Below are 70,438 nucleotides of genomic sequence, written 5' to 3' on the forward strand. Positions count from 1 at the left end.
TCTATCTCCAAGTCTGCTCCTCTTCTAGGTCTCTCCATCCTGGCACGTGGTGTTTGGAACAAGCCAGTTGCTCAGGTGCAAGTGTCTCGATGCCTCCTGGTCTCTTCTTTCCCTACATCCAGAATATGAATCGGGATGCTCTTCGAAACAGGTTCGGAGTCAGGCTCTCTCTGCATCTCCACAACCACTCTAGGCTCTTTCCACCTTTGCCGGTACCACTGCCGTTGATTCTGGTCTGGTCTTCCCATTTCTGCTCTTGTTCCTGGAACTCTGTACCCCGCCTGTTCTCCACGAGGCAACCAAAGTGATTTTTAATTTTTTTTAATTATTCTTTTAAGTTTTTAATTCCGGTCAGTTAGCATACAGTGTTCTGTTAGTTTCGGGTGTAGGATATAGTGACTGAACACTTTCTATATTGCCTGGTGTTCATCACAACAATTATACTCCTTCAGTCCCTCCTAGCTTCCCCATTACCCCGCCCTAAAGTGATCATTTATTTATTTATTTAAAAAAAAAGATTTCTTTCTTTATTTATTTAAGAGAAAGAGAGAGTGCAAGCGCAAACACCGGGAGAAGGAGAAGCAAGCTCCCCTCTGAGCAGGGAGCCTGATGCAGGGCTTGATCCCAGGACCCTGAAATCATGACCTGAGCTGAAGGCAGATACTTAACCAGGTGAGCCACCCAGGCGCTTCCTCCCCCATCGAAGTGATCTTTTAAAGCCAAAACTCAGATCATTTCACATTCTGTTTAAAACCATGCAGTGACATCTCACCATGCTAGAATAATATCTGACCTCCTTGCAAATCCCTACATGATTGGTCTCTGCTGTCCTCCATGCTTCTCGTATGCCCTGTCCCTCATTCTCATCAGGGCCTTCGGGCTTACTGTTTACCTTTAATCTTTCCTGGGGAGATTTGCCTTATCACCCTGATCTTACCTAAAGCAGCTACCTAGTCATTCTCTTTTTCTCTACATTTTTTTGGGTCTCAAGTGCAAAGACACTTTCATTCACAACTCTATTATCATTTATCCTTGCAACGTTCCCTTATTTCATTATTAGTTGTTCATTATTCCTTTTTATCCCCATAACCCACTCCACCCAATGCCCTCCCTGCCAAAGTCAACTATTCTATTGTGTTTGATGTATATGCTTTCATTTAGATATGTTCTTGTAAAACATGTATATTTTGTCTGCACATAGTTTAATTGACCTCAGCGGTACAGGTAGCAGCTCTCGTTCGAGTGCTCATCTCATGCATCGCTCTGTCTTGAAGAGATTTCCATGCTCTTAGGTGTTTGCCCGCCGGTATCAGTCTATGGTTTACCTAAAACCTAGCTTGCCGCTACCACCCGTGACCTCATAGGACACTGCCCTGAGTGTCCTTTCACATGAAGCCTTAGGGACCCTTGTGAGAAGTGCTCAGAGATACAGCCCCAGGAAGGGAATTGCTGGGTCACTGTATGTGTGTGTATGTTGCCCTCCAGAATGGTGGCATAGCCTTCACTCCCACCAGTGTTATGTGTGGGCCATGTGGGGACGTAGGAGTCCTGTATTCCTGCATGGCCACTGCACTTGGCACTTTCCAGCTTTTTAATGTTGCTGGTTTAAGTGTGCAAAGTGATGATCCCATTCTTCATGTGGTTAACGTTTTAGACTTTATTGTCTTTAAAATGCCTATTAACTCTTTTTTGCCTGTGTTTCTACTAGGGTTCTCCTTTTTTTCTTGTTGACTTGTAAGAGTTTCATGTATATTCCTTTTTTTTTTTTTTTTACAATTTTAAAAAGATCTTTAAAAGAGATTTTATTTATTTATTCGAGGGAGAGAAAGCATGAGTGAGAGACAGCATGAGCAGTGGGGAGGGACAGAGGGAGAAGCAGACTCCCCACTGAGCAAGGAGCCTGACGTGGGTCTTGATCCTAGGACCCAATCCTCGGTCCCTGGGACCATGATCTGAGCCAAAGGCAGATGCTCAACTGACTGAGCCTCCCGGCACCCCCTTAATATTCTTAATATTAGAACTTTGTCAGTGTTAAATGTTGCAAATATCTTCTTCCAATCTGTTGTTTATCTTTTAAATTTTTCATGTTCTTCAATAAGCAGAAGTCCATTTCAATATAATCAGATTGCTATCATCGCCATATATCTCTGGCCCTGTCTCTGTTTTTCTCCTTCTCTGTCTGTGTCTCTAAGCCCTCTCTTCAATTCTGTTTCTTGCACCGTGAAGGCTGCACACAGACTACGGCTTTATTGTATGTCTTAGTAGGTGGTATAGTGAGTCTCTCCTTGATTTTCTATTTCAAAATTCACTTAGCAATTATGGTCTTTTTTACTCTATACATTTTAGAGTATGTTTTTGGAGTTCCTAAAAAGTAATTGAACTGAAATTCTGATTAGATTCCATGAATTTCTAGAAATAAACTTGGGGAGGATGGATTTTTTTTTTTTTTAAGATTTTATTTATTTAACAGAGAGACACAGTGTGAGAGGGAACACAGGAGGGGAAGTGGGAGAGGGAGAAGCTGGCTCCAGCAGGGAGCCCTATGTGGGCCTTGATCCCAGGACTCCCGGATCATAACCTGAGCCCAAGGCAGATGCTTAACGACTGAGCCACCCAGGTGCTGGAGGATGGCATCTTTATTACACTGTCATTTATTTTTTATTTCTATTTCTATTTTTATTTTATTTTTTAAAAAAGATTTTATTTATTTATTTGACAGACGGAGATCACAGAGCAGCAGGCAGAGAGAGAAGAGGAAGCAGGATCCCCACGGAGCAGAGAGCCCGATGCGGAGCTCGATCCCAGGACACTGGGATCATGACCTGAGCTGAAGGCAGAGGCTTTAACCCACTGAGCCACCCAGGCGCCCCTTATTTCTATTTTTAAAGATTTATTTATATGAGAGAGAGAGAGAGAGGGAACAGGGGAAGGGCAGAAGGAGAGGGAGAGAAGCAGACTCCATGCTGAACCTGGAGCCTGACATGGGGCTCGATTTTATAACCCAGAGATCCATACCTGAGCTGAAACTAAGACTGGATGCTCAACCAACTGAGCCACTCAGGTGCTCCCGCATTATGTCATTTATTTATCTTTTTTAAAAAAGATTTTTATTTATTTATTTATTTGACAGGCAGAGATCACAAATAGGCAGAGAGGCAGGCAGAGAGAGAGAGAAGGAAGCAGGCTCCCTGCTGAGCAGAGAGCCCGATGTGGGGCTCGATCCCAGGACCCTGAGACCATGACATGAGCTGAAGGCAGAGGCTTAACCCACCGAGCCACCCAGGCACCCCCACATTATGTCATTTAAAGAAGAGTGTGGGATCTCTCTCCTTTTACTAAGATAATCTTCATGATCTTAAAAGAGTTTAAAAAATTCTTGCCATGGAAGCCTTGGGTGTCAATTGCCTAGTGATACTTAGCTTTTGGCATTATTCAGAATGGTATCTTAATTTTCCAAGATTTTCTAGATTATTTCTCTAGGTTATTGTTATTGATTTTCTGGTAATTTGATTTTGTATCCCGCATCCTTGCTGAACTCTCTTCTCAGTTTTGTTTGTTGCTTTTATTGGTTTATTTGGGTACGTGATCATATTCTTTCTAAATAGCGACATTTTAAACACTTCTCTTTTAAATTCCTTATTTCTCTTTCTCTCCTAGTAGATCTTTGTTGGCCAGGACCCCAAGGACTAAGGTACACAGTTGATTCAGAGGTCCAAGAGAATGCACATAACTTTCCCCATCATGTATATGTATAGTATTTGCCTTGATGCTTACCTCTCTGGGTCCCTGATTTCCCTTAGATGGTTGGCCTAGTTTTCTTTTAATCTTATTCCAGATCTCTGGTGCTTTTAAGGACATTTTAAAATACTTTAAACTTTTTTGGGGCTTATTTTCAATGTTATTTTGTTATTTTAATGGAAATAGAAATCCTTTTTCTAATTGATTTCAGAAGTTCGTTATAAATGCTGGATACAAATCCTTGCAAATACCTTCTTTTACTCTTTTCACATTATTTATAGTGAAACAGATGGCCAGAATTGAAAAAAAAACTCAAAGCAGAAAAATTTAATCAATGTTCCTGTTTTGGTTAGTCCTTTTTATGTCTTAAGAAATCCTTTCCTCTTCAGAAGGAATTAATTTTTGTTTAAGATTGAAATATGAGTTGCACTTTATTTATTTTGCATATGGGTGAGTAGATGTCCTGATACTATTTATTGATTGCTCCATGTTTTATCCAGTCATCTGCAATGCTCCTCTACAGCTTTCTCCCGTGCGGGGGTCTGTTTCTAAGCTTGGTCTTCTTTCCCACGGGGCAATTTGTTTTCTCCTGATCCAACATCAACTGTCTTAATTATTACATTTTTATAATAAGAGTTTATGATATGCCTTGATTTCTGGTAGGGCAAATCCTTCTACTTCATTCTTTAAAAAAAACAAACAAACTACTGTAGGGGTGCCTGGGTGGCTCAGTCCGTTAAGTATCCAACTCTTGATCTCAGCTCAGGTCTTGATCTCAGGGTCATGAGTTCAAGCCCTGTGATGGGATCCATACAGGGGGTGCAGCCTACTAAAGAAAAAAAAAAAAAAAAAGGAAGAATTGGAGCACCTGGATGGCTAAGTTGGTTGAGTGCTAAGAGAGAATTTTGCTTGTCATTCTTCCTCTCCCTCTCCCTATGCCTCTCCCCTGGCTTGTGCTCTCTCTCTCTCTCTCTGAAATAAAGTCTTAAAAAAAAAAAAAAAAGAACTATCTTAGTTATATGTGGCCCATTGCACTTTTTAAAAAAATCTTTTTTTTCTAAAGATTTTATTTATTTATTTGACACAGAGAGAGAGATCACAAGCAGGCAGAGAGGCAGGCAGAAAGAGAGAGGAGGAATCAGGCTCCCAGCTGAGCAGAGAGCCCAATATGGGGTTGGATCCCAAGACCCTGAGCTGAAGGCAGAGGCCCAACCCACCGAGCCACCCAGGCACCCCCCGTTGCACTTTTATATACATTTTACAATTTACTTTTTATAGTTTTTGGAAAAAATCCATTGGAATTTTTAAGAAGATTTTATTTATTTATTTGAGAGAGAGAGATAGCATGAGTTGGGGGGATGGGCAGAGGGAGAGAGAGAAGCAGACTTCCCACTGGGCAGGGAACCCAACAGGGATGGGGTGAGGTGGGTGGGGTTCAATCCCAGGACCCCGAGATCATGACCTGAGTGGAAAGCAGATGCTTAACCAACTGAGCCACCCAGGTGTCCCTAGAATTTTTTTTTAAGATTTTCTTTTCTTTTTTAAAAGATTTTATTTATTTATTAGACAGAGAGACAGAGAGAGAGCAGAAGTAGGCAGTACAGCAGGCAGAGGGAGAAGCAGACTCCCCACTGAGCAGGGTGTCCAATGCGGGGCTTGATGCCAGGACCCTGGCATCATGACCTGAGCCAAAGATAGGCACTTAACTGACTAGCCACCCAGGCACCCCTAAGATTTTGTTTTCTTTAAGTAATCTCCACACCCAACGTGGGCTTGAACTCACAACCCTGAGATCACATCCTGTAGCAGCTGAGCCAGCCAGATTCCCCTCCATTGGGATATTGATCAGAATTGCACTGAATTTATAAATCAGTATTGGAATGACTGACATTTTTGTATTATCTTATGTCAATTATGAGTTGACCTCAGATTTCTTATCCATGTATATAATGTATTTATTTAAGTTTTTGAAATACCTTTCAGTATAATTTAAAAATTTTATCAATATAGGAATTAAAAAATTAAAATTTCTAACTACTTTTTACCAGAGCAGAGAATGCAATTGATTTTTTATTTATTGCCCTTGTATCCAGCCATCTTGCCAAACTTTACTATTTCTAATAATTTCAGAATTTTGTAGAGATAATTATATCTTCTGTAAATAGTACCAGTATTGATTTTTCCTTTCCAATCCTAGTTCTGTTATTTGTTATTGTTATCCTGAACACTGACCATACTTTCCAAGATTATACTGATTAGAGGAAGAGACAGCAGGCACACTGGCCTTTTCCCAAGTTTAAAGGAGATGCTTCTAATGTTTCACCACTAAGTATAATGTTTGCTGTGTATTTTTGGCAGATGTTCCACATCAAGTTAAGTTTCTTTCTATTATCTGCTTTATTAAGAATTTTTAATAAACATTAACTTTTATTAAAGATTTTTCTACTTTTATTAGGGTTATAATCTATTAATATAATGGTATTAATATATTTTCTCAGGTTTCCTTTCTCTTGATTTCCTGAGATTGACTCTTCATGGTCATAATGTATTATTATTATTGTTTTTTTTAAAGATTTTATTTATTTACTTGACAGAGATCACAAGTAGGCAGAGAGGCAGGCAGAGAGAGAGAGAGGGAAGCAGGATCCCTGCTAAGCAGAAAACCCAATGCGGGGCTTGATCCCAGGACCCTGGGATCATGACCTGAGCCGAAGGCAGAGACTTAATCCACTGAGCCACCCAGGTGCCCCAGTTTTATTTAGGATTTTGTATCTGTTTATAGTGATATTGTTCATAATCTTTATTTCACAACAATATTCCTTCGGATTCAGTATCAACTGTTTTCAGAGAATGAATCTGAAATAATTTCATCTTTTTCTCTTTTGGGGGGAAGCGTTGGTATAGTATTGGAAGAATGGTTTTTTAAAAGTGTGGTGGGGGGCGCCTGTGTGGCTCAGTGGGTTAAGCCTCTGCCTTCGGCTCAGGTCATGATCCCAGGGTCTTGGGATCAAGCCCCGCATCGAATCGGGCTCTCTGCTCAGCAGGGAGCCTGCTTACCTTCCTCTCTCTCTGCCTGCTTCTCTGCCTACTTGTGATCTCTGTCTGTCAAATAAATAAATAAAATCTTAAAAAAAAAAAGTGTGGTGGAACTCAACTGTGTTATTATTTGGGCCTAGTGTCTTCTTTGAGGCAATATTTTAAGATTTCCTATTTAGACTTTTACACTTTATTCTAGAATTAGTTTTCCTATATTATCTCTTTTAAATTAATTAGCATAGACTTGTTTATGAATATTTTGTATCTTTGTAAGTTCTCTAAAGCTGTAGTTCAGTTTCTTTGTTTAGTCTTAATATTTGTTCATGTCTTCAGTCTATTTATTTTATTTTTTGATTATTGTTACCAAAGATTTGCTCATTTCATTGAGATTTTCAAAGATGAATTTTTTTGTTTTGTTGACTCTCTTTTATATTTTTGTTTTCTATTTAATTTATTTCTGGTACTATTATTATTATTATTATTATTTTTTTTAAAGATGTATTTATTTATTTATTTGACAGAGAGAGAGATCACAAGTAGGCAGAGAGGCAGGCAGAGAGAGAGGAGGAAGCAGGCTCCCCGCTGAGCAGAGAGCCCGATGCGAGACTCTATCCCAGGACTCTGAGATCATGACCCGAGCCGAAGGCAGTGGCTTAACCCACTGAGCCACCCAGGCGCCCTTGGTACTATTATTATTATGTGTGTTTTTACAGGTAAGATAACCAAGCATTGGACCAGTTACTTTATATGCTGGAGCCATATATATATATTTTTTAAAGCTTTGTTTATTTATTTAAGTGGGGGAGGGGAAGAGGGAGAGAGCGAATCCTGAAGCAGACTCCGCATGAGAGTGGAGCCCAGTGGAGGGCTTGAATGGGGGGCCCTGAGAGCATGGCCTGAGCTGAAATTAAGAGTATGACGCTTAACTGAGTCACCCAGGTGCCCGCAGAGACATATTCTTAACCATTGTACTTTCTTTGGTCTTAAAGTGTATTTTGACTCCTATCAGCATAGCTACCTACCTTCTTCTGGTCAATATTAGCTTGGTTTATATTTTTCCATTTCTTTTTTTTTTTTTAAAGAGTTTATTTATTTGATAGAAGACACAGCGAGAGAGGGAACACAAGCAGAGGAGTGGGAGAGGGAGAAGCAGGCTTCCCGCTGAGCTGGGAGCCTGATGCAGGGCTCGATCCCAGGAACCTGGGATCATGACCTGAGCAGAAGGCAGATGCTTAATGACTGAGTCACCCAGGTGCCCCTATTTTTCCATTTCTTTATATTTAACATTTTCATGTGCTAACATTTTAGATTGGTCCCTAAACTGCATGGAGTGGTAAATAAAATTAACTTGAAATATCTCTGCCTCTTAACCGGTAGGTTTAACCTATTTACATTTATTTTGGTGATTGATATAGTAGGAATTCGTGACACTTCTAACTTTCTGTCTTAAACTTGTCTTAATTTTTTAAAAAAGATTTTATTTTATTTATTTGACAGAGATCACAAATAGGTCGAGAGGCAGGAAGAGAGAGAGAGCCCAATGTGGGGCTTGATCCCAGGACCTTGGATCATGACCTGAGCCGAAGGCAGAGGCTTTAATCTACTGAGCCACCCAGGCTAAGTGTCCTTTTCCACTTGCTGTGGGGACTCCCTCAGCCTCTCACCTTCTCAGCCTGTCCTGTCTTCTCAGTCTGTATCCATCCACCAGTTTTTCCGTCTCTTACCTGAAAAGGAATGGACCTACCACAGTGGCAGAGGCAGAGGTGGTGAACAGCAGGGGAACACAATAGCTGCAAGACTGAGGGCTGGTCTAGGTCCTTGGTTAGATCCTTCCATAGACTCATCTGGGAAAGCTGCCTGGGTAGATGAGGCTCAGGACCTGGGGTCCCCTTGTGATCCATATCCCTACTCCTTGCCCTGGAAACCACCAGATGTCTTAGGTTCTAGGGTGATGGTAAGGACAGGCAGAGTCCTTGTGGGTTGTCACAGAAAGTCCCAGGTTCTCTCCTCCATACTCAGCTTGGCGTCCTCTTCCATCTTTCCATTGATCTTGGCCACTTTCTGCCCAGGGCCACTATGGTGAGATTCAGCCTTCCCTAGAAGTAGCAGAGGGTGGACTCAATGAAGAACCTGTGGGTTGGGGGCAGGAGGGAGCACCATTTTAGGCTGGGCTGATGAGTTGTTGTTGTCCAAGAAGGGCATAGGACAGAGCTGGAAGACAACTTGGAGAGGTGGAAAGAATTCTGACCTGGGAGTTTGGAGCCCTGGGTTCTACTCTAAGGATTGCTACTGTCTTCTTTGGAGACCTGACACAAGTCTTGCTCCTCTCTGGGCTGTGATCTTCCCCATCTATCAAACTGGGCATTGATTCTTTTTGATTTCATCTACTTTGGTACTAGGGGGGAAGAGAGGGAGTTCTAGGAAATGCTCTGCTCATTTTATTCACTTATTGTGAAACCTCCACCTTACCCTCAGGCCCCATGCACATGGAGTAGATGAAGATAAAGAAGGACAGAGAAACCAACAGTTGCAAGTGGTGCCAGTGGAGCACAACTTAAGCTATGCCAGCCAAGAGGAACTGGCCATGGTTGGGTATAAATCCAATTAGGAGGTTCAGACCTGGTCAGGCATGGATGGCGAGCCACTCCAGGCCTGGGGAGAAGAGTGGAACTCAGATCAAAGTTAGGGTTTGTGCAGGTGTGTGTGCATGTGTGGTGCTGTAGTCTCTTCCAGGTGGATATAAGGATCCTTACATTGGAGCAGAAGGACTACTCTCTTGAGCTCAGTCCTGCTTTGCACCTCTAGACCCCTCAGAGGATAAGGCAAGGGTGGTTTGATCAATGGTAAGGTTCTGTGTATGTGTGGAGCAAGGGATGGGCTGGAAGGGTTTGAATTCCCAGGCATACTCCAATGCAGCTTCTCCAACCCAAATATTCATATTTTCAGGCTTCCCCCAAACATTGTTTTTGCCCACAGCCACTCTTTCTGTACTTGCTTCAACCCAGTTTAATTCAACAAACAGGGCACCTGGGTGGCTCACTGAGTTAAGCCGCTGCCTTTGGCTCGGGTCATGATCTCAGGGTCCTGGGATCGAGTCCCACATCGGGCTCTCTGCTCAGCAGGGGGCCTGCTTCCTCCTCTCTCTCTCTGCCTGCCTCTCTGCCTACTTGTGATCTCTGTCTGTCAAATGAATAAATAAAATCTTTAAAAAAATCATTCAACAAACATTTAGGGTTGCCACACTATGCCATGCCCTTTGCTTACCCTTGGAAATAGAGATGAATGAACCCTGCCCTCAGGGTATCCTACACAACTTTTATTTTCTCCAATTGATCTTACTTTCTGGCCTCATATATTCAGTTGTATATTCTATTCTTTATGCCTGGAACTCTGTTCCAGAAACTTATTCCCTTTCACTTTCTGCTTCAATTTTTGGTCAATTCTGAGCTTAGATGTCACTTCTTTGGGAGAAATTTTCCCAATTCTGAGGTCCCACATCACCCAAGATGGCTCCCATTACAACTTTAAGCACACTAATTTGTAACTGCTTGGCAGTCTTCCCCAGGAGACTGTTAACTCTTTGTGGTCATTGATAGTGTCCTCTTGTTCATTTTGTATCCCCAGTGCAGGGTATGACACAAACTGCCATCTGAAATTGTGTTCAGTTGGGCACCTGGCTGGCTCAGTTAGTTAAACATCTGCTTTCAGCTTAGGTCATGATCCCAGGTCCTGGGATTGAGTCCTGCATCAGGCTCCCGGCTCACTGGGGAGCCTGCTTCTCACTCTGCCTGCTGCTCCCCATGCCTGTGCTCTCTCTCTCTCTCTCTCTGTCAAAGAAATAAATAAAATCTTAAAGAAAAAGAAATTATGTTCAATAAATGAGTGTTGAATTAAAGGCTCACGGTTTGATAGGCCTCTTTAAGGAACACCACTTAATTTCTATAAAGTCTTTACTCAGTTCATCTTTTCAGGGATCCCTAAGTATCTGGGATAGATTCCAGCCCTTAATGATCAGAACCACCAAAGAGGCTGTAATCTTAGTTTCTTTCTGCCCTGGGTGTTGCCTACTCCAAGAGAGGCTCTGATAGACGGGGATGCTTGGAGAGATGGGCTCTTTTAACTCAGGGAAGGAGCTAAGGTCTGAATTTGTCAGGTCTGCTGGTCCATTGAATCTCTGTGACTCAGGAGTCCCCATGAGACTGGCCCTTCCCAGACCCTTCTCATTCAATATCAGAGAGTTGCTCCTGAAGCCAGTCATAGCCATGCCCGAGAGAAAGAGGCAAGCACAATGGGCTGGGAAGTTGGGTGTAAAGGCAGAAGACACCGGTAACTGCAGATGGGTTCAGATCAACCCTTCAGGCAGCCCAGCATGTGGCTGGGAGAGGAAACATGTATGGAGAGCACATGGCTTCCTCCTCTGGCCCATTTCCCTGGCTGTCTTGCCCTTGGTGCCTTGGGCAATCTAGCAGATGCATGTGAGGCTGCCCAGATGTGACATAGGATGCAGAGATGGAAAGTAGAATACGATAAGGTGAGGGCTGTCATCTTAAGACCCTGAGTACGGGGAGGTGTGTTGTGTTGCTGCTGTCCAGGGTCCTGACACATCCCAGCGCACCTCCGTGGAGGGGCCCACACCCTCTTATCAGAATCATAGCGGTGTATTTATTTAAAAAAATTAAAAAAAAGATTTTATTTATTTATTTGACAGAGAGACAGGGAACACAAGCAGGGGGAGTGGGAGAGGGAGAAGAAGCCTTCCCGCTGAGCAAGAGCCGGATGCAAGCTTCTACCCAGGATCCTGGGATCATGACCTGAGCATGAGGCTTAATGACTGAGCCCCCAGGCAACCCAGCGGTGTGTTTAAAACAACTCAGATGATGAGTCCCGGTCTAGTCCTGTAAGGTAAGCTAGAAACCTATTTTTTTTTAAAATATTTCATTTATTTATTAAAAAAAAAAGAGTATGAGAGGGGAGAAGGTCAGAGGGAGAAGCAAATTCCCCATGCTGGGAGCCTGATGTGGGACTCAGTCCCCAGACTCCAGGATCATGACCTGAACCAAAGGCTGTCGCTTAACCAACTGAGCCACCCAGGCGCCCCTAGAAACCTAAGTTTTAACAAGTTTCCAAAGCTTGGAAACTGATGCTCTGAGGTGTGCTTGGTACTGTGGCTGTTGGTCTATAGTGACTCCTATTAGACGATTCCCAAAAGATAGTGATCTTTAATTAAAAAAAATTGCAATGTTTATGGTTTGGAAAATGAATATGGCTATGACTAATATTTTGTGAAGAATAAAGCTCATTTTGAGTACCTTTGATCTGCTATGACATTTCTAATATTTGAAAATTTTATTTTTTAGGCCAACACCTCCATTTTATAGAAGGAAAAACCAAGTCTAAGAGAGGTTGTGTAACTTCCTCATGGACTCACAGTTAGCTGTAGATCTGAGTCAGGAAACCTAGATTCTTGTCCTTCTTTGTCGCTTTCTAGCTATGTGACTGTACTTTTTTCTTTTAAAAGAGCAAACATTAAATATTTACTTGTTACAGTCAGAAAATAACAAATTGTCACAAAAGCTAAAAAACATATTAATGAAAAGTGAAAACTTCTTTTCTTTCTGATTCCACTCCTTGGAATTCACAACTGACAGCTTTCTTGGGTTCCTTCTAGACAGTTTGGATATGCTATTTAATATCCTCGAACTTCAGTTTTCTCATTGGCAAAATGCAGATAATACTACCACTTGTACTGGCTTCACAAAGGTATTGTGAGAGGTAAATGAAATGAAGTGACACATGGGAAATGCTGATTGACTGTTGTGTGATTCCTACAGACATTCCAGACATGGTTAGACTTGGACGGATCAGTCATGTGTCCCTCCCTAGATCCTCAGGGATGCCAGTCTCCCTTCCATGTCCAGCCTAGAGAGCCCTTTGCTCCAGATCCAGCAAAAGCCTGTCTGCCAAGGTCCCAAACATCAATCTTGCAATCAGCATTCCTGCCATGAAAATGGATTGGCTCAACGGAGGCAAGGTCTTGTGTGTGCACACAAGGTCCAACTGTGAGGAAGGAAGAGCTGGGTCAAGGAGAGCTGGAGTGGCCTCAGGGAAGCCCCACTCTTCATCTCCTGGTGGGGATGAGGGTTCTGAATTGGGACCAGCACTTACAGAGTGCTTCCCTCTCCCTGCCACACAATCTTTCCCATCACCTTCTCCTGGTGAGATTGATTCAAATTATTTCAAAATATGTAAAAGTTGCCTTTTGGGATGCCAACTCAGACTGCTCCCCCTTCCCTGGGCTCTAACCCTTCACCCTCCTTTAGGGCTACTGAACCTGACCCTCTCTGGGCATAGCTGAAGAAACCTGACCCAGGATCTGGATTAAGCTAATCAGAATATGTTTATTACAGATTTGGAAATGTGACACAGAGAAGCAAAATTTATAAAGATACCTAAAATAGGGTAGGAGGGACAAGTTTGGCACAATGTAGAAATGGAATTGAAATATGAGAGAGTAGGAGAGAGAGCAGGGAGAGGGGAGAATGAAGTACTCTAGTCAGAGAGAAGTCACAGAGAGAGCTCAGTCAGCGCCGGAGAAATAGGGATGAAGAGCTCCCTTCAGCTACCTGATCCCAGTTTCTCACAAGGCTGGGCTCAAGTTCTTGACCTTGGGTTTTCTGAAATACTTTTTCATCTTTCTATTAACTTTCCATAAGCAAATCTGAGAGGGTTGTGGTTATTTGCAGTCCTGAAATAACAGCAATTGGATACTGTAACTGGTAGTTTAAATTTTGTTGCTCTTTTTAATGACTATGAAGAAAAAATTGCCATTTTGAAAATAGTTCTATTCTAGGTGGAGTAAAACAGTTCTGGAGCCTGCAGAAAAATCATATTGCTGACAGATGTGCCATTAGAATTAAGTCAAAATAATAAATAGATGTGGTATTTCTTTTACAAGTAAGCCCTAATTTTTAGGCACTTTTGAATGTATTTTAAAACTGTCGTTTCTTTTGTTAACAGAAATAAGAAAAGGGGGCTGGAATGACCAGGACAATTAAGAATTCCCTCTAGATGTGTTAATATATATCCAAATGAATTCATCTTTCAAGTGTATTTACTTGATAATTTTGATTTGGTTGGAGAGAAATCCTTATTTGTGAATATAATTGTTACTGTAGGACTTTTACCATAGATACACACATTCACATGTTGTAGAATTTGGGATGTCAACATTTGAATTCTTTCTCCTAAGAGCAATGGACTTTATTGCTGTTTTATTAAAATAACTATTATTTCATAGTTCTATATGTTGTCTGATATATCTTTAATTTGAAAAAGATGATGGGGGCTGTGTCAGGCTGGGAATTAATTTTAACAATATTTTAATGGAAATACGTGAATGGAATATGACTGTAGAGAGGCATATGGGACACACTGTGGTGAGTGGGTTAAGGATATTATAGACAGGATGGAAGGATAAGAAGCAAGATGTAGGAAAGAGGGAAGGAGTCAGAGGAGTGCAAAGAGAATAAGGTCTGTATGCAGTTTAGTGATGAAATCTATATGTAGTCCAGATTAGAAATTGATCCATGATACAGAATACTCAGAAAGAATTTCTCTGCCTCTCGTTCACTCTAAGATGATCGTCACCTACAGAAATAACAGTTGCATGGGGCTTCTACCATCCTAGGGTTAGTACTGGCTTTTGCCATCTGTGTTCTCTTCATGTGCACCTGAAACCCCAGATATCAGACATTGCTGTGTGCTCCTGGGCTTCGTGTATATGTTATCACTAACAGGAAACAATCTCTTGGAAAAAATGATGTTGGGTTTAAGGGTGACTAAGAAAATTGCAGCCTTGGATAGCTCTGGACTGCTAACTTGAGAGAGATTATGATAAATGACAGCTGCTGTGAGACTGATTCAGGAAAAAGAAAACGAGAAAAAGAGAAAACAAAAAGGCAGTGGAACCAGGAAGTAGAAAGGTAAAGTGGTGGCTGTTCACATCTGCAGAACCGGACTGAACAAGGAGACTCAGGCTGGGTCATTCATAATAACTTATGCCCTCCCTCCCCTACAGTCACTGGACCAAGGGTAGGCACATGACTCAGGACAGCCAATAAGTCTTTCATAGAAGGTTTTAAAAGCTGGAGCTGAGAAACAGAAACCCTTTTTCTCCCTGGTGAGAAAGTCCTTAAGATTGAGCTCAGATGGGGCGCCTGGGTGGCTCAGTGGGTTAAAGCCTCTGCCTTCAGCTCAGGTCATGATCCCAGGGTCCTGGGATCGAGCCCCACATCAGGCTCTCTGCTCAACAGTGAGCCTGCTTCCTCTTCTCTCTGCTTGCCTCTCTGCCTACTTGTGATCTCTGTCAAATAAATGAATGAAATCTTAAAAAAAAAAAAAAAGATTGAGCCCAGAATCGCCAGTGGCCATCTTGTGAAGGTTTCTGTGCACAGTGGACATGCACAGCATGCAAAGAGAAGCACAGATGAGAGCTAGCAAGGGTCCTGATGACATCCCTGGTCTTGGTTACTATTGTCCCTAGCGGCAGCTCCTCCTCTGCATAACTTGTGGTTGGGAGACTATATGGTCTTTTACTGCAAGATTAGCTTGACTTAAATTATAGCCATTAGTAAGAAAGGATTCTGACTAATATAGTTCAGATAGAAGCTGCTAGTTATTGCTCAGGACATTTTAATTGAGAAGAAAACAAGGAAAAGAGCTCAGGCAGGATTTTATTATAACCCATACACCTATAGCCAGGATCATTTTCTTGTTATATTTATTTATCTTCTGCTTTGCATTTAGAGTGCTGAAGCATCCCTTTGGGTTATTGGGTCATTCCAAGGGGCAGCCTGGGCCTTGTTTCTCTCAGGTGACCTGTGCTGTTGTGCCTACCAGATACAGCCATGTGGCCTGGGTAGGGTGTCTTCACTAAAATCAGGCGTCTTGCTTAAGCCCTGTTAATTTGTGAGCCATTTCATTTGCTTCACAACTCAGAAGGTCCAGCTTCACACTGGGTTATAAGTAAACTTCCTATTGTCCTAATGAAATATTCTCTGGTGCAGGCATAGGCTTTGACATTATTGGCTCAAGGAAGAGGTGCCCTGGCTGTGCTAATGAAATAGGACTCATGCTTATGTGTGGTGGTGGATGATGGTTCCATCCACCATGACTGTTGGAAGAGGATTTGATTATCCTTAGCATCTCTATACATCTCAGTGAATCGGAGAACTATGTGCATCTGACTTTGTTGATCATCGACACCAAACATGATACATTACTTCCAAATCTCCATTTTGAAGGAGATCCAAGGTGCTCACCCAGATTCTTTGTCCTACATGACAAGAAATAGGAAGATTGGATCAAACTGCCTGTTCTTGGGGCACGTGCATGGCTTAGTCGGTTAAGCATCTGCCTTCAGCTCAGGTCATGATACCAGAGTCCTGGGATCCAGCCCTGTGTTGGGCTCCCTGGCATAGCGGGAGAGTCTGCTTCTCCCCGTCCCTCTGCCTCTTACCCTACTTGTGCTCATTCTCTCTCTCTCTCTCTCTCTCACTTTCTCTTGCAAATAAATATATAAAATCTTAAAAAAAAACCAACCCAAACAACTGCCTGCTCTTTTGAACATATGAGCAAGCGTTAGGTTGATCAATCCTGTAGTATTGTCAACCTTGGAAAGCAGAATGTAGAGTATTTTTTTAAAAGATTTTATTTATTTATTTCACACAGAGAGAGAGATCACAAGTAGGCAGAGAGGCAGGCAGAGACAGAGAGAGAGGGAGGCAGGCTCCCTGTCGAGGAGAGCGCCTGATGCAGGGCTCGATCCCAGGACCGTGAGATCATGACCTGAGTCGAGGGCAGAGGCTTTAACCCACTGAGCCACCCAGGCGCCCCCAGAATATAGAGTTTTAAGAAGGGAAATGGGGAAGCAGAATTGGAAGGATTGATAACATACAAATTAAGATGGGTGGACAAGGATGTCTTAGAACTTGGGTTGAGGCTGGTAAGTAATGAAGAAAGTCCCCCCAACTATGCATGGAGGGAGATGGCATGTGATGCCTGCTTCCCTCAGAGAGGGGAGGACTAGCCATGCTTAGTTACCTTCTGCTTCTTTGTGCTGGGGCTTCTAGTGGGAGTATGGCTTAACTCTGATCAATGCAGACAGATGCTGCATTAGCAAGTTTGGGGACTAAGCTCTACCATAAACTTTTCTTAGGACATCTCTGCAAATTCCTGACCAGTAAGCAGTGGACTACATAATTCCACTACATTGTGCCTTGGCATGATGAGTAGATGAAGGGTGGACTCCTGAGTCAGTTGCAGGGAGAGGGGAGGTGCATCAGTGTGCTTGCACTGAGCCAATCAGAGCCTTTTCTAAGAATTTGAGTTAAGATACACAGAAACATTCTGATTGGTAGTGGGCCCTAAATCTGAGAGAAAATGAAGCAGATCTGGGACTGGTGATCATGTTACAAGATGAACATGCAGACAAAACGGGCTGAGGAGGGACTTAACTGTATAGAGACGCCTCCAGTGCTCCAGTTCCCGGTTCCAGTTTCCACGAGGCCTGGACATACTTTGTTTCCCATCACTGGATTCCCTAAAATCTCTGAATCCTTACAAGAATTCCCCCATTTCCCATGAGCTGACTCAAGAGATCTCTTCCTTGCGACCAAAAGACCATTGCCTGAAACAGTTGTTAAGAGCATGATCATTGTGACAGCTATGAAGTGTGGAAGTGTAGAATTCGGCTGGATGAACCACTTTGCTAGGTTGACTCTGCTGGTGTGTGTGTGTGTGTGTGTGTGTGTTTGAGGGGCATTAGATCACTAGAGATGAAAGGACACTCCGTAACTCTATTCTCTTTCCCATCTTAGTTCCTTGGCTGCTCTCCATGTCCTGGTCTCAGCTGCTGAAAGCTCTTTTTAGATGAAGTCAGAAAACTGTTTTTGTCTCTAGGACTCTGAGCCCCGATATTCCCTGCTCAGGAATAGTCCCTTTGCCCTCTACCACCCACGCACCTCCTTTCCTGTGAGGGCTTCCATAATCTCCTATATCAGAAAGTTTGCAACTCCAACCACAGTTCTCTTACCACTCATTTTGGGCAAAGGTCCTCATATCTCCAGCCCTTTCCCATATTTAGGCAAACTCGGGTTAGGGTCACACAGTCTGTGTCTGTGTGTGGGGATGGTAAGATGGAGCTGCAGGGGTTGGAAGGGGGTCAGGGGGCCCAGATACCCTCACCTTAGTCACAATGGTGGAAGGGAAGGTGCTGTTGTTGTAGATCTAGTCACTGATGCAGAGCTCTGTGGCCCCCATGCTGTTGGCCTCTGGGCTATTGGGAAAGGGTGGACCCTATTGGGGAATGGTGAAGGGGAGGCAGGACCTGGGCTGTCCCTGCCTGTCTTGCCCTTGTTGAGATTGGCATTGGCAGGTGGGCAACAGAGGTGTGTGGGGATGGTGGCAGTGAAATTCTGTATAAAATTGGGCAAATATGTCAAGATCAGGGGGAGGACCACCATTGTGATCTGAATCTTCTGGAGGCAGCTAACACCCCCCATCTGTTGCAGGAGGTCGCTGAAGGCCATGGGCAGGACCTAGCAGAAGCAGCTGGGCTGAGGTATCCTGGTCCTTCTATCTGTTTTCTGTCTCTCCATGCAGAGGGAGGAGGAGGATTGCACTTTGTCTCTTCAGCTCATCAGTTCCTGGGTCTGCTGTAGCCCTAGGCTTCCTGATGACCAGCAGTAGCTTTTATAACTTCTTTAAGACTCCGGAGACAGAGAGAGAGAGAGCGAGCAGGGGGAGGAGCAGAGGGAGAGGGACAAGCAGACTCTGCACTGAGTGTGGATCCTGATACGGGACTTGATCTCATGACCCTGAGCCAAAGTCAAAAGTCAGATACTTAACCAGCTGAGCCACACATGTGCCTATATAATATTATCAAATTTAATCCAATAATATATATAAAGGATAATACATCTTGACAAAGTGGGGTTTATCCCAGGAATGCAAAATTGATTTAACTTTATTATTTAAATATTAAATTAAAATTAAATTAGTATTAAACATTAATATTAAATATTAAATAAATATTATTATTTTTTTGTTTCAAGTTTCTATTTAAATTCCAGTTAGTTAGTTAACATATAGTGTAATATTAGTTTCAGGTGTAGAATTTAGTGATTCATCACCTACATACAACACCTAGTGCTCATCACAGTGTCTTCCTTAATATCCATCACCCATTTTGCCCATCCCCCAGCCTACCTCCCCTCCAGCAACCCTCAGTTTGCTCTCTATAGTTAAGAGTCTGTTTTATGGTTTACCTCTCCCCCCCCATGTTTATCTGTTTTGTTTCTTAAATTCCACATACGAGTGAAATCATATGGTGTTTGTCTTTCTCTGACTGACTTATTTCACTTAGCATGATACACTCTAGTTCTATTCAGGTAATTGAAAATGGCAAGATTTCACTTTTTTGATGGCTGAGTAATATTCCATTGATTCTATCTATATATATACATATGTGTTATATACACATATATACACACATATACATATACATGTACACATATACATATACATATATGTATGTGTATATATATATATACCACAACTTCTTTATCCATTTATTAGTCAATGGCCATTTGGGCTCTTTCCATAATTTGGCTATTGTTGATAATGCTGCTATAAACATGGAGGTGCATGTGCCCCTTCAAATCAGTATTTTTGTATTCTTTGGGTAAATTCCTAGTGGTGCAATTGCTGGATCATAAGATTTAACTTTAACTGTAAAATAATCAATGTAATTCATCATGATAGTAGATAAAAAACACTGTATGATCATTTTGATACATGCAGAATGAGCATTTAACAAAATTCAATAGCCACAGCACCTATGAAAAACATTTCAGCAAACTAGGTGTAACAAGGGACTTCTTCAAACTGATAAGGGACATCCATGGAGAGACATCATACTTAATAGTGAAAGACAAAATGCTTTCCTTCCAAGTTCACTCTCACCAACATTGTTTTGGAATGTAATAATGTAAGTAAAATAAATGAAGGAATTCCAGAAAGGAAAGAAGATAGACATCTGCCTTTATTTATAGACAATATGATTGTTTGAACAGAAAATCCTAAGGAATCTGCAAAAGAAGTTACTAGAATTAATGAGTGATTTTAGCAAATTTTCAGGATGCAAGGTATGTATACTAAAATCAAGTGTATTTCTATATAATAGCAATATTCAATTGGCACTTGAAATAAAAATATCATTAATATTTGCATAAAAATATGAAATGTTTAGGGATAAATTTGATAGAATATCTGTGAGACATATAAATTGAAAATTGTAAAACATTGCTGAGAGATATTAAAGAATATCTAAATAAATGGGGAAATATATCATGGATTGGAGCACTTAATATTATTAAGATGTCAGTTATTTTCAATATGCTCTATAGATTTTTTGTAATACAAACTTAAACTGTTCCAGTTTTTTTTAAAGATTTATTTATTTATTTATTTATTTGACAGAGAGAGAGAGAGAGAGAGATCACAAGTAGGCAGAGAGGCAGGCAGAGAGAGAGAAGGGGAAGCAGGCTCCCTGCTGAGCAGAGAGCCCGATGTGGGACTGGATCCCAAGACCCTGAGATCATGACCTGAGCCGAAGGCAGCGGCTTAACCCACTGAACCACCCAGGTGCCCCTGTTCCAGTTTTTTGAGTTCAAAATTTACAAGTTCTTTTAAAATGATTTATTTATTTATTTGTGTATTTATTTATGTATGTATTTATTTTTTATAGAGAGAGCAAGCATGAAGGGGGGAAGTAGCAGAGGGAGAGGGAGAGGTAGGATCTTAAGCAGGCTCCACACCCAGTGGGGAGCCCAATGCAGGGCTTATTCTCACGACCCTGAGATCGTGACCTGAGCCGAAATCAAGATTTGGCTTTCTAACCAACTAAGCCACCCAGCTGCCCCTGATTTTAAAATTTACATGAAAATGCAAAGGTTCTAGACTGGCCAAGACAACTTTGGAAAAGCTAAACAGTGTTAAAGAATCTACACTATCTGTGTTCAAGACTAATTATGAAATTACAATAATCAAGACAGTGTGGTGTTCATGCAAAGATAAATAGATCAGTGCTATGGGATGGAAAGTCCAAAAATAGAGCCACACACAGGGACATTTGATCTTTGACCAAGCTGTCTAGCCAATTAATTGATGAAAAAAAGTCTTTGAGCAAATGGTGTTGGTACAGTTGGATATCCATACGCAACCTCTTTCCTCACGTTATTTACAAAGATAACCTCAAAATAGAACACAGACCTAAATATAAGAGTTAAAACTGTAACATTTATATAAGAAAGCTTAAGAGAAAATTTTTGTGTCTTTTGGTTTGGCAAAGATTTTAAAAATAAGACACACAGTGCCTGGGTGGCTCAGTTGGCTGAACATCGGACTCTTAGTTTCTGCTCAGTTTGCAATCTCATGGGTCTTGGGGTGGAGCCCTGTGTCTGGCTCTCCACTCAGCAAGGAGTCTGCTTGAGATTCTTTCTTTCTCTTTCCCTCTGCCTCACCCCCACTCATGCATGCACGTACACTCTATCTTTAAGAAAAAATAAAATAAGACATAAAAAACATGAACTATAAAAGAAAAACCTAGTCAGTTGGTCTTCATCAAAATTTTAAAACTTTCCTATTCAATGGCTTTAAAAACAAAAGATTTTATTTATTTATTTGAGGGACAGATCACAAGTAGGCAGAGAGGCAGGCAGAGAAAGAGGGGGAAGCAGGATCCCTGCTGAACAGAGACCCCAGATGAGGGGCTCGATCCCAGGACCCTGAGATCATGACCTGAGCCAAAGGCAGAGGCTTAACCCACTGAGACACCCAGGTGCCCCTATTCAATGACTTTTAAAAAAGATTATTTATTTTTATTTTTTATTTGAGAGAGGTAGAGAGAGAGAGTGCGCAAGCAGGGGGCAGGGACAGAGGGAGAAGAAGGAGAAGCAGACTCCATGCTGAGTGGAGAGCCCAATGCAGGCTTCCATCCCAGGACTCAGGATCATGACCTGAGCTGAAGGCAGTCTCTTAACTGCCTGAGTCATCCACGTGCCCCTAAACTTTTGCTATTCAAAAGTCACTGATATAAAAATGCAAAAGCAAGCTATAAACTTGGAGAAAATATTTGCAAAACACATATCTGGCAAAGGATTTGTCTCTAGAATACATTAAAAAAATTTCAACTCAATCATAAGAAATCGAACAATTAAATTAGAAATGTGCAAAAATTTTGACCAGATATTTTACCAAAGAAGAGATCTAAATGGAAATAAGCACATGAAAAGTTGTTTAACATCATTAGTCATTAGGAAAATGCACTTAAAACTATAATAATGTACTGCTACACATTCACTACGTTGGCTAAAATTTAAAGTATGGATCATACCAAGTGTTGGCAAAGATGCGGAGCAACTGGAACTCTCCTATATACTGCTGGTGGGAATGTGAAATGTTATAACCACTTTGGAAAACTGGCTGTTCTTAAAAACTTAAACAAATACCTTACCAAATATACTACCTAACCATTCCATTTCTTGGTATGGAAGCCTATGTCCACAAAGAAGGGGCCTGAGGAAACTTTTGGTGGTGATGGATAAGTTCATTTTCTTGATTGTGCTGATAGTTTCACAGATGCGTGCATCTGTTAAAACTCATTAAATTGTACACTGTAAGTATGAGCAAATAATTGTCTTTCGCATTTTAATAAAGCTGGAGAAATATAGTAGTTAAGATGTCTTTAACTGCTGATCACAGAAAAATCAACTCACAGTGGCTTAAAGAGGAAGAAGAATTTAAGTTTAAATTCCCATGCTTTACAATTAGAGTAGAGGTTGGTGGCTACAGGATTGGTTAAATCAGAGGCTCAATGATGTCATCAAACCTCGGGTTAGTTCCACCCTTCTACTATGTCACTTTCAGTTGTCGTAATCCTTGCTCTGGTTTCCCTGTTGGGTCGCATGCAAGATGGCTGCCGCAGTTCCAGACATCCATCCAGACTCAGTATTGTTTACCACCTAAATCTAAAACTTGACCAATTCAAGTACTAACAGGCTGTTTGTGTTCTTCTGTGGGTGTGGCTCACGGAACTTGCTTCTGGGTGTAGGCTTCTCTCAGGGGAAAAGTTTAGAAGAAGCTGGAACAGACCTCACTAGAGCTGGTCAGGGAGACTGAGGCTCAATTTCATCTGGCTTACAACTCCAGCTTTTTGCAATAGAGTCAGCCACAGTTCTATGACTACAACATGAGCATGTGGAGACAGTCACGTCTCAGAGAACATCATTAGATGGTTTTCTTGAGAGAAAAGGAACAATGGAGGAAGTGGGTTCCATCCAGAGCTTTTCTTTTGCTTCTTATCACACAATTTTTTAAATACATATGAAGGTAAGTTGGGGGTTTAACAGAGAGTAATTTAGGAGTTCCAAACTTTATGGCTGTAAGCACCATAAGATAACATAGATGTGTGAATCTGATCAGGTATAAGACAATATGGAGTGGTGAGGTCTATGGCGATCTAGACAGTAAAACCCTATCCCCACCAAAAAATAGAGCATGGAGAAACAAAACCCCTATGGGCCAGTTTGACACCCCTATAGGAGTTTGAGAATAAGGGATATACATTAGTTCCCGACTGCTGTTGCATCAAATTGTCCCAAACTTAGTGGCTTAACACAGCACAAATCAATTTTCTTATAGTTCTAGAGGTCAGAAGTCTAAAATCAATGTGTTGGTGGGAATTTGTTTCTTCTGGAGGCATCAGAGGTGAAGCCATTTCCTTGCCTTTTTCAGCTTGTGTTTCTTGGCTTTTTGTTCCTTCTTGTACCACTCCAAACTCTGGTTTCTGTTGTCACATCTCTGATTACCTACTCTGGTCTCCTGCTTCTCTCCTCTATTCACAAGAGGCCAATTTAGAATATCCAGGATAATCTTCCCACCTCAAGATTCCTAGCTTAATCTCATCTGCAAAGTCCGTTTTACCATGTAAGTTAATATATTCACAGGTTCCAGGTATGAGACTGTGGACTTCTTTGGAGGTACCCATTATTCAGCCTCCATGTGATATGAAAGCTGAACTGATTGGACATCCATTCTCTAAGGGGTCATGAAAACTCTTGGGAAAGGAGGGAAGAGCCTAGTGAAGGGGCTTGGTGCGGACTAAAGCCTGCATTGTGGAGGTGGGTCCTGGGATACAACAGCAGAGCTCAGGAAGGGAGGTGACTTCTGGTGAGCACTCTACCAGGGCCAGGCATTTGAGAAACCTCCTGAGTGTGCCATCCTAGCCAGGATGTGCTCAGAGCCATAGGTAGAGAAACTGAGGGTGGCCACAAATGCCACCTACCAATCCTGGCTGAGGATAGGACTTTGTGGTTAAAACTGGGTAGAACATCTGAAACCTCTGGAGCAAAGCATGACGGTATCAAAACTCAGGCTCAGGGCACCCAGGTGGCTCAGTGGGTTAAGCCTCTCCCTTCGGCTCAGTCATGATCTCAGGGTCCTGGGATTGAGCCCCACATCAAGCTCTTTTCTCAGCAGGGAGCCTGCTCCCTGCCCCACACCCCCGCCAGCCTCTCTGTCTACTTGCGATCTCTCTCTCTCTCTCTCTGTCAAATAAATAAATAAAATCTTAAAAACAAAACAAAACAAAACCAAAAAACCTCAGGCTCAGAGCCAGTGTGAAAGGATGGGATGCGAGCCAGTGTTCTGCAGATGGCTCCTTGGGGGAGATAGTCAGAAGTCACTTGCTGGTGACTTTAAAATGGGAGGAAAGTAGGGTTCCCTTTGGTCAAGGGCATGGGGTGAGCATAGGAAGTTCCTGGCCAGGAGCTGGGGAAATGGGTTCTGTGCAGATGGTGTGAGCTATCTGAGTCAACACCAGTAGTTGGGCCAGTTGGGGGTGTGTGCAGCAGGGGCAGGCCAGGGACTGTCTCTGGTGGAGGCAGGAGCAGATACCAGATGATCTAAACACAGAAATGAGAGAGCCCCAGGAGTCACAGCATGCCTGTGTTGCTGGCAGGGTTTTGAGGCAGGGATAGGGCAAATCATTGATCCCCAGGCCTCCAGATCTACAGAAGCAGGGCTAGAAGCAGGTGACCTCCCTCCCAGTCGTGGTCCTGTCTCCCTGCTCAAGGTTGGTGAGGATGTCATTCTAGGTGCCCCTTGACAGCCATGAGGTCATGAGGTCAGTGCTGCCAAAGAAACAGCAGCATGGGGAGGGCTGGTGGCCCTTGAGCACCTATTGGATCCTCCAATGGCCTAAAAATTCTTAGGGAACATGGGGAGTATATGCACAAGGGAAACACCGAGTCCCCAGAGGTTCTAGGAGGTGGGATGGGTCATCATAATTTCAGCTCTGTTCACTTTGCCCTGGAAATCCTGCTGTCTGAGCTGCTGTGAGCTGTCCCAGGGCTTTGTGGCTTTTTCAGGGGAGCCCTGGTCTCCCGATCCTCTCCAGGTAGCCCTGATTCAGCTAGAGCCCTAGGGTCCCACCTGGAAGACAATGTGTATGCCTCAGAGGTGTGGACTTTCCATGAAGGATGAGGGGCTGGGGAGCTGAGTCAGCTGTAGGGGAAAGAGTAATGAGGAGTGTACCAGGAGACAAGTGTGACCAAGCAAGCACAGCTACAGCAGGGCATGGCCAGTGCCCTGACTCCTCCACTTATGGATGCTAATAAGGCTATCTTTTCCATCCCCCTGGCTTCCTTGCAATGATCTCCCTTGCTAACCCAGTGATCGGAAGGATATGCTTGTCTCTTCCTGACTGTGACCCGGAAACTGCCTTCCATCCCTCCTTTCACATGGTTCCTACCAGGATTCTTTTTCTCTTCCCCCTTCACTCTCTCTCTCTCTTTTCAGGCCAGGAGGGAGGAGAAGTCAGGCCTTGGGGGTTCCAGAGGCCGAAGTCTCAGAGCCTTACAACTCGGGGCAGAGGGGTCAGGTCCATGCATTCCGGAGCCAGATTGTCTGCATTCAAACCCTGACTCCCCAATTTACTGAACTTGGTGAATCTGGGCAAGTGACTTAACCACTCTGTGCCTTGATTTTCTGGGCTGCAAGATGGGGCTGACAATGGGACTTATCTCTAGAAGGTTACTGGGAAGATTAAACGAATCAGAGTATGCAAAGTGATTAGGACAGTGCCTGGCACCAAAGTAGCCCTCAGTGCTGGCGCTCTCTGGTTGGGTTCTACCCTTCCCTTTCCCTCCTCCCTTGTCTCCACTAGCCCCGGGGCCCTGGAGGAGGCAGAACAGCAAAGAATATCCACGGAGGCTGGTGGTGGGAAGGATTCGGGGAACGAGTGGGCGGAACATCCAGCAGAGGAGCTGGAATAGTCAACTGGTTTTGAGTTTGGACTCTGCAGGAGTCTAGGGGAGCTGGGGCCAGCCTCCTGACGTCATATCCTCTGTGGTGCTTGTTCTCCCGCTTTGCCGCTGGAGTTTCTCATTGGCCCTCGTGAGGGGGGAGGAGCCTGAGACAAAGCCTCTGATTGGCTGCTTTTATTCAGACACTTCTCAGTTTCCAGTCTGATAGGGAGGGGTGGAGCGTAAGATATTTAAAACTCACAGAAATATTTGAATGGGGTAGAGAAGAAAGGAGGGAGGGAAGAGGGTGGGAAGTAGGGGCGGGGGAGCGGGTCCAGGTAAAAGATTCTTGTCCAGTTCTCTGGGATGGTTTATAAAGTCCTGGGGGTTGAGGGCAGGGGACTGGACTGTATGAATTTTGGGCCGCTGGCTGATGTGGAGTGGCTATTATATTTGAGACGAGAGAGATAAAAAGAGATGTTGCACACAAACCTTTTAATGACGCGGTCTTGGTGGAGTCTGTTCAGGGCGGGGACCCCTGGGAGGTGCTTTCCTGAACCACAGTCTTGACCCGCCTTGGGCCGCCATTTCCCTCTTTCCCTTCCCGGAGTGGGTGGCTCAGGACCTGCAGGACCCTCACTCCCTTTCGGGCTCTGTGAGGCCCCGTGTCAGTGCTCAGAGTACATTCTCTCGTGCTGAGGCCTGGAGCGGGACCATCTGCTTCTGCTGCTCTTGCTCCTGCCGCCTTGGCTTTCCTCTTCTCCTGGAGGGCAGGAGAGCGGCGTCCTGGGTATGCAGCGCCCAGGCCAGGGCTAGGAGCTGGGGGCTACCAGGGGGCTCTCTACTCAGCCGCGCCCAACTACCATTCTTTCTGCCCCATCTATTGCTCCCTGGGGCCAGGACCCCCAGGAAGGACTCAAGGAGACCCCAGCCAACTGGGGAAGTGGACAAAGAGCTCTGGCCTGAATGGGTTTGAGTCTCGGTGCCACCCCCGCCTGGGCGCCTGAACCCGGGTAAGTCCCTGCTCCCACCTGCTCTCCATGTCCTGCACCGTGTCTGGCAGTGGCTGGCCCAGGGTCTCTGGCAGGAGGGCAGTGACAGCGCTGGCGGCCACGGGGACCGCGCCGTAGATGAAGAGAGGCACGGAGGGGTAGAGCTCAGCAGTCATGCTCACCAGTGGGCTCACGATGCTGCCCACACGGGCCATGGTGCTGCCCATTCCCATGCCCGTCTGCCTGTGGGGCCCAAGGTGTGGTGGTGTCAGTCACTGCCCTAGCGTGAATGCTGAGGTCCCAGCTGAATTCAGGGTCAGGGCAGCTCAAGCTGAAGCCTCGCCACCCCCCTCCCCCGCCCCTCTCCCCCACCCCTTTGATAGCAAGTGAGTTTGGCATTTGTTCGGGAGATTAAAAACAGACAAACAACAAAAACAGGCTGGGAAGGGCTCTGGCCAGAGAATCAGGAGACTGAATTTTGCCTCTGGCCTTAACTGGCCATGCGACCAGAGGAAGAGTCCCTTTTCCTCTCCGGCCCTCAGTTTCCTGAGCTGTCAAATGAGACAGTTAAGTCAGGCCAGTGGTTCTCAGATCTCCTAGGGGATTTTGAGTTAGAATTGTCCCAGCCCACACAGTCCTATTGGATTAGAATCCTCAGGGGACAGGACCCGGAAGCTGCATGTTGAGAGTATGTTAAGAACATTCTCTGAGGGAACCGAGGTTAAAAACCTTGACTCAGGAGACACACGGTTTGGGTTCAAATCCAAGCTTCCTCCCTTACAAGCTGTGTGACATGGGGCAAGTCACTTGATCTTTCTGTGGCTCAGTTTTCTCATTGGTAAAATGGAAATAGTCACGGTACCTACCTTATAGGTTTATCATGAGGATTCAATGACTTGATACTTATAAAAAGTTTAAGACGATGCCTGGTGTGTAGTGTTTTATACTGTTGTTCTTTCCCATGAAATCCTCTAAGGGCACAGGACAGCAGCCATGACCCTGCTGCGTCCCAGCAGCCTAGGGAAGCCGGGCCATTCTTTGACATCTCATGGGAATTTTGCGACCCATTTTTTAACATAGACACGTGTTTCTTGTTTCTTAATGCAAAAATGCTCCCCCCCCCACCTTTTGGCACTCGAAAAGCAATGCTGGGTTTATCTGTACAACCACCAAACACAAGCAGTATTAAATGTGGCTTTTGTGAAAAGAAATTACTCTCCCGTTTGGTCTTTGGTTTCAGACATACTTTGGTTATAGACACACTTAGCTTATAGATGAAATTTAGGTTTGGTGGCTGCTTCTAACTTGTGGTTTAGATCAAGGTGGATGCGGGGTGGGGGACCTCAATGAATTGCCTCTGAGATGTGTCTTCTTGGCTCTCTACCCTGCCCCAGCTGGTGACTCCTTTTGAGATCTTTTCCTTGGATCAGGTAAGGGCTTAGCGGGCAGGTGTATCTGTGTTAGCCACGAAGTGTGTACTGAGCTTGCACAGTTGGGGGCTGAGAGGGGGCCTTGGGCTACGCATGCTGGGCGGTGTGCTCTGGGGTCTGACCTATGTGTGTGGGGATGTCTTGTCTGAAGGCTTCTCCCACAAGGCTCCTACTCACCGGATCACTGTGGGGTAGAGCTCCCCAGTATAGAGGAAGATGCAGTTGAAGGAGGCAGCCAGGCAGCCTTTTCCCAGCACAGCAAGGGAGGTTCGGACAATGGACTGATCTGGAGAGAAAGGAAGGGGTCAGTGGGAGTTTGGGAGTGGGGCACGAGAATCTGGGGATAGGGTTAAGGATGAAGGACCAAGGTACTCGTGGGTGCTCACCCTGGGGTACCACCCCATTGACCAGGATGCAGATGCCTGCCAGCAGCAGTGAGGCCATCTGGGCAGGCCGGCGGCCCAGAGAGTTGATGACAAGGAAGCCCACCAGCTTGGCAGGCAGGTCCACAGCACCAAAAATCACCTGGATTAGGTAGATGTTCACGCCAAAGCCCTGCAGGTCCATGACCAGCCCGTAGTAGGCAAAACTAGTGGCAAACCTAGTGGGGGAGGGACGAGGGGTATGGAGTTGGTTAGGAAGGGTTAAAAGTGGGGGTGCTCATTCAACATAGGGGTGAGCTACACTGCGACCCTGCTTCAGAAGCTAGAATTTGCCTTGGCTAATCTGTCTTCAAGCATTTAGTCTAAGTGCAGGGTAGTCCTCCAAGACCCCAAATTTCTCACTCTTCTGATAACTAGTATCCCCCAATATATTAGGGGATTTTTCACTTAGTTGAATGTAAAATTCATCTAGTTTTGGTCTTTATCTTATCTATTGATGCCGGGCTGAGGGCAGGTGGATTTTCAAGGCACATCTTTAGAGTCAAGGTGTTAGGAAATGCCAAAGCTTTGCAGACCTAGGCCTGGTTCTGGGATGGTTGTGCTTCTTACGTTGTCCGGAGCCCACAGAATGAAGCTCAGGTTATTGGATAGGACCCAGAACCTGGAGTAAATCCCAAATTGGAACCAAAACACTCACTGGTAGAATTGTTGAATGTGCTTTTCCTAACTGTCGTGGCGTTATTCTGGTGATGGGCTCAGGAGGGAAGCACATCAGAAGGATTATGGGGAATGTTGCAACCAAAAAGGAACATTTTTGGCTGATACCAGCCTTGGTCAACGTGTCCTTTTAGAGATGAGTTCTAGGCATCTTATTGCCCGTGCTTGTGTTTCTGGCAGGCCCTGATCAGGTAAGATCAGGAAAGTCTCCAAATGTTTTGCAAGCCAGACTCGTCTCTGCCTTCAAGATGTAATTCTATTGACTTTGGGGCTGATCCCAATCCTGAGGAGGTGTTTCCATATTGCCACGGAGTAGATAAAAGGAGAAGGTGGAGAGACCGAAGCCCAGTGTGGCGATCGGAAGTGAACTGAGGGGAGGTCGTCTGGTTCTTCACGATCGTCCCTGGTGGAGGATTACGACCCCTCATGGCAGGTCCGCTGACTTTTCCTCCCTTCTGTCTGGCCTCTTCCACCCACTGCGTCCACTCTCTCCCCAACCAGCCTCCTGTCTCTTGGTCTGTCTCTGTCTATCTCTCTATGGCTCGGTCTGTCTGGGCCTACCACAGCATGGAGAGGCAGAGGAAGAGGTGGCGAAGGGCGGGGCAGCGCAGCAACTCCAAGGCGGAAGCCTGGCCTTTGCCCATGGTCAGCTCCTTTTGCAGACTGGCCCGGAGCACCTGCCAGGATGGGCAGGGCTCAGGGCCTGGACTCCTCCAGAAACTCCTCCCAGCCTAACCCCTTACTCAGGGAAGCCCTCTGAGACCTGGGTTCGGGGTTGGAGGGAAGAATCCTCATGGGGTGTCATGGGAGGCCTTGGGGGGGTCTCACCTCCATACTTAGCTTGGTGCCCTCTTCTCGCTTCCCATTGATCCAGGCCACTCTCTGCAGGGCCCTGAGGGTGAGGTCTAGCCTCCCGGAGGAGGAGTACCAGCGGGCTGACTCGATGAAGAACCTGGGAGTAGGAGGGTGGGGGTAGGTGTCTACATGGCTTCCGTTCCCTTTGGCTGGGCTGGGGGCAAAGGGTGGGCTTCCCAGGGGTCTGCAGTGGGATTGCATTTCAGGCTGGGAACCCAGGGGTTTTGCCAAATCCCTCTCTCTAGGACCATAAGACAGCGACCAGCTTGGTGATGACCCATCCCCAAACCCAGAAGCTCAGCTTTGGGGTCTTGGGTAAAGGCAGCAACACAAGCAGGTTGGAGAGCCAGGGGGGAGCTGAAGAACAATATCCCTGGGGTGGGGAGGGAGGGGGTAAATCCTTCCTCCCACAGCCTCAGTTCTCCCATCTGTCACACGGAGGCACTGGGCTGGGTTTGACCTTCTGGCCTTGACCTTCTCTGATTCTGTGTGTTGGAGTGTGCTGTGGGATCTGGGGGATGTCTTGTCCCTTGAAGCCCTCTGGGCAGCCCTTGGGCACTCCTGCCCACCCCGGGCCCCACACACCAGGAGTAGATGAAGAAGGCGAAAAAGGGCACGGAGACCAGGAGCTGCAGGTGGCGCCAGTGGGGCACGGCCAAGGCCACACCGGCCAGGAGAAACTGGCCCAGGCTGTAGACATAGCCAGTCAGGGTGCCCACACAAGCCCGCGTGTGGATGGGCATCCACTCCACATCTGGAAAGAAGGTGAGAACAGAGTGGTGCCGCTGACCGGGTTACCCAGCAGGTCGACACCCCTGGGCTGGGCAAAGACCCCTCTCTCCACCCAAACTTTGATCTGTCCCAGGGCTCAGTGGAAGACACGTCGAATGAGGATGCATGCCATGACGGGGGAAGTGGGGGACTTTCGGTGGAGGAAGGAAGGGGGAGATGGGTTTGGAATCTCTAAGAATTGTCCCCGCCACTCCCCCACTCTGTCTTGCTGCTCCCCAACCTACTGTCCTGGTGAGCGTCCCTTTTCCCTTCGGAGCCTCTCTGACCACTCAGTGCTGGCTTTCCTCAGCATGGGCCGATTCGGCGGCCAGAGCAGCTGATGAACCATCCTGGTTCATCCCTGACCCCCAATCCATAGATTCCCTCCTGGGCTTGAGGGACGACGTTGGGTAAATCCTTGCCCTTCTTCCCAGTCTCAGGTTCCTCCTCGAAGAATGCACATTGATGGCTCCTGGACAGACCATGCTCAGGCCATAAGTGTCTTTGGTCTACATGATGCTGGCTTGTCCCATGTTAAAAACATGGAATTAATTTCCAACATTACAAAATTGGGCTATTTGACATTAATAAAGAGAAGAGGGTAAGATCTGACAGCCCTGACCCTTCTGGCTTGAGCAGCTGAGTGGTTGTGGGCCCTCTGGATGGGGCTGTGACCCTCCTTTGTCTAAAGTCCTCAGCGTTCCCTAATGCCTCTTGTACCCAGTCAGTTTCAGTCCTTTATGGGAACGGCCTGGCCCTAAAAATGGAGTTTGCAAGCATGCCTAAATGACAGGTCAGGATGGTATGAGTCAGGGGAAGAAGGCTGTTAGGTTGGCTGCCCAGACCAGGGCAGGCGGGACTCAGGTGGGGTTGGCTGGGAGAGGGAGCCGGAAAGAAGCTGCTGGGTTGGGGGTCAGAGAGGAGTGGGTAGGGGCCCGCCCTGCCCTCCCGGCCTCCCTCACTCAGTGTCATGCAGTTGAGAGCGATGCCAGCCAGCGACATGCCGGAGAGGAGCCGGAAGGCACAGTAGACGGGGAAGTTGGGAGCGAAGGCTGCGCAGGTTCCTGACACGGCCGTCTGCAGGTAGTTCAAGATCAGCAACTTGCGGCGGCCCAGCCTGGGGTGGGGGAGGGGGGAACAGCAGCAGGGATCCTGAGGGCTGACCGTGCCTGGACGGGTGGGGGAGAGGGGTGCCTGCCCTGGGGGAGGCTCTGGGCTGGGGGGTTCTTTTGAGGACCTGCGCTGTATCCTGAGGCTGGCCCTGTAGGTCCTCAGACCAGCCCCAGGGGTTCAAGGCCAACTTCCCACCTGGTTCCCATGAACCCAGCTGAGGCCCAGGCCCAGCCCGGCCCCGTGGCTCTGCCCAGGACTGACCTGTCTGCCAGGTAGCCGAACACCATGGCTCCGAGAAGCACCCCTACCATGTACAAGGACTGGGCCAGCTGGCGTAAGGCCCTGTTAGAGCACACGAGGTCCCACTGCGGGGAGAGGGGGCAAGGGTCAGGCAGGCCTGGGCCGCGGGGCTCCCCTCCCCCTCCCTTGGGCTGGCCCTCTGAGACCTATGCCACCCTCTTCCCCTGACATTTCTCTTTGCTGTTTGCTTCCCCGGTCCCGGTAGCCGAGAGACTTTTCTTGACTCTAACATCCCCCTTTTCTGTAAAGGCCCCCATCTTGAGTCCCTTTCTTCATCTTTCCATCTTGGCCTCTGGAGAATCTAGGACAGTCTGTGTGTGTGTGTGTGTGTGTGTGTATGTGTGCATCTGTCTGCCTGTCTCAGAGGGGAAAGCAAGTCTGGCTGGCTTCTGGAGCCGGGGGCCCAGGTGTCCTCACCTCGGTCACGATGGTGGACGGGAAGGTGCTGTTGTCATAGATCCAGCCATTGGTGCACGGCTCTGTGGCCCCCGTGCCGTTGGTCTCTGTGTCGTTGGGAAAAGGCGGTCCCTGTCGGGGGACGGTGAGGAGGAGGCAGGACTCGAGCTGCCCCTGCCCGTCCCGGGGCAGCCAGGCCTCCAGGTCCCCGTCCTGGCTGAGGTTGGCGTCAGCAGGCGGGCGGCAGTGGTGGGTAGGGATGGCCGCGGTGAAGTTCTGCAGGGTGTTGTGGGAGGCCATCAGGAGCAGGGGGAGGACCACCAGCGTGACCTGGATCTGCTGGAAGCGGCCGACACCCCCCACCTGCTGCAGGAGGTCGTTGAAGGCCATGGGGCCGGGCCGGCCAAGCGGCTGGGGGCTGAGGACTTCTGTCTGGGTGTCCCTGAGCCTGCCGTCCTTAGCTGGAGCACAGAAGCAGCTGTTGCCTCCGCAGCTGAGTTGTTCCTAGAGCCGAATCGGAGCTGGCTCTGTGGGGGGACAGGAGCCTGGCTGGCTGCCCCTCCTTCCTTCTCTCTCTCTCCGTCTTCTGTCCCTCCCTTTCCCTTGAGCCTCCCCTCACTTGGGGGTGGGGTGCTCAGCTTTCAGGGTCTGCCGTAGCCCTGACCCCTGCATGGGCAGGATTTAATCCTTGGCCTGGAGGGAATGAGTTAAAGTGTGACTTGGTATCAGAAGGATTAACCCTCTGAGTGTCCTTGTGTCAGTGGAAATTCTCCAAGTGGGTATAAAGGGCAGGAGAGTGGACCGGAGTGGGGGTCCTGAGAGGGCGTGTCCGGACATCCGGGGGCAGGGGGGGCCAGGTGGGACCTTACTGTCTTCCTTTTACTGAGAAGACTGGGCTCTGGGAAGTGTGGTGGTCTCTTGAAGGGATTCTGTCCTTTTTAGTGGACAGGATCTAAGCAGTCTGTCTTTGAGAAGGGTTGCCAGAGAAAATACAGAACTCTCAGTGTCGGATCAACAAATACATTTTATTGTAGTGTAAGTATATCCCTAATATTACGCGGGACACACTTATACTAAAAGAAAATCATTCACTGGTCTGAAATTCAGATTTAACTGGGCATCCTGTATTCTTATGTGCTAAAATTAGCAACCCCCGTCTCTGGTCTCCTGGGGGCAGCTCATATCTCATAGGACTACAGCTTTGTTCAGATGGAAGTAACTAAAGAGGTCGGAGGCTACTTTTGAAGGAGCAGGACCTAAGACCAACATTTGTACATGATCTAGATCGATCCTTTCAGGGTCTCAGCTTTTTACCTTCTGGCTTTTTCTGTTTCCAAAATTTTCCCTGTGTCTTATCTCTGTCCATAATTTTTGTTTTAACTTTTTTCAGTTGAGCATGAACTTATTTTATTTGCAGCCACAACTCAAAGACAATCACTTGTTTTCCTCCATTGATTTGGCTGCTGAGGCCCGATCACCCAAGATCAGGGCAGTGCCGAGTTCTGGTTGGGTGGGCTTCTGTGAGTTCTGATTGGCTGGATCATGGGTTGGGAATGCCAATAGAGCCAGTGGCTACTTCTTGCTTTTATTGAATTTAATTTTTTTTTGTTCTAAAGTAGGTCCCATACCCAGTGCAGAGCCCAGTGAGGGGCTTGAACTTACAACCCTGAGATCAAGACCTGAGCTGAAATCAAGGTGCTTAATTGACTGAGCCACACAGACACCTCAACAACTTCTTGCTTTTAATTTGCATAGTGCATGGTATAGGAAACGTGGACTCTGAGTCAGTTTACGTGGGTCTAAATCCAACCAAAAAATGTCTCCAGACATTACCTTAAGAGACGTCTCAGACTTATTTTGAATAATGATCAATCCCATACCTGCTTGGCCAAGGATATTCCAGACATACAGATGACTTCTACCAAAATACTTCCAAGAGTGCACATGCTCTTATTGGAGTAGGGGAAAGGTTTGCAAGGTAAGGAGGAGAACTCCTCTTCCTCCACATTCTGCTGGACTACAGCAGAGTAGCTTGGACCCTGAAGCATGGCAACCCTTGCCCTTCCCAGGTGTACCTAGCCAGTTTTGCCATTGGAGGAGCCAAATCAGGACCCTGACCTTCCTGGGTCCAGGCCAACACTCTTCTACCATGTTCTAACTCAATTGTTGATTTGAGGTTTCATGCCAGACTCTTCATTTTTTTTTTTTAAAGATTTATTTACTTATTTGACCAAGAGAGATCACAAGTAGACAGAGAGGCAGAGAGATTGAGAGAGAGAGAGAGAGAGAGAGAGGCAGGCTCCCTGCTGAGCAGAAAGCCCGATGCGGGACTCCATCCCAGGACCCTGAGATCATGACCTGAGCCGAAGGTAGCGGCTTAACCCACTGAGCCCCCAGGTGCCCCTCATGCCAGACTCTTCTTTGTGGGGTATTTCCATCTGGGGTCTCTGGCTGTCCCTCCCTCTTTCCTGCCTTCTATGGGCTGTCTGTTCATCCCACCTCACCAGGTTCTTTGGCATATGTCTGAACAGCATAGATGGTTAGAGTTCTGGAGTTTTGTGGGACATATCCAAGCCCCATACGAATTAGCTGATGCAAAGGCCCGTGAAGAGAGGGGGTATTTCTCAGTTCTCCCAGGGATAAATCTCCAAGTCTTATTGTTGAGGGGAAGCAGTTTTATTTCTGACTTCTCCTGTAAGGACTCAGGATGCCCTGCTATTGTTGTACAGTTTACTCAAGCTACAATCTCGTGGATGAAGTTGGGAGGGTGTTTACTATCTTTTGAGGCGCTGAGATACGTGAAGTCTTAGACTGCTTCAGACCTATTTTGTCTAACTTCAAAGACAGGTTATTTCCTGCAGGTTTAGAGGTGAGCAATGCCCGGCTAAAGACGTCTTAGAGCTCATCCAGTCTCATGTACAGAAAAGAATAGGGAGGCCCAGAGAGGGATGTAACTCAGCCCAGCCTCCCTCCCCCCACCCAGTGTTGGTTCTGGGCTGGGACCCAGTGGGTGTCCAGATGCCTGACAACGTTCTCCAGGCCAAGGTATATAAGAGCCTTGTGGCCTGGGGATGTGAAGACAGCTGGACAAACAGCTTGGGGGCTCTGGGGCCAATCTCCTGCCAGGACTTGGTGCCCTCGTGGGGGCGTGGGAGGAGTGTTGAGGGCAGTGGGGGAGATGGCGGTCCTACAAGCACCTTCCCTTTCTGAGCATGCGCCCAACCCTGCTTTTGAGAAGAACTCCCTCCCTAGGGCCTGACCAGCTCCAAGCCAAGCTGAGCCTGGAAAAGGCTCTGGAGACTCCAGGGACTCCATTGTGGTTGGCTCCTGGGATCATCTGTCTAGCAAGGAGACTTCCCACCAGCCCCCCAGCTCCTGGAGGGTTTCTGGACGGAAGTGCTCCTGTGGCGAATGATTGGCAGAATGCGAAATATCCTTTAGGGACATTCTGAGTCATTAATCACTCCGAGTTGGACTCCCTGGACTGACTGGAATGTGGACTTCAGTTCTGGCCATGCTCACCCAGAAGGGGTCAAATCTGGGACTTCTGATTGGCCAAGTGCCACAGAACCACATACCATCAGAGACAAATGCTGTCGCTCACATGAAAACGTCTCATTGTACAGATAAGGAGACCAGGGCCCAGAGAAGGCGAGGGATTTGTCCTTGATCACACAGCAGACCCATCTAGATCTCAGCCCTCTTGATTCCATTGCTCTTTCTATCATGTTAACAGCCATCACATATCTCAGATTTTCTGAGACATCCAGTTTTTTTAAAAAAATAATTTTATTCTGTTAAATGGGATTTAAAGTGTGTCACTACATGTGATTTTGATTTTGGTTGTTTTGTGAGGTTTTTCAGATAAATGATTTGCAGGTCGGAGGAAATGCTCTTGCTCAGATCACAAGTCCTAAGTGTGGGTTTGAAATGAATGGCTTGGGGAGAAGTCAGGCAACTCCAAGTGCCTATACAGGCACATGGCAACACTCTGAACAAGGAGCCGAACTGTGAATTGTATGTCTCATGGCCTGGTTACCCTGGCCAATGAATGGTGCAGAAATTAGAAATTCATCACAAACTGCCACGGAAAACCTGGACAGGAGGCGAGTAACCAATGCAGTGGCTCAGTGTGACGATTCTGCCCAAGAGAGGGGCTCCATTTTGCATGGACAAGTCCCTGAGCCAGTTGGAGGCTGAGTTCAGGGACTGAGAGCAGGGGGTAGGGAAAGCAGGAGGAGCCAGAGCTCTCAAGGAGCAGCAGAGATGGGAAAGGTGGAATCCAAGCTGGGGACTTGGGAACGGCCAGAAGAATGGGCATGTGCATCCTGACCAGCATCCCGGTTCACCAGGTGTCCTGACCACGTGACTGCGAAGCACTTTCCCAGGCATCTTCCTTTCACCTTCCTGCGTGTCTTTGCAATAAATACCCTGAAACAGCTCAGGAATGGTTACGGCCAGGACATCCTGGGAGCCACCCTGAATTCTGGACAGCTGGAAGTTGGGGGGGTGCGGCGGCGGGGCTAGTGTTCCTACCTGAGCCCAGTTTTCTTCCCTTCAGGCTGAGCCCCAGCCAAGCCACCCCGTGGCCCACTGAGCCCCACCCCAAGTGCAGTGGGGGCTGGGTGGGAGCCATCAAGGGCTGGGCGTGTACTAAAGGCAGGGGGGTAAGGGGAGGCTGGTGCAGTCTGGGAACTGACAGGAGTGGAATGAGGCTACATGGCAGGTGCGAGGGGGAAGGTATTGAAACTGAAGCCAGTCGAGGCAGGTTGGGGCCTGAGCGGGTTGGGCTCTGAGTCGGACCAGCCTTGTCACAAGAATGTAGGCTTCATCCCACTGGGAAGTCACTGAAATGTTGAAGCAGGGGGGTGTAACACGCTCTCTCTCCTGTTTAGTAAGCTCTCTTCCAAACATCTAAATACAGATTTGAGAATAGTGGACTCTGCGGCTGGCGGTCGCGGCCCTGGAGTGTGTCTGAGTTGTCTGATTGGTGGCCGTGACCTGCTGCTGAGGGCTTGAGCTCACCAGTCCCAACGGAGATGTGCTAATAGGGTAAAACGCACCCCAGACTCTGAAGACTTACTATGAACTGAAAGCTGTAAAATACCTTTATCGATAACTTTTATATTGATTACATGTTGAAATGGTAATATGTGGATATCTGGGGCTAAATAAAATATATTATTATTATCATATATACACACACTTAAAATTAATTTTACCTCTTTTTAAGAACGAGCTACTAGGAACTTCAAATCACATAAGTGGCTTGCATTCCATTTCCACCGGACATCCCTGGCAAGGGATGGCGGAGGAAGGGGTCTTAGGAAAGAATTCTGGGGAACGTCAGTGTTTAGGAGATGATAGAAGGAGAGGAGCTGCTTTTGGAATTGTTTGGTTTGGAAACATTTGAGTTTAGCTTAAACAAAACAAAAGCTATTCAGAGAATTCAGGATATTTTCTCGCGCTCAGTATATCCAGGGCCGAGGAGGACCTGGGGCCTGGACTCCGTTAGGAATCACTGTGAGGGGCGCCTGGGTGGCTCAGATGGTTAAGCGTCTGCCTTAGGCTCAGGTCATGATCTCCAGGTCCTGGGATTGAGCCCCACGTCCGGCTCCCAGCTCAGTGGGGAGCCTGTTTCTCTGTCTCCCACTCCCCCTTCCTGTGCTCTCCCTGCCTTTCTCTCTCTCATATGAATAAATAAATAAAATCTTAAAAAAAAATCAATGTGAATAGTCTCACCGAGTCTTTTTATCTGGGCCCTCGTGTCTGTGGTTCTCCTTTTCTCAGTGCCTTTCGCTTTGTTCTTTCTCGGCAGCCGGCTTTCTCTGACCCACCGGCCTCTGGGTCAGCCCACCCTCATGCTAACCCTCCTTCCCAGGACAAGGGCCACGGCAGGGACTAGAACCTCTGTGGCTCAGACTCCCAGCCCAGGAGGGAACACGTGATGAATGAGACCTGGTTCAGGAGGGCCGCCTGGTCCAGACAGTCATGACCAGAGGTGGAGGTCATGGAACAGTTCAGTTGGCAGGTTCTGGGGGTGTTGACCTTTGAGGAAGGGGTAGGGGCAGGATGGGCGAAACTACATTTTGTAGCATTTGCAGGAGACCCTCCAGGAGAGTCTGAAAGAGCAGCCACAGTATGGGAGGAAGCTGCACACGCCACCCCCTCTGCTGCCGGCCCTTCCCCCCTGCCCCCTGCTCCCCACCCCACCGCATCTCAGAAACCAGGGGACCCAAGTCTGTTGAGAGGCTAAGTAACAGGCAGGATGAAAATGCCCTTTGGGTTCAGCTCAGCCCTGGGGGCACAGCTGTTTCGCTGAAGGGAGGAGGCTGGAGAGCAGTTTGAAGATGTACAAGGTTAGAAGGTACAAGCCCGAGAGGCATCCAACTTCTTTATAAAGTTTAGTTATGAAGGAGAGAAATTTTGAGACGGTGTGGCCCCTGCGGAGAGATACGGTTCCAAGGGGGGCTGGTTGGTTTGGTTCGTTTTTGTTAAGACAGGAGATGCGGGAGCTCATTTGACATATGCTGAGAAATGAGCCAGGAGAGAGTGAATGGGTGGAGGAGATCTGAGGGGGAAGACATCCAAAGGCGCTTTCCTTTGGACTGGGTGCACAGCCCCAGTGGGAGGATTGACTTCCTGCTGGGATTGGAGGGAACTCAGGGAACATAGAGTGACAATGGTGGCCCTTGGTTATGGCTACGCTTTTCACATGTACACACGAGACAGAGCTGTCCAGGGGCCTGGGTCTGGGCCATGGATCAGAGACCTGGGGCAAGCAGATGGATTGGATCGGGACTGGAGCAGTGCTGGCTTCTGCCTGCAGTGGCTCTGGGCTTGTCTTGTCCTCTGCTCACACGCATGCTGGGACACGTACTTGCCCACAGCGTACTTCCAAGCACAGGACTTGCTATGGACAATATTGGGTCCTTGCTCAAATTTGTATGTTGATGCTCCAGCCTCCGGTGTGATGGTAATTGGAGGTGGGGGCTTCGGAAGGTAACTGGGGATAGATGGGGTCATGGGGGAGGGCATGATGGTGGGACTAGTGTTCTCAGAAGAAGAGACAGCAGAAACCTTGCTTCTCTCTCACTGTCCCCGCCAAGTGAGGACACAATAAGAAGGTGGGCGTCTGCACGGCAGGAGGAGGGCTCCCACCGGAGACTGAGTCTGCTAGCGCCTCGATCTTGAACTTCCCAGTGTCCAGAACTGGGAGAAAGAAATGTTTGTTGTTTATGTGGTCTGCCTGTGGCTTGTTGTCGCAACCTGAGCAGACCTGGTGTATATGCAGCTCTGTGCACTTGTACACGTGCACACGGGTTCCCATCAGTCCAGCCTCTCTGTACCCGTGTGCCCAACCCTGCATGTGACACATAAGCCCCAGTGGATGGTTATGCATTGCATGTGTCTGCGTGGCGGCCAGCCCCCTTCTCCCTGCTTCCTCCACTCCTGAGCATGGTGGCCTGAGTTCATTGCCATTTATTGAACGTTTCCAGCGAAGGAAGGGGTGGGGAGCAAGAAAGGGAAGCTGTCTTTGTTTAAGATTGAGCTAGGGAGCTGAAGGGGACTGCAGAGGAAGGGGGCTGGGGTCAGTGGGGGAAGGTGGCCTGTAGGGAAGGGCTGGACAGAAGAATGACATGGCCTTGGCTGAGGGAGGATGAGGACAAGGGTAGGGAACGGGAAGGGTTCCCTTTGGGCTGGAGCATGGACCTACTCAGGGCCTCCCAAGGTGCCCCCAGAGCCCAGAGGCAGGCGAAGACCTGGCTAGGATTCGTTTCGGAAGGGCAGGGAAAGGAGGGCTCTGCTGTCTTCAGCTGGGGTCCCGGCCCCGTCCACAAGGCTGCAGAGGGATCTTCTGGGATGCTTTCTCTGCTTCTGGTTCCTGCTTTGGTTTCTTTGCCTGCCAGGACCTAGGGAAAGAGAGCTCAGGAAAAGCTGCCGGTCGGGACCTGCTTCCCCAATGAGGAGTTCCAGTGGGACCAGAGGCAAGGGACTGACCAGTGTTCCACGTCTTCGATAGTCTCTGGCAAGGGCCGATTGAGGGTCTCAGGCAGGAAGTAGGCGGCACTGCCTCCAAGGAGGGTGACGGTCCCAAATATAACACTGGGGATGAAGGGCTGTAACTCCCCCGTGATTTTCACCAGTGGGGCCGACATGCTTCCCACACGGGTCCACATGTTGCTTACGCCCATACCTGTTTGCCTTGGGAGAATCCAGGGCACGGATTGGCAGCCTGTGTGGGTCTTAAAGGACAGCTGTGGGACCCCTGGGCAGGGGCGGGAGGATGCCACAATCCCACCTGACCCCATATCCTTTGGCTGGGTCAGCCCCAAGCCCAGCACCTACCGGATGACCGTGGGGTATAGCTCGGTCGTGTAGAGGAAGAGGCAGCTGAAGGAGCTGGACAGGCAGCCCTTCCCAAACACAGCCAGGACTGTCCTCAGCGTTGGCAAGTCTACAGAGGGAAGAAAAGGCGACGGGTCTTTGCCTCAGAAGCACCTGAGTGCTTTCCCTCCTCGGCAGACTTTGTCTCCCTTTTTGCTTTGGCTGTTGGAAAGCTCAGATCTAATTTAAATTTGAGTAAGAGCCCCTCTGCTGTTTCTAGTGCTTTGCGGGCTGTCCTGCTGCATCCATGTTTTCCCCGGCTCTGATTTCCTTCTCCCATATTTTGTTGTATATAGGCTGGTCCTAAAATAGCTCACGTTCCTTTGGGAGGATATGGGTGTACCAACACACAAACGTCTATATAAACGTGGCTTTTCCAAGGTCGTGGTGGGAGTAGGTTGTGGGGTCTCCTCTGAGCGCTGAGCTCCGTGGTTTTCCCATGCCAGCTCGCCTTCCGCTTAGCGATGTCAGGCAGACCATGCTCCATCCCAGAGCGATCCCTCACACTGGCCAGACACCACCATACTTTGCCCAGGCTGGGTCAGATCTGGAAAGGAGCTTTGGTATCATCTAGCCCAAATGAGTCATTTTCTAGATGAGAAACGTGAGCCCCAGAGAGTTTCAGGGACCTGCTCAAGGTAACACAGAGAATTAGGGGCAGAGCCAGCAGAATTGGGATCCCAGGCAACCCACTTTCCAGTCGGCGGCAGCCTGTGTTGCCCACAAACGCGTTGGGCTGCTTTCAGAGGGCTCTGGCTTAGTCCTGGCTTCTCACCTGAGGGTACAAAGATGATAGCCAGGATGGCCCCTCCTGCCAGGAGTAGAGCACCCGCCTGGGTGATGTGTCGGCCCAGATGGTTCATGGAGAGGACGGCGATGAACTTGGCCGGGATGTCGACCCCACCAAAGATGAGCTGGAGGATGTAGAGGTTGACTCCAAAATCTTCCACACTCATAGCCAGACTGTAGTAGCCAAAACCAGTGGAAAACCTGAGGGGAAGAGAGTGATTGGTTGGTGCCTGCCGCTAGACTGGGGTCTCTCCCTACACTGGTCATGGGGTCATCGGGAAGATGAATAGTTTCATTTCTTATCCCAACCACAGCTGATCGGTACAGGCTGCTCAGAGAGCTCTCTGAGATTGTGCAGGGCTCAGTGCTGGGATGGATTTGTTATGTCTGACAAGAGCACGGTCTAGGGTGTGGTGGCAAAGAATCACATAATTGACTCTAGAGAATATCAGGACTGGTGAGACTCTGGGAGACCAAAGGAGGTAGGAAATGGTCCCTCTTGGTTGTGTAATAGTTGAACATCTAGAATGGGAGAAGTGAGAGTCAAGCTGTGTGCCTGGGTCAGACGCTTCCTCTTTCCCTCTCAGAATCGTGGGATCTCTTTTGAAGTCCTTGGACATATGGATCCTATTCATGTGGAGATAAAGGAGGGTCTCTGAACCAGGTCACGGAGAGGGCTTTGCAGGAGCTGTAGAATGTCAGATGGAAGAGATGACTCGGAGAAGCGTAATTTCTGTCTTCAGGCCGTGAGGGCCAGCCTTGCTCCGTGTGGTCCCAGAGGGCAGAGCTGGGCCAGTGGGGGCGGTGGTGGAAAGGCAGAGAATGGGGCAATGGCCATAGCAGGGATGGGAGCTGTGAGTGAGGAAGGGGTTTGGAGTATTTGCCTTGTGGGTGGGGTGGGCATGACCTGACGGGGAAGCAGACACTGATGGCCGGGACTAGGTGTGTGGCTGGGACACAGGAGATTTATTTCCAGGGTTGGGGCTGGGCTGTGGCAGCCCAGAGAGGGGATCTTTTGATTCCTCTTGCAAGTACCCTAGGCCTTCCCCTTTGGAGAACCTGCTGGAAGCCTTGTTCATCGCTCCTGTTTGGCAGCGATGCGCGGGTGTGAGCAACGAGGTGTGGTGCGTTACCAGGCCAGAGAAAGACAGAAGGTCACACGGCGCAGGTTGGGTGTCCGGAAGAGGTCAGCCATGCTGTACTTGGCCTTGGCCAAGGAGATCTCCTTCTGCATGCTGAATTTGAGATCCTTGGGGCAGAGGAAAGAGAGGGGTGCCATTAGTGATTGGCTGCTGGGCCAGAGGAAGGAGGGAGGGAGGTGCAGGCCTGGTGTCTCTAGAAGACTTTTCCTGGGGCATTGGATGTGATGTTGGCTTGGAATCAGGGAAACAGAGGCAAGAGGAGGGTTCCTGGTCCAGACTGTAATCCCTCTTGGCTCCTACCTCCACGCTGAGTTTTTCTCCTTCTTCCTTCTTGCCATTGAGGGCAGCCATCCACCGGAGTATTTTCAGGGCCTTTGAGAATTTTCCAGACAGGACCACCCAGCGTACAGACTCTGGTATCCACCTGGGTGCCAGAACCAAGTCACAGTGACACCCCCCCCCCCCCCACGCCAGAGCCTTTTTGGTGGGGCCAGAAGAACACCAACATCAACAGGGCCCAGGACAGGAGGTCCAGAAACCCAAGCTGTTGTACTGCAGATTTCATGGAATTTAAACTTGGCCAAGCTTTGCACCTGGGCTGCCTGCTGCCAGCACAAATTCTAGCATTCTCTTCTTCCCTTTCCAGAAGAGCCTTTCCTCTGCCCCCTACCTGGCTACTTGTTATCGTTGGGTATCTTCCTTAGCTAGGAGCCTTGGTCCTGGGCCAAGGCAGGTGGATCCTGGGGAAGGGACGGCATGTTCAAAGCTAGACAGCTGGACGTTCCTGTATATCCTCCTCCCCAGCCCTTCTTGGGCCACCTCCCAGGGCGAAGAAGGGGCAGGGCTTCGGTCCTGGGGCAGCTTGAGAAGGTGGCTCAGGTTAGGGTTATGGCCTAGAGGACGGGTTTGAGGCAGAGGACCAATTCTGCTGGAGTAGGAGCACAGCATGAGGTCCTGGGATCGGCGAGTGGGAAGCCGACCTCACATTCCCCACCTCTAGGCTGTACTTTTGGGCTTGGTTCACCCTGAGCAGACCCTGAGTGTCACTAGGCAAAGAGAAATAGAGGAGAAGGAGGTGTGGGGAAGAAGGAATGATATTTTTAAAAAGCCCTGTCTGAGGGGTGTCAGCTGTGGCTGTGGCCACCATAGGCACCAAGGACCAGACTCCGTCCTCCTCTCCCCAACAAGAGGAACGGTGGCTCCCCATCAGTGAGCCTTCCTGTGGACCAGGCCCCCATGACCCTGGATGACAGGCGTTACTATCTTCATTTTGCCTAGGAAGATCTTGGAGCTCAGAGTGGGTGAGGCTTGTCCCAAGTCCCAGGGAGAAGGGGCCTGAGCTCTCGACTGTTCCCTGCTGACGCTCTGCTGCTCTTTGCTCCCTGTCTTCTCTCATCCCAGGCTGTGAACATTCCTGGGCTCTACCCTGGACCCTTGGAGCACCTGTCCATCCCCTTCTATAAGATTCTACTCTCATTTTCAAATGGAGGTCTGTCCCTCTTCTATGTCTTTTTGTGTAACCCTGGGGGATGGCTTCACTTCTCTGAGCCTCTGTTCCCTCATCTGTCAAATGGGACAGTGATGCCTCCTTCATACAGAGAGGTCATGAGGATCCGGATGATTTAAGGAGACTCCTAGAACAGGGCCTTGCACATAGGAAGTGCTCAGTAAAGTGTCACTCTGTGTCAGTTAAACATCCGACCCTGGATCCCAGCTCATATCTTGATCTCAGGATCCTGAGTTCAAGCTCCACACCGGGCTCCATGCCCAGCATGGAGCCTACTTAAAAAACAGAAAACAGGGGCGCCTGGGTGGCCCAGTGGGTTAAGCCACTGCCTTCGACTCAGGTCATGCTCTCAGGGTCCTGGGATCGAGTCCCGCATTGGTTTCTCTGCTCAGCAGGGAGCCTGCTTCCCTCTCTCTCTCTGCCTGCCTCTCCATCTACTTGTGATCTCTGTCTGTCAAATAAATTAAAAAAAACAAAAACAAAAACAAAAAAAACAGAAAACAAGTTACACTTTGGAGTTTCTGTTCCTGTTTTCAACGTGTCCTTAGCTTCGATGTGATGATAGTGAGCCCTTGACCTATTTGGGGTCTTTGATCCCAGATACTTCGATTCACCCAGTTCCCCAGTTTGGGCTTTCCTCTCCTTTCTACCTCAAATCTAGAAGTCCCCAAATCCTGTGGATTTGTCCTTCAAAATGCCTCTCAGACTTGCTCCTGAGGCTCCTCCTGCCCACACAGTCATGTGTCTCCTTTAATCTCCACCCACTTGGTCGGTCCTTGGGTCACAAACAGAAGCTCGGTCAGGCCTTTCAACACCACAGACACGTTCATTCTCTCTCCCTCCACACGAAGCTGAGGCTCCTTGGCTTTCTATTCTGTCCACAGCCTGACCCTGTGCCTCTCAACTTGGCCCCTTCGTCCACTGAGTGCCCCCCAGACACCTGGTCCTGCCGCACACCTTTGTGGATTAATTCCTCCTCCCTGGATTGCCCTTCCCAAATCCGGGACAGAGGTGTCCTGGGAGAGAGTCCACCAGCCTAGTCAGACACGGTCTCCCCCTGTTTGGCCCCCGCGGGCGTTAAGGAGGGAGAGGTAAGAGGTAGAGGAGAGGGCCACATACCAGGACAACAGGAAGAAGACGAAGAAGGGAATGGACACGGTTAACTGTAGCCAGCGCCACTGGGGGATGGCATAGGCCAGGCCAGGCAGAATGAACTGGCCACAGGTATAGAAGTAACCCATTAAAGTTGACATGATGGCCCGCATCTGGATGGAGACGCACTCGACATCTGCAGGAGGAGCCCAAGGACCAGATTAAGATTGTGTTGGGCCCTGGGCCACCTCCGGATGGAGGGGCACCAGCTCCTGCCCACCATCCCATCAGCTGCTTGACCTGACCTTGATCCTAAGGCTTCATCGCCCCCGTTTTACAGATGCTGTGACTAAGGCTCAAGAAGGTAGGACTCAAACTTAGGTCTTTCTGACTTCCAAGCCCACTTTTTTTTTTTTTTTAATTATTTTTAAGTAATCTCTATGCCCAACATGGGGCTCGAACTCACAACCCTGAAATCGAGTCACATGCTCTATCCGCTGAGCCAGCCAGGCACCCCCACCCCACCTCCAAGCCCACACTCTTGAGTGTCTCTCTAGAGGCAAACGACTTCCCTCATTTTGCTTCAATGTCCTTATCTGTAAAATCAGGACAACAGTGTGGCCTCCTTGTGTGTGTGGACGGAATGGGATGGCATCCCCCCAAGAGTGTCTGGCCCGGGGGTGGGGTGGGGTCCTCGTTGTGGATTGATGTTGTCCTTATGCTCAGAGGGGGCCTCTGAGATCCTGAGAGGGGCAGCACCTTAGGCGACCAAGGTCACAGCGAACCTGCGTTGAGCCAGGCCCTTGGCTTCAGGCTGGGGTCCCCCGACTCCTGCTCCCTTGCTCCTTCCCCCTGTGGCTTACTCAAGATGGTGGTACTCAGAACAATGCCCGAGATACTCCAGCCGCTCAGGAAGCGGAAGATGGTGTAGATGGAGAGGTTGGGGCTGAAGGCTGCGCCGGAACCGCTGGCCGCCAGCAGCAGGTAGCTACAGGTCAGGATGGGCTTCCGGCCAAACCTGGAGCTCAGACGAGTGGAAGGACCGAGTTAGCCCGGTGAGCTAGGTGAGACATGACTCTGCAGGCCTCAGGGCAAAGGGTCGGACCCCCCACCTCCCCAAAGGCTGGGCAGGGCATGTAATCCCCTCTTTAGACAGAGCCTGACTGGTAATTGCTATTTTTTTGAAGGCTGGCAGTTACAGTTTCAAGTTAATGAGTGATCGCCTCCCCGCCCCAGCTCAGTGGCCTGAGCCAAAGAGTCCATGCACCCGCCTCCACGGCCACACAGCCTCTATACCGTATCGGAAAACCTCGAGGCTTTCCCAGGGTCTGAGGAGGTGGGAAGACTCCGGTTGTGAGGGCTTTGGGGCAGAGGGAAGGCTGCACCCCAGCAGGATTGGGACATGCCCAAGGCCACAGACCAGGGATGGTCCTTCCTGCTTCCCCCAGTTCTTTGCCTCTTTGGGGGCAGTGCATAGGTGGTCAGAGTGAGGTGGGATGTCCCCGTAGGTTGTGCCGTGCCGCCTCCCCTCCAGAGGCCCCCGTGTCTCACCTGTCCGACAGGTCTCCCAGCACGATCCCCCCAATCAGTATCCCCGCCATGAAGACAGACTGGGCCACCTCTTTCAGTCTTCTGGAGTCACACACCAAGTCCCACTGCACAGGAGAAAGGTTGTGCCAGCCTGGCTCGGTCCAGACCGGCCCTCCCAGCCAAGCTCTGCCGGAGCCCCACGGTGCCGGCCCGCTCCTGGCGTCCTCACCAGACTTCCCCGAACCTGGACCCCCCTCCCAGGCGCCAGCTCTGCGTTCAGCCCAGCCCGGGGCTCCTTGGGTCTGCCTGTGGCTCTTTGGGTCCCTGACCCCTGGGGTGCAATGACAGTTCCTCTCCAGTGTATGTGGCCCGTCAGGGGCTTGTAGAGTCTGCTTAGCTGTTGCTTCCAGGTATGTTCTCAACTCCTGCGCTCGTCCCCTCCCAACTCGCCTGCACCCCGTGCTGCAAGGTCAGGGCCGGCCTGCAGCCTAGCTCTTTCCCTCTCCTCCATGCGGGCACGGCTCTGTGGCTGACACCTGGCTCCATCCCACATCTGTCTGTGTCTCTGAGACGGCTCCTTCAGGTCCACATTCGCTTTCGGTTCCCCCTTCCCTTCAAAGCTGAATCTTTTGGAAGAGAAGCTAAACTTGCTCTCAGCCTGGCCTCATCTTCTGCTCATTGCTCTAGTCCGCCCCCACCACTCCACTGTCACTGTGCTCACCAGAGTCGCCGTGATGTCTTTTTCACTAAGCGCACTGGAACCTTCTATAGCTTGGCCTGCCCTGATGCTGCTGATGTTGACCTCTCCTTCCCTCTGGTCTCTCTCTCCCTATTTACCACTCCTCTTCCTCCATGGGCTCCTTTCTCTCTTAAAGATTCCCTAAGACTCTTTCTGGAGCTTTCTCTCTTTTTATCCATTTTCCTGAGTGGAGCATAACCTGCTCCTCTGGCTTCAGTGTCTATTTTATGAGGAAGACTCACTCCAACCCGTATCTTCAGCCCAACCTCTCTTCTGGCCTGGAGAACAGTCAGTTCAGCTGCCTTCTTGAAAATTCTACCTCGATGATGTCTTACGGTCACCTCCTGAGTCATAAGACTTGTCATAAGACTTGTCACCCATGGTTCGCGGACTGGGAGCCTGTCCTTTGCCTCATCTTCTCCAGTGCATCCCCACGCCATCCTCCAGTTTCTAACTTTTGAATATTTCTGGAATCTGGATTCTTCTATCTCTACTAATATCTTAGTGCAAGATTAATAATAATGGCCGATTTTTATGGAAGGCTTACAATGCACCAGGCACTGCTGTAAGGAAATACTTCCCAAGCTTTAACTTCTTCAGTTCCCACAACCACCTCATGACGGGGCATGACGACCGTCATCATCCCCATTCTAGAGATAAAGAGACTGAGGCCTGCTGATGATCACTGTGGCGATCTTTGGACAGGTCTCCCAGCCTTCGATTTCAGTTCCTCCTGTCCTTGCTTCCCCTGCTAACCTGAATGGCTTCCTAAAACCCCTCTCAGGTCAGGTTCCTGTCTTGCCTAAAGGACTCCCTGGCTTCCTCCTGCCCTTTGGGTAAGGAGAAAGCTCTGTTAGCACAGATTTAGAAAGCCCTCATGCTCTCGCCTCTGCCTACCTGTCTGGCCTAATCTCTGCTAATCCCCAACACGCACCCTTTGTCTAGCCGTCCTGAACTACTTGTGTAATGAAGTGGAGAATTTTATTCAGTAGAAATGCCTCACAAGAATGTTTTGGAAGTGAAACAGTGTGGGCGAGAAACCATACGTCCCAGGGAGCCCTGTCCACATTCCTCTGCTGGAAGCGAGGGGGATGGGGTGGATGAAGACTCCAGGTCAGCTATCTCCAGGCAGCCCAGCATGGCCAGCAAACCCAATGGGCTCTTCTGGTTGAGAAGGGAGGCTTCAGGGTATGTGTGTGGCATGGTGGGAGGGCAAAGGGTGAAGGAGGAAGTGAGGGGTGTGAGGAGGAGTACACCAGAGGGTGCCTGGAGAAACTTCTGGTACATTGTGGCATGCTGTGGAAAACTGCTTTAGGAAAGTCTGAAGTAAAGACCTAGCACCCGGCTAGTTTCATTCACACCCCACCCCTTCCACAGTAAGCACATTTCTCAGGTGACCCAGTCTCTGAGTGGGGGCAGGTTCTTGACAGTGCAATGGAGCGGAAGAAATGCTTATTACTTCCACCTCGTTTGATTAAGGGAGAAGCATTGGTCTGGACTTGATTGTCTCCCCCCTTCCTGTTGATGGGAATGGTGACAACTAGAACGACTCAGGAAGTCATGTGTTGAAGATGGCAAAACTGTTGTTAGTCTGGGTCCCTGAATGACCCTATGGGGCAGAGTCACCCATCGACCTGAAATTCCCACCTTAGAACTCTTGCATGAGAAAGAGAACCACGTCTATGACCTGCAAGCCCTTGAATTATCATTGACCCTTTAGTTATGGCAGCATAGTCTATCCTGATACATCCCACCAGAAGTTGTAGATGGACACTTGATTCCCTCCCCTCCAACCTCCATGTTATTTAGTGTCTCAAGAACAAATCTTTCTGCTTGGATCCTGAGAGGGTCAATGTCAGGCCAATTTGGATTAGTTTAAGGCTGTTGCCCTTCTGTATGGTCTGAGACTAGATCGCCGCGTCTTGGTTTCTACCACACTACTTGCGGTGAGGTATGCATTAGAATAACGGTCACGAGCCAGTTTCTGCTTGAAAGCTGAGCCGTGTAAGGAAACACCATTCCTAGAATGGGCTGACTCATGTTTAAAACAAGCCTGAATCCTTATAATGGCCCATAAATCGCTGCAGGATGAGCAGACTTATCCCTGTTCCCTCTCTGCTCTCATTGGCTACTACACGTTCTCCACAGACTCCACTGGTGTTGGTCTTCCTGCTGTTCCTCGGACATCTCAGGCACCTCAGAGACTTGGCATATGGCATTTTCTCTGCCTGGAAAGTTCTCCCTTCAGAGAGCCACTTGACTTGCTTCTCCACCTCTCACAGACCTTTGCGCAAACATCATCTTCTCAACGAGAGCCTCCTTGACCACCCTATTTAAAATCGTAACTCCCAGTCTACTTCACTCCACCCCACTTTATTTTCTCGATAGCATTTGTACCATAAGCTATAACACATAGTTCCTTTTTGTGTGTTTATTTCTCCCTCAAGACCGTCATCTTGATGAGGGTACAGTGTTTCGTCTGTTTTGGTCACAATTGTACTTCCCTTGCTTAGGACGGTGCCTGGCACAAAGTAGGCACTCAGTAAATATAGGTGGGATTGAAGGAGTGAGCATTCTACAGGAAGAACAGAGAGAGGGAGAACCTTAGTGGTTAAGATATGCTGATGTCGAAATGAGAGGTCCTATGGTCCACATTCCAGATACCACCTGGAGGAGAGTTTTGCTTTGCCACAATGAGCATATGTCAGGATGGAGAGTGTCTAGGCTATAAACATAGGATGTATAATCCCGTGTCAGCAGGAAGGACTGAAAAACTTCACAATTAGGCTGGAAAAACGTCTATGGCAAACTGTCTACTAGGGAATGGTGAAATGAGGGTTTAAAGCTTAGAACAAGAGCTTTGTGGTTAGACATTAAAAAAATCTTGGGTTTCAAATGCACACTTAGTTGTTCCCAGAGATTTCATGGTTAATAAAACTCATTGGAGTTGATGATAAAACTGTGGCCAGGGTTGCCCTGCAGATCAGCACAAATCCATGGGGCTCGGATCTGGAACGTGTAACTGCTATGGGTTGAATGGTGTCCCGTGAAAAGTTAGTCTGGAGTTCTAACCCCTAGTGCCTCAGCATGTGACCTTATTTGAAAATCGCATTGTGGCAGATATGATTAGTGAAGATGAGGCCGTCTTGGGGTAGGTCGGGGCCCTTAACCCTCTGTGACTGGTGTTCTTATAAGAAGAGAAGTTACAGACACATAGGGAGGATGTCTTGGACAATGGAAGCAGAGATTGGATAAGCCAAGGGACACCAAGCCTCACGGACAATCATCAGAAATTAGAAGATGCAAGAAAGGAATCCTCCCTAGAGCCTTGGGAGAGAGCATTCCTACACCTTGATTTTGGACTTCTGGTCTCCAGAGCTGTGAGACAATAGATTTCTGTTATTTTAAGCCACCCTATTTGTGGCACTTTGATATGGAAATTCTAGGAAACAGATACACTGTGTGGTTCCTGCATGTTTGAAGTACCTGTGGGCTTGGTAGGTGGTGATGGGAAGGGGATTGGGGATGGAAGAGTCTGGCCATGAGGGAACCAGAAATAGAGAGAACTGAAGAGATTTTTAAAGGCATCCTGGAATTCTGGGGGGGAGGGAAGATACCTAGAGACATTTGGGGCATGCTTCTGTGTGGTTAGCTGTACAAGACCCTTGAGAAGGCTGAAGGCTCGGTTAGTCTCAAAGGGGTTGAGGGTGTGTGGTTTATGCTCCTTTGACTTTGACTCCATGCACAGGCTGGGCCACATGTGGTCTGTGGTTTTAGTCGGGTTACACGGTGTGTGTTCCTCTCTGCCTTTGAGTTTGTCATCATGCCCTTTTTCTCGTCGTGTTGCCAGACCTACAGGCACTGGTGACAGAACAGGAAAACTCAAGGCCCAAAGAGGAATCGGAGGGGTCCACTTGGACCCCCAGACTGAGCCGGGCACCCACAGGACCGAGGTTCAGTCGTGTGGGAGCTGCGGGCCACAGCTCCCCTCCAGGGAACCCAGAGCCCACAATCCATGCTCCCCACACTTGCCAGACTTGAAAGAAAGGCCTTTGTTTCCTCTTAATGTCCTGGTAAAGCTCTTTCTGAAAAATTCCAACCTTATCTCTGTGGAACTCAGAGAAAGGAATGTGTGGTCGCCTCTGCCAGGAAGGCTTAGGGGATCAGCGGGGGAGGGAGACTCCCTCCACTCTGGCTGGACCCTGCCCTGTGCTCACTCCCATCCTGGCCAACAGTCCTCCCCACCTGCGCCTCCTCCTCTGGGAGGGAAGTTCCTTGTTATCTTGTTATGCAGATGCAGGAACTGAGGCGGAGAGGGGGGCTGATGCCCCAAGTCACGGGCTGTGAGAGTGGAGTGGGGACCCACACTCAGGCTTGCTGTTTCCACGAGGGGAGGGTTCGGTGAAAGCCGTGGAGTGTGGCTAAGCTGCTCAGGGGAGCTGGGAAGTGCTGTGACAGCTGATTCCCCTTTTCCTGGAGGTTCCCCTGCTCTTCTGGTGGGGACAACCCCTCTAATCTCAGGACACCTCTATTAGCCATAATAGTGAGGGCAACAGCCACAGAGGCCACAGACATTATAGCTGAAGGCTCCACAGGGGCCTTGCGTGGTCTCCTGTCGGGCTCACCCTTGCTCTGTTCTTCCGTTTTACGGATGAGCAAACTGAGACTTCTGGCCTCATGGGATTCCTAGTACAGGGCAGAGTCAGGATGTGAACTCTGTTGCTTGACCCTGGATCACGAGCACACGCGGTCGGTCAGGGGGGTGGCCCCTGGCCTCCGCTAACTAGGGTCACTGAGTCAGGTGCCAGGTGCCACACACCCTTATTACCACCTTCCGCACCGGGGCTGGCACATCCAGACCCTGCCTCCGCTCCAGAGACCCACCTCTAGGTAAGGCCCCGCCACGGTTTTACCCCCGCCCCATGGGGAACTGAATCCTGCTCGCCCCACCGTAGGCAGGTAGAGGACGGATTTGCCCCAGATAGAGCTGCCAACAGAAAAATCACTGTGCTGGTAACCAGCAAATCGCTGGGTCTGGCCCAGCTGGGCAGGGACTCCTTGCTGAGCCAGGGAGCCAGGCCGACCCAGAAGAGGGTACAGTACCCTGAGGACTGGTGAACCCCTGCGTTTGTCGGGATGCAGATGCCCCTCCTTCCCCCCAAGGGCTGGAAAGGTGTCTGGGCACTTGGCTGGCACAGACGTGAACGGATGCTTGACCAAGGACAAGACCTGCAACCTCTATTCTTCGCCAGGCTCCCTGGAGGGGAAGCCACTTGCCAGCAGTCAGCAGGATCCGAGACCCCCTGAGGGCCTCTGCCAGGCATGGCCTTGGCCTTCGTTCAGCATCCGCTGAGCCCTTCCTGTGCTCCTGGCGCAGGGATGCAAAAGATGTTTGGAGGGGCGCCTAGGTGGCGCCGTAGGTTAAGCGTCTGAGTCTTGGTTTCTGTTCAGGTTGTCATCTCAGGGTTGTGAGATCCAACTCTGCGTTGGGCTCTGCGCTCAGCCTAGAGTCTGCTTGAGTTTCTCTTTCCTTCTCCCTCTGCCCCTCCCAATCATGCTCTCTCTCCAAATAAATAAGTCTTAAGGGGGAAAAAAACAAGATGGGTTGAGGACCTACATTCCCTGTCCAGGAGGAAGCCACCAGCCAGGGAGGGGGCTCTGTGAACAGCAGCCCACTGGGGCCACAGGGTGCTCGGTCAGAGGGACCGACTGTGGGTGGGGTTATGCAGCCTTAAGGAGCCCCATTGCCTGCCCTGCTTCACGTCCCAGCTCCACCATTGATGGTGGTGCCTGTGCTTTTGTTTGCTCTGCTGTACTAACGGGACAATTAAGGTGCCAGCCTCAGGGTTGTTGTGAAGATTGAAGGGGTTAATAAAGGCCAGCCCTGAGGCATGGGGAAAGCCCAGGTGTAGCGATGATGGTTATGTCACTGCTTCCTGCTTGATTGTTGTCCCTCCAGCTAGCTTCCGTGTTTTCAGAGGACAGACAGGGATGGTGGCTTTCACTCCTCCTCTCTGATTTCCTGGGGGCCAGCTGTACAGCAAGTCGCCCATACATTTGGAAATTTCATAGTATTGAGGCATCTTTGATGCCCTCCCCGCCCCTCACCTCCATGTCCGTTGCGTCCCCAAGTCCCATGGATTCTGACTCCCTAAACTCTCTGGTATCTATTCCCACTGTCCCTTCCACTGGTCCTCATTTCCCTGGATCCTTGTGGTGAACTGCTAACCGGTCTTCCTACTCCTAGACTAGAACTCTCCACCAGACACTCTCCGTCCTGCCGTCAGAGGGAAGGTGATCTGAACACACCCCTCTACTGCTCAACACCCTTCGAGGGCTCTCTGCTGTCTAGGGACAGAGGCTACACCCTCTCCTTAGCATCTAAGCCGGGCGGCCTCTTCTCCAGCCCCACGTCTGGTGGCCTCCACGCTCCACGGCTCGCGCCTCTAGCCTTCCCCTGTCTCTTGCCATCCTGACCGCTTTGCTCTTATCCTGCTCCTGTGACCAAGCGTTTGACCCCCCACACTGTTGCTTTGGCCTGGGACACGCTTGCCCACTTCAACCTGCCTGCTTCCTCTCTCCTGGTCACACCCAGCGGGGGGTCGCTGACTCCAACTGGCCCTCCTGGGCCCCCCTGCCCCCTCTGGGCCAGGCTCCGTTCTAGCTGCTGGGGATACAGGGAAGCAGCTGGAAATCTCTGTCCCAGGAAGTTTGCGTGTTGCACGCATGGCCAGGGGTCCTCGAGGGGTGGCTCTGTCTCTTGCTAGAGCTGAGTTCCTGGAGGGCAGGAGGGAGCAGGTGGACTGTGACTCTTTGTCCTCAGCAGTAGGCATATAGTTTTTAGTAAGTGTTTGTTTGCTGCATTTCAGCCAGTGAGCTTGGCCCAGGGGAGAAAAGGCAACTATAATATGACCCAGGGTTATGAGAGTCAGCGGGTGTCATAGCTCGGAGCATGGCTCTGGGGCCGGGAGCCCGTGTTAGGATCCTGAATCTGCCCCTTTGCTCCTGGCGTGAACTTGAAGGAGCTCCTTAACCTCCAGGCTTCGTCTTTTCCATCCCATCTGAGAAATGAGCTTATAATACAAACTATCTTACAGTGCTGTCCACAAGGCTAGAAGTGTTAATATCTCCGGGCACCTGGGTGGCTCAGTGGGTTAAAGCCTCTGCCTTCGGCTCAGGTCATGATCCCGGGGTCCTGGGATCGAACCCCGTATCGAGCTCTCTGCTTGCTTGCTTCCTCCTCTCTCTCTCTCTGCCTGCCTCTCTGCCTACTTGTGATCTGTCTGTCAAATAAATAAATAAAAATCTTAAAAAAAAAAAAAAGAAGAATATTTCTCAAGTTAATAACTCTCAAGTGCTTGGAACAGGGCCTGGCATGTAGTAAGTGCTTTATGTATAAATAAATATTCACGGAACACGTGAAAAACAGTTATACAGACTAGGAAGTTAGAGAGTCTTGGGTTCAAATCCCACCTCTGCCAGGTCCTAAGCACAGGTATTCTTGGGAAAGTTGAGGATGAGGCTCCGTGTGCTGCCGCCTGGGATTCCGGGAGCCCTCACCTATAGCACGCCTAGCGCAGAACCGGGGCAGGGCAAACCGTTGGAAGTGCAGCTCTCAGATGAGGCAAAACAGCGGCCTCTCTGTTCAGGGCTCAGATGCCACGCGCCCTCCGGGAAGCCTCCAGGGAATCCCGCTAGAATCCTGCAGTTCGTCCCTCCTTCTAACCACCGTGGACCCCTACCCCCCTCTGTGCCTCTTAGGGGCGAGCGTTTGCCTTCAATCCAGTCCCCAAGACCGACCAGCTGTGTGATACTGGACCCTCACTTCCCTTCTCTGAGTTTTGGTCTTTCTGATCTGTAGAAGGAGCAAAAATCACGTTCGACAAGATATCGCGGTGAGAATCACAACTGTCTGCAAAGCACCAAAATGTGCCTGGCGGATTGCAGATCCTTCCCAAAATGCCCGTTCCTGGTTCTTCTCCTCGCCTCCCCGCACCACGGTCTCCTGACTAGCCTGTCAGTTCATCTGAGGGCGGAGGGCCGGACGTACCTCTGTATCTCTGTCGTTCCCGGGACGGCAGGTCACAGAATCAGGAAAGAAGTTAAGGGTTGAATGCATGGGAGGTGAACCCAGGCATAACTCATGGCGGGAGGGGGCGGTTGGGAGGTCTGCTGGGCAACCCTGCCACCTTGGGCGCCGCTCCCTCCTCCACACACACTCCCATCTCGGGACCTTCACACAAGATGCAATTTCCTTCCTTTTCCTTGTTGCCTGGTGACCTCTTGAAGGACATTAGCTCAGCTTGAGGGTCACTTCTTCAGGGAACTGTCCCCCCCGGGACTGCCCCCCCACATCCTCACGTCACCGCCCACCCCCCCCGCCCCCATGTCCAGCCCTAGGCAGCCCTAGTCTAAGGTCACAGCCCTAAGTACTCTGACGTTGTAAATTTACATTTCTTTATGGGGTCCTTTCCTCGGGTGATGTCCTGCAGGGTTGAGGACCCTGGGTAGCAAGGACAGTGCACTTCTGTATCCTCAGAGCTTAGCACTGGGTTTGTCCTAGAAATGGGCTGGTTACTCTGAACGTGAAGAAACTGAACTTTCTGGTTCGTCGGCATCTGCACCCAGGTCCTTCCTCTCTGCCTGCCCAGCGACCCGGCCTCTGGTCCCAGTCCCAGGGAGACTAGAGCCCAGACTGTTGTCCCTTCCCTGAGCGAGTGGAGGAAGAAGGGCCCCCTCTGTGCGTACCTCAGTCACAATGGAGTCCATGGTGTGGAGGTCGTAGACCCAGCCGTCCAGGCATGGCTCTGTGGCCCCCTGGGTGTTGTTGGGCAGGCTGGTGTTGGGCGGATATATGAAACGGAGGCACGTCTCAGGCTTCCCATCCAGGCCCTTGGGGAGCCCCCAGGGCCCAGCGGAGGCGTTGGGGGGCAGACGACAGTGGTGGGGCGGCGTAGCCGCTGTGAAGATCTGCAGCAGGTAGTGGTTGGCCAGGCCCAGGACTGGGAGACCCAGCAAGACCATATTCAGGTACTGGAAGGTACCTTTGCTGCCCACTCGGTCCATGAGCTCAGAGAAGGCCATGGTGGATGAAAAAGAGCTGCAGGAAGGCACCTGGCGAGGGACAGGGGAGTATGCACTTGAGTTTGGTGTGCCTATGCGGACAGGTGTGGGAGCACCGTGGGACAGTGGGCCAGGTGCACGGAACAGCATGCATATAAACGTGTACAGATGTGGGGCTCAGGTGTGTGTCCACACGTGGATACGTGAGCACATACCCAGCGGTGTGTCCAGGCACAGGACCGCAGGTGCGGCGTGTGTCCAGGTGTGTGTGTCCATGGGGTGTCTGCTGTGATGTGTGTCTTGAGGCTGGAGTGGAAGGCGCAGCTGTGGGAGCTTGGGCATGTGGCTGGGTGTGTGAGTTTACCTGTGCTCCGCGAGGCTGCTCACACAGGCCACGTGCACGTGTGGCACAGGACAGCTGGGACCCCAGGGCCCTGGCCATGGACATTGGCAACAGGGGCCAGATGGTGGTGATGGGGGGAGGTGGGGAGGTCCCTGCTCACCCTGAGCGGACACAGGCTTGGAAGAGCCCAGGTCGCCTGCTGTGAAAGTCTCCCCAAGCCCCAAGCCTTCTGGCTCTCGGCTGTCCTCTGGGCCGGGGTCCGCCAGACTGGGGCAGTGGAAGGAGTCCCAGGCAGGTCCCAGAGGGCGTAAGGGGCTCAGCCAGTCGCAGAAAGGAAGCAAGGCCAGAAGCCCTGGGGGCTTCTCAGGGGCCTACATGGGCCGGGGCTTGGGCGGGGGGTCCCCATTCCTCCTTACCTGGTAGCTGGTGGGGGCCCAGTTCCTTCCGCTGGGGCCGGCGGTGGAATGTGGCTGAATCCCAGGGTCCGGCAGCAGCTGCTGCACTTGGGGCAGCTCAGCTCCAAGGAGATGTTTTTGTGCCTGCCCCCAGGGGGACTTATATAAGGCATAAGTTCCTCAGGCTAATGTTTGACTTTCTTCTGAGTATTAATGGTGCTGGCATGGGAGGGCGCTGTGGACACACCGAGCCCTGCCGTCTTCAGAGGGCTGCCTCAGCAAAGGCTGGCGGGTGGTGTGGCTGAGCCCAGAGGGGGTGCTGGCCAGACTGAGGGGTAGGTGATTAGGGCAGGCTGGCCTGAGGGTAGTCTGGGTGGGGTCTGGTCTGAGTCCTGAGGGCCCTGGGTCATCTCTGTGCAGAGGGTCTGTGGGATAGCTCTGAGAGGGGTGTTGTGTGTGTGGGCAGAAGACATTCTGCCGGGCATCACTTTCCCTGCCTGGTGCCTCCCAAGAACGGGCCTGGAGACTTGTCCCCTGGGAAATGGTGAGGCGGGTCCAGCAGAAAGTGGCACGGCTGTCTGTCCCTGAGCTGAATCCAGCTGTGATTCGCTGGGCTCCTTGGCAGCCAGGGCTCCCTTGCCTGGGTCCCAGGCTCAGGGGAACAGCTTCTCTTCTGATCAGCTGTGTCCCTTTGGGGACAAATCGTGGTCCCTGGTGTTTTGTTCTTTTCTCTGAATTATTTTAACTCTCTAATAATGTTTTTCTTGCATAAAACATGGGGAACACAAATAGGCCAAACAAAACAAAATACCCAGCCTCACCTGAGAGCCAACCCCGTGTGCTTTCTGATCTATGTTCTTCCAGACCTTTCTTCCTCAGGGACTGTGGTCTGACCCTCATTCTTCTGCAGCCAGCAGGAGGCTCAGGTGACCTCATGGCCTCATTACTACTCCAAGCATTGTAAATTAGGAGACTAAGAAACAGAGAGGTTAAGTAACTTGCTCACGGTCTCCCAGCCGGGGAGGACAGGGACGGTGTGGACCCAACGTCTGCAGAGTTCGTGGGCTCTCTCCCTTAGAAGCGTCACCTTGGCTGACTTTCAGTGTCCCTCCTGCGTGCTTTTGCCCTCTGGTTCTACCTGCAGGGACTTTGGGGAGCAGCCCCGTCCTATCTGCTCTGGGGGGTTGGGGGGCCCACCTAGGGCTCCCCTTCTTGGCTGGGGAGGACTCGGTCCCCTTCTCCACCCAGGCAACACCCAGCTCCCTGGCTCAGGCTAGCCTCCGCCCCTGAAGTCTCTCCTAGTCCCTCACCACCGCCCCCTCCGGGGTGGGGTCAGCCGCTGGGGCTCTGCTCCCCACCTGGACCCAGCAGTAATTGATGTTTTCAGAGTGGCCTGAGGCAGGGCGAGATCCGGAGTCATCAAAGGAAGATTCAATTATGCTCCGAAGCAGCCAAGGGGTTGTTTTAGGAAGGTTTTCGACTGCGAAGCTTGCAGAGAGCTGAGCCGCCGCTCGAGCCCCCCTGTTCCAGGCGTTCGCCCCCCCCCCCCCCCCCCCCCGTGAGATTTGCTGGTGCCTAATTGGGCCTGCGTTATCCGTCTGTTCCTGTCCTAGCGGAATGTTGTCTAAAGGAGCCTGGTGACTTCCCGTGGAGGCTGCTGGAGGTGAGCCAGAGTACAGATGTGCAAGCCCAGCTGGGGGGGGGCGCGGCCCGAGCCCCCAGGGAACGTGCCTGGATTCACGTATCTGGACTGAGGCATTCTCTTAGGCCCCCAGGGACTGCGTCATGAACCTGCTGGGTGACCTTGGGCAAGTCACCTCCCTCTGGGCCTCTCATTGCTCCTCATTAGTTAAGTGGCTTACACAACCTCTCTAGAAATCTTTTATTCAGATAGTATATTGGGTTTGTAGGATCAATGCATAAGGCAGCGGTGAGAGGAGGGAAGGCGGAGAGAAAGTGGCCCCTCCGTCCCCCGCGCCTGCCCCGGCTCACCCTTTCCTTTGGCATCTTCGGACCCCGGCCGGCTCTGCCCGAAGCGGTTCCAGTTACATTACAGGATCCTTCACTCACTCTGGCCTTGCTGTGATACTAAATCGAATAGGTTGAAATTAACTTTTTTTTTTTTCTTTAAAGAAATGTTGCATCTGGGAAATCTCACATGCTAAATGCATTTTTAGCTTGGGATGTGGAAATGCGGTTTTCTTCCTCCTTCCTTCCCTCTCCCTTTCACCCCTTCGTCTCTAGTCGGAACCCATCCCGCTGTCCTTTGAGTCGCACGGGGCTCAGTCAGTGGCCCTCGTCCCTGCTGGGCCCCAGCACAGGCATGTGTCTTCAGCTGGAGGGGCCCAAAGAGTCCTCAAGTTCAAGTCCAACGTCCTCACCTTACACGCACAGAGACCAAGGTTCAGCGAAGGTTCAGCGTACTTCTCCGCATGGTGTGTCTTTCAGGGAAGCAGAGGACACGCTATGACAAGTGAAAACAGGGAAATCTTACTCTGCGGGGAATAGTGGGGAGTCTAGGTGTTCTGGCCAATTATGGGGACCACAGTGAACTTTCTGGGGGCCATCTACTCTTACCCACTCACCTGTTCATTTGTTTGTTCATCTCACCATCCATCCGTCTGTCCGTCTGTCCATCTGTCCCTCCATCTGTCTGTCCACCCACCCCTCCAACCTTCCAACGTACTTTATGCTGTGTATGTATGAGGCCCCATGCTAGGAGATAGGTGCCTGCTCTACCCTCCTGTTTGCTGTCAAAGAAAACAGCAGCCCAGAAACAATGACAGCACGTAGGGGATTGGCCTCAATGCCACAGGAGAGGTCAGGAGAGGTCCATGGGGTTCTAGTCCTTTCCAGAGAGGGAAAGAGTGATTAGGTTTGATGGATTGGATTACCGTGGATTGTCTGGAGAAGGTGGTGGTTTTTACACTGGGTTTGGACAATGGGGAGGTAGAATCGGGGAGACACCAGCAGACCCAGGGGTATGAGTGCAGGCATGTTTGGGGAAATGGGAGGTGAGTTGGATAAGCAGCTTGGACAGAAGCCTTTTTCCCACCTCAGTGGTAGCCTTGGTTCCAGGGGCTGGGACAGAGCTGTGATCGTCTCAGAGGGGCGGATGATTCTCTCGGCTTCTCTGTCCTGTGTAGGCGGGGGTGGGGAAGATCTTGAGGCTTGTGGGTCACCAATGGAGTCATGTTCAGTGGTGCCTAAATTCACTGTGTGGAGTCTGGGCCTCTTGGCCCTCATAAAGTTCCCATCCGGTTGGGTGGGTCATTCGAGCCTTTTAGGTGAGGGGGCCTCCTGGCCCCTCATGGGTTCTTGAACCCATCATGGGTTCAAGAAGTCAGAAGCTGCAGCATGTTTGGGGCCTGTCTCGCTGCTCAGACTGTGGCCCTAGGCAGGGATGGAGAGATGTTCACTAAATTCTCAAGGGCCAAGAGCTACTCTGAAGGCTTCATCACTGGCTTACATGCCCCAGATTCAGTCCCTGTCCTTGGGTGGCTCTTAACAGACTAGGTGTCCGGTATGGACCTGAACAAAGGATTGTCCTCTGCCCTCAAACCCTAACCAATCCCTCCTTCCCCTCCATTTATTCTAAAATTTCCTTCACTAGGAGCAAGGCCATTCAGGAAAGAGGGGTCTTACATGCTTGAATTGGAATCTTGCTAGTTCCGTGGCCTTGGGGGGTTGTGTCACCTGGTTAAGCTTTAGTTTTCCCACCTGTAAAATGGGGATTGATTCTTACCTTATAGGATTGTGGGGATTTTAAATAAAGTATATAAAACCCTGAACACAGTGCCAAGCACGCAGTATATAAAACCCTGAATTTGAGGGTCAGTCCCAAGGGAAGGGGGGCTTCGGGAAGCCTGAGTGGTCCCAGAAGAAGAGGAGGGAGGGAAGTGGTTGCTAGGAGAAGGGAGCCTGGCAGGGGTGCCCTTTGGCCCTGGGGGTCGCAGGTTGGAGGGGCTTCCAGGAGGCAGGGGGAAGGTGGGGGCTCCTGAGGCTGTCCTTGGGCACCTGGAGTATATCCTGGCCCAGCCAGTCACAGCCGAGCCCGTCATGTTGCCAGGCAGGCTGGGCCTCAGCTGTTACCCCAAGTAGGAAAAGTCAGGGACACAGCTGCCAGGATGGTGGAGGGACTCTGCGCCCAGAGCCCCCAGCCCAGGGCAGGCCAGCAGTGGCGCTCCCTGCTGGTGCCAATCAGGAACTGTATCTCTCACCTCCAGGGCGTGGCCAAGGAGTTCCGGAGCCCACCTGCCCGTTGAACCCAGCACAGAGCACGGATTTCTGCGGATCTGGAAACCTCCACACTGGACGACTGCTCTAAGAACCTGAGGGAGGGGAACCCCTGATTACAGGCTGATTCAGCAGACGTCTCAGTCCCCATGTCCCCAGCACTGCTTTCTGCTCGTGAAATGCCTTAAACCAGAGCTGGCCGACGCAGATGCCCACGGGGCCAGGTGATGTGGATGAGCAGGGTGGGCTAGGTGTGGGCCACCGCGAGTGGCCCCGTGCACCCGAAGGTGCAGAGCGCATGTCCAGTCTCAAGGGGGCAGCGGTGCTCAGCACCAGCTGGTGTTGCCATGGGAATAGGCAGGCTTGGGGTTGCCAGAGCTTCAGATATTTTAAAAATAGCCTGAAATCTGGACTTTGTGAAATTTTCCAATTGTGTAGGCGACCCCTCCTCCCACCTTCTGGAATCCCTTTGTCTTTTCTGCCTCTACCACCTCTCGGAGTCACAGACTCCATCCAGTGATTCCTTGTAGAACAAGGTAGGATTTCCTCGGGGGCTGTCCTCACATGTGCTCCCTGCCGGACCTCAGGGTTTGGTGAGAAGGGCCGTCGGGTGTTGGTTCATCCGGCAAACACGTATCCAGCACCTGCTTGGCGCTGGGTCTGGCGCAGAAACGTGCGGAGGACGCGAGAAGTGCAAAAGACACAGAGCGTGGCCTGGGAGGGCCACAGAGCGCTAGAAGGAGAGCGGAGGGGACAGGTGTCTGTGGAGCCCGTGCCAGGGGCCAGGCACCCTGAGGACACTGTCCCACGTGCTTCCCCACCAAGGCCTCGTATCAGAGCGGTGGTTCCCTGTCTGCAGGCAGCCATGACGGGGGTGGGTGGCTTTGGCTCCACGCTGCGTTCATGTTCTTTCATCATCTTTACACTCGCTGTTCCCAAGGCCAGCTCTTCCTTTGCTCTCAGATGTTCCCTCCTCACAGAGGCCTTCCAGGATGGTCGAGAAGGGCCCCCAGCTCTAGGAACACCTTCTCTAACAGGCTCCATGCGTCACTGCCCGGAACTGCGTAGTCGCTTGTGTCTGCCTCTCCTGCCCCCCAACCAGGAGGCTGTGAGGGCAGGAGGGCCTGGCTCTGACCTGTTCGCTGCCAGAGTGCGCTTATGGTAGGAGCTCGCTGAGTTCAAGCACAGCAGGTTCCGCTCTGTCCACAAGCACCCCCCCCCCCCCAACGGCCATCTCTTTTCAGGAAGCAGTGTCTGCGGGGCGGTTCTCAGCCCTGGACCCCATCTGCCTGGCCCTAGTGCCTTCACTTGCAAAATGGGCAGATGGATACTAGTTCTAATGTTATGGGGCTGGGAGAAGGCCAGGTGTGCGTGGTCCTGTGAGGTCGTAGGTCTGAATCCTGTGTGTGTGTGGGGGGGGGCGTGGTGGCCCTGGGAGCTTGGAGCCCATCTCACAACCCCCCCTCCCCAGCAGCACAGCGCATTTTTCCACTTGCCTTGTTTCCTGCCACAGGCCTGCTCCGCTGTTGACCTCCCTGCACTTGGCAGAGACGCTGAGGGAAAAAGATGGGCTGAGGCTCCCGGAGCAGCCAGTGCGGGAGAGAAGAAGCCACAGATGCAAGGGTGGGGGGGTTGTTCAGAGCCTGAGAAATCCCAAAGCCACTGCCTACTCTTGGTCCCTGGGCTTCCAGTCTCCCCCCTGGGGGGATGAATCTTCACCATGGTGTGGGCAAGAACTCCTGCCCATAACGGGAGGGGTCTTGGGGACCGGTGTGCTGGTCAGAGAGGCCAACAAGCAGACATGTAGCCGCCTGGACAGGGGAGGCAGCCTGGAGCTGGAGGCTGTACAGGGGTGCGGGGAAAACAGTCCTGTGGTTTCCAGTCAGGTGCCTTGTATCTGCTGAATGTACAGGGCGTGGGACCATAGACGGCTGTCTGCCTGGGGTACGGGGGCCGTGGTGGCCTACCCCGGGGTCGGTAGGGTAGTGTCACCAGTGCTATTGACGAAATGCAGCTGGTTAAGTTTCTCAGACTCGTGGAGAACTCGACGCTGAGATTTACGGTATCTAAGTAGGAGAACGGAATCGGAATCCAAAGGGATTGGAGGGGTTGAGTGCTGGGCCTGCCGCTTTCTAGGTATGCCCCTTCAGTCAAGTCGCATCAACTTTTGGAACACTGGCTTCCCCATCTGCAAAATGGGGGCAACGTCGCCTCTCCGCCGGTGCCATGAGGGTCGGTGAGACGACCTGTGCGTGGCAGCCAGCTCGCGCTGGGGTACAGGATGGCTGCGGCTTTGTCTAGTGGCAGCGGGAGCTCCTTGGGGCCAGGGGACTTGTCTCTCAGTGCTGTGTCCCCAGTGCCTGGTACGGCGTGGGCACCGAACAAATGTTTGTCAGATGAACGAACAAGATGAAATTTGACAGGGATAAATGTCAGTTCCTGGACTCGGATCCAAAGACCCAGCTGCACAGAGATGCGGTGGGGGGGCGGGGGGTGGGGAGAAATGGCTCAGCCATCAACAGCACATGCGAGAAAAGTCGAAGGATTCAAGCGGACAGAGATATTGGTCAGCATGAGGTGGCTTGCCAAAAAACCAGGAAGGGCGAACTCGGGTGGCATCACAAGAGGCCCAGGGCTCAGAAGGAGGGAGGCCATCGTGGTCAGACCAGCCTCCAGAGCCCCATACCATTCTGCGTTCCCCCTGTGGTGTGCTTGCAGGAATCAGGGCACTGAGCTTGGACAAGGGAAGTGTCCAGGGTTACAGGGTGACGCTCAGAGCTTGCCTGTTCTACCTGCATGGGCGACCAGCCACGTGGCTCCAAGCCTCAGTTTCCTTGTTGGAAAGTGTGCCTGCCACAGGCTGGAGCTCACTTGGCTGCTGGGGAACAGCAGGAATGGGGGTCCGAGTCTCGCTGGACTCACTCCCCCACGTCTGCCCCGCTGATCTCCTCAGCACCAGGGTTGTTCACACGGGAGGACAATGGGCAGGCAAGCTTTGGGCGCCGGCACCTGTCTCTTGTGCCCTTGGAGAGTATTACAGGACGGCCCCTCCCACCCTGACCTCCTCACTTTCCTCCTTTTGAGGCTGATCCTGGAGTCCAGCCACTTTACCCGCAGCCAGCTTCTTTCTCGTCAGCATGTTTTGGGTGTAGGACTGTGTGTGCAAAAAGCCTGGGCTCCGCGTTCCTCTTCCACCCACCAACCGCGCTGTGCGCCTGCCGCGAGCCTGCCTGGGGGCCCGGTGCGCCCTCTGGTGGCCACAGGGGGCACTGCGCGGGGCTCTGCGGGAGGTCTTGGAGCGGAGCCCACCGGAACCACGCTGCAACTCAGACAACCTGGTAAAAATCCTGGACGCCATCAACAGATGAATGGATAAATACAATGTGGTGTATACACACAACGGAACATTATTCAGCCTTAAAAAGGAATGGAATTCTGATACATGCTGGAACATGAGTGAGCCCTGAAAACATGCTTAGTGAAAATCAGACACAAAACAACAAATATTGTATGAGTCCACGTATAGGAGAGATCTAGAACAGGCAGATTCATACGGATAAAAAGTAGAGTAGAGGTAACCAGGGACTGGGTAGGGGGAATGGGGAGCTATTGTTAACGGGTCCGGAGCTTTTGTGTGCGATTATGAGAAAATTTTGGAAATGAATGGTGGTGATGGTCACAGAACATTGAGAAGGTACTTAATGCCACTGAATTATACACCTAAAATGGTAAGAATGGTAAATTTATGTTATATCTATTTTATCACAATTTAAAAATTTCCGAGAAAAACCCTGGACATGCCACTTAAAAGCTGCATGACCTTAGTTAAGTCACTTCACTTCTCTGAGCCTCCGTGTCCCCATCAATACTACCTACGCCATGGCCACCACCCTGGTGCAAGCCAGCCCTTCCCTCGCCTGGAGGATTACGAACAGCCTTCGTGATGGTTTCCAGGTTTCCCTCTTGGGCTTCTTACCCAAGTCTTTTTCTTTTTTTCTTTTTTAAAAAAATTTTATTTATTTATTTGACACAAAGAGAGACACATAGAGAGAGGGATCACAAGCAGGAGGAGTGGGAGAGGGAGAAGCAGGCTTCCCACTGAGCAGGGGGTCCAATGCGGGGCTCGATCCCAGGACCCTGGGATCATGACCCCAGCTGAAGGCTGACGCTTAACGACTGTGTCACCCAGGTGCCCCATCCTACCCAAGACTTTTCCAACTAAGCTGCAGAATATCTAAAACTATAAACCAGATCAAGTCACTTGCCTGCTTAAAATTCTCCCCAGACTCCTCCCGTTGGCTGACAGATCTGGGTGGTGACCCCTCTCCTCTCCCAGCACTTACTGTCCCCCCTTGTTCCGGAGCTGTCACTCCGTGCTCCTTCCTGCCCCCAGGCCTCTGGCCTTGCTGGTTACTTTGCCTTGAACACAGATCTCCAGATTGTCTTGTTTAGCTGACTGCTTGTCACTGGGGTCTCAGCTCATATGTGGCATCGCTCTGTACCACCCACTCCAGTGTTGCCTCGCCTCCCAGTCTTATCGCGTGTATCCTGCTTTATTTCCTTTCTCTGTAACAGCAGCCATTATCTGAAATTGTCTTATCTTCTTTATGGAGCTTGTTTATTCAACTGGCTGGATTTCGTAGGGTGCAAGCGGGAAATAGTTCAATTTTTCTCACCCCACTGCCTTAGCACATGGTTTGTCTCTTCTCTCTTCCCCCTCCTTGAAAATATTTCAGGGGCGCCTGGCTGGCTTGGTCGGTAGAGCGTAGGACTCCTGATCTTGGAGTTGTGAGTTCAAGCCCTACATTGGGTGGAGAGATTACTTAAAACTAAAATCTGTAAAAAAAAAAAAAAAAAAAAAAAGAGAGAGAGAGAGAGAGAAAGAGAGAAAGAAAACATTTCAGTTAAGTGTAGTTTTATCCATTTCTTTCTGATATTAGAACAGTTTCAGTTTCTGGCATCAAAAATTCTGATTCTTTTAGGAGATACACGTTGAAGGATTTAGGAATGTGCTGTGATGGCTGAGGCTTGCTTTCAAATGGTTCAGCCAAACCATGAACGTGTGTGTGTGCGCGCGCACACACACACACACACACACACACCCGTCAACAATTTTTGGGTGAGCATATGGGTGTTTATTGCACTATTCTTTCAACTTTTCTGTGTGTTTGAAAATTCTTGTAAAAAGTTGGGCAAAAAAGAAACTATTTTTGCCAAGTTAAAAAATAAGGCTCGTCCTCTCTCAATAGATATATTTATCCTCCATTCAGTATCAGCTTCTCCAATGCAAGCCGACCGGGTTCTCAGCAGCTGGGAAGGAGGGTGGTGGGTGTGTGGTCACAGAGGGTCGGCTCTCTGAGATTCACCTCCTTCCTCTGGGGAAGGCAGCTGCATTCTGGCTCCTGCAGAGGGGTCCAGAAGGGAGGAAGGGGACTCCAGGTAAAGGGTAGTGCTCCTTGATGACGCTGTTGCCACACAAGGAATGTGGATTGGTGGCCTTACCCCTTGGAGGGCTCGGCCAGTGCTGATCCCCATGCAGGGAACGTCTGATCCTGGGGAGTGCTCAGACCCTGCCCAGTGCTCCTGACAAAGCCTCTTTCTGTGCCCACAGGCAGCCCTCTTGGGTGAGGTCCCTTTGAGAACACTCCAGTCCAGCTCCCTTCTGGATGTCCACTCTGGCCATGGTGGGGGGCAGGTCTCGCCCCTGCAGCCCTCTCTTCCCTCTCCTCTGCCAGGCTGGAGACTGTTCCAGATTTCTGGTCTCCATTTCCTCCCACCTTCTCTCCCTGAACTCTGCACTGGAGACTGCAAGGCTCAGAGGGTCAGCGGCTCAGCCACGCCCTGGATGACAGTGTGGGGATGACATGTCCTCTCTGGCAGCCTCCGCCCCCCACGGTGGCACTCCTAAGTCCCTGTCACCTGACTTGAGGGGTGGCGTGTTTTGGGGGGGTGTGCATCAACACTCTCTCCCTCCTCCTGGGCTGACCACTTCCTTTGGAGAAAGTTCCAGCTCAGAACTGTCTTTCTTGAACTTCTCAATGTCGTGGGCATAGACTGGGAGTGGGGGGCAGATAGGACTTGCTTTTGTTACCTCTCAGTGAGCCAGCTGAGGTGGCCCTCTGGGCTTTGGGGTCTCAGCAGAGAGCCCTGAGGGCAGGAAAGTTCCGACTGGAGGTGCTGTCCGCTCTAGTTACTTCTTGTAGTCTCTGTAGAAGACAGCATAGACCAGAGAGCATCATCATTACCCACTACCGGCTGACCGTGAAAGCAGACAGAGGCCACACTGCGGTAGGTCGGGAGGTAGGATGCACAGACCAGGAGTTCACAGCAGAGAAGCCGGGTGGACCCAGATCCCCCGGCCCGCCCCAGGCTCAGCCTCATCCCCACCTCTGCTGAACCAGCCAGACCCAGTCTTTATTATGATTATTATTTAAAGTACTTGCGAGAGGGGAATGCCATGCAATCCTAGTTCATTCCAAGCCCACATCAGAGATGCTAGTGTCGGTTAGCTCCCTGTGACATTAAACTTCACGGGTCAGCTCTTCCTCTCAGCTCCTGCTTTGGAGGACATCCCCGCTGAGATGCCACATTTCTTTCTTCATTGATTTCCTTGTACTCTTCGCTGGTACAGGGGTGGCCTCTGGCTGGGGGCATGCTCGGCCACTCACTGGCCTTCCTTCTTGCGCACCGCCCCTTCCCAGTCTGGTGCCAGTCTGTGTGATGGAGATGTCTATGTTGCTGTTTGCCCTGACCCCATGGGAACCATTAATCCGGCAGCCTCCTGGGGGTGCTGAGAGGTCCAAGATGGGGGCTGCATCTGGCATTGATTTACTGGCAGCCACCCAGCCTCAGTACCCAGACATTTGGCTTTACACACACACATACACACACAAACACACACACATTTTAAACATGTATTTATTTTTTTTATTTTATTTTGAAGATTTTATTTATTTATTTGACAGAAAGAAAGACAATGAGAGAGGGAATGCAAGCAGGGGGAATGGGAGAGGGAGAAGCAGGCTTCCCGCTGAGCAGCGAGCCCAACATGGGCCTCGATCCCAGGATCCCGGTATCATGACTTGAACAGAAGGCAGACGCTGAATGACTGAGCCCCAGGTGCCCAAGATTTATTTATTTATTTTTGGAGGGAAAGAGGAGAGGCAGAGGCAGAGGGGGAAGGAGAGAATCTCAAGCAGACTCACCGCCGAGCACAGACCTTGACAGGGGGCTCGATCTCACAACACTGAGATCATGACCTGAGCCGAAATCCAGAGTTAGACTCTGAACCCACTGAGCCACCCAGGTGCCCCTGGCTTCTGACTTAGAGATGACAGGAGGCCTTTGGTTACATTATAGTTCTAGATACCTCCTCTACTCCTCACCTTCTTGTCCTGGCCGAGTGCCTACAGCCCCTGGGCCCATGGCCAACAACGTGAGCCAGAGAAGTGCCAGGGGGTTGAGGGCAGAAGCTGGGTTTGCAAAGCCAACCATGAGTGGTGTGGGGCATGTCATTAGCTGCACCAGCTCTACACAGAGTAGGGACTGAATGGTCAAGCAATTTCTCCTGGCTGTGCTGTGCCTATGTGTGTGTGTGTGCACACGCGTGTACACATGCAGGTGCACAAATACGTGTGTGCACACACACACATCGGGAGGGGTGGATTTCCGTGTTGCTGGATCCTGAACTACAAATCAGGTGCTAAAAAAGAACTAAAGGTTTATTATACTGATCAGTTATCTCCTAAAACTCAGCGGCTGACAACAGCAATGATTTATTTTGGCTTCCGCCTCTGTAGTTGGCCTGGGAGTCAACTAGACCCCGTCTTAACTCTTGCTGGGTTTGGTGTGCTCAACCCGGAAAAGAAAATGGTTCTGATAACACAGGAGGAGCAAAGAGAGGACATGTGCACACACTGTAGTGCGCTTGTGCGCGTGTGCGCATGTGTGCGCATGTGTGTGCACGGCGTTGGTGTGCGCATGCGTTTACGTATGACGGGCATGCGTGCTTGCGCGTGTCCGGCGGCTAGGGTGCAGGGTCTGGGGTGGGGTCAGACAGAAGTGGTGGTGGCTTTGAGGGGGAACGTGTGTTTGCACGGTGCGGGGGGGGGGGGGTCAG

The 70,438-nt window shown here is 50.0% G+C and overlaps 1 protein-coding gene across 1 annotated transcript; it reads right to left on the bottom strand.

Annotated features, from left to right (window-relative positions):
• Nucleotides 1–26,618: 26,618 nt before the first annotated feature.
• On the bottom strand, nt 26,619–58,221 carry LOC309840413 (uncharacterized protein). Its single transcript, XM_082682459.1, has 22 exons — nt 58,105–58,221; nt 57,031–57,396; nt 47,565–47,668; nt 46,877–47,031; nt 46,041–46,209; nt 43,715–43,838; nt 43,406–43,521; nt 42,259–42,473; nt 41,445–41,553; nt 41,097–41,300; nt 40,914–41,008; nt 40,192–40,307; nt 33,117–33,599; nt 32,661–32,764; nt 32,249–32,403; nt 31,101–31,269; nt 30,489–30,612; nt 30,222–30,337; nt 28,947–29,161; nt 28,738–28,846; nt 27,170–27,373; nt 26,619–26,964 (listed from the first exon to the last, which is right to left on the bottom strand). The coding sequence occupies exons 2-22, from the start codon at nt 57,364–57,366 to the stop codon at nt 26,814–26,816; spliced, it is 3,573 nt and encodes a 1,190-aa protein (XP_082538585.1). The 5' UTR covers nt 57,367–57,396; nt 58,105–58,221; the 3' UTR covers nt 26,619–26,813.
• Nucleotides 58,222–70,438: the final 12,217 nt, after the last annotated feature.

This window comes from Mustela nivalis (assembly GCF_964662115.1).
Source record: "Mustela nivalis genome assembly, chromosome: 9".
NCBI lineage: Eukaryota > Metazoa > Chordata > Mammalia > Carnivora > Mustelidae > Mustela > Mustela nivalis.

What these genes read in the sequence shown, in the direction of transcription:
- LOC309840413 (XM_082682459.1), bottom strand. Translation starts at nt 57,366, where the DNA reads ATGGCCTTCTCTGAGCTCATGGACCGAGTGGGCAGCAAAGGTACCTTC. An exon ending in TCTCAACTGCATGACACTGA is followed by an intron (nt 31,270 to 32,248) that starts GTGAGGGAGGCC and finishes CCTTCTTTCCAG; the next exon opens with ATGTGGAGTGGATGCCCATC. An exon ending in GTGCAGGACATGGAGAGCAG is followed by an intron (nt 26,965 to 27,169) that starts GTGGGAGCAGGG and finishes GCCCCCTGGTAG; the next exon opens with CCCCCAGCTCCTAGCCCTGG.